The following is a 63,949-nucleotide window of genomic DNA, read 5'->3' as shown; positions in this document are numbered from 1 at the left end:
TTTGAATTTTCAATGAAATGGAGAAGTTGAGTTAACTTTTAGACTAACTTTAGACATTTAGATAATGATTTGGGTTGCTGCATATTGTAATCAACATTACTTAAGCTCATATGAGCTAATTGTAGTTAATAGGAACTAATGTACCCATTAGTTGTGAGTATACTCAAGAGGTTGATATTATGAAGTAGTTAAAGTGTTGAAATGGGAAGTTAAGAGTTTAAAAAAGGTGATATTAATGATTTTAGACTTGATTGGTTGTAGATTAATCATCCTGTGTACTAATTTGCCTTGGGAGTAAGCTTTGAAAGCAATTATTGAGGAGTAAACCTTACACCACTTAAAAGTTTGAAGTAATTAAGGAAAACCTATTTTGTGTAATTATGTGTTAATTGATTTGTATTTCTAAATTATTATGCATTTAAATTGAATGATGGAATTTCATTGTGTTTTTTGTGAGGCAATTTTTGAAAGGAACAAATGAAACTTTGGCAATTGTTAAATTTTGAAAGGAATGATCAAATATTCATGCTTATATGTATTGATATGATAATGTGAAATCCAGGATTGTGCTTTGATCAAAAAATTCTAAAGCGTGTGAACATGATAAAATGAAAAAAGAGTTTGTGACATATGGAATATTGTGATGGCATACCCGTATGATGAAATGATGATATATGGAGGTATGTGTTAATCATTATGATAGAATAATGTGGATTTATATATGATGCTCACATGTTATAAGTTGTTCAATATTGGAAAATGAGCTTGCTATTGGACACACACACACACAGAGGTGAAGAGGAGTAATGATAAAAATCCACGTGGTATTAGCTTCTTATTGTTGAAATCGAAAACTAGCCTAGTTACTAATCATTTAAATCGAGAAGTAGCCATTATCTAGGGGAAGCCATGATCTGAGGGTGAGAGTATTGATCTTTGATCAGGTTGCTCCTCACAATTGGTTAGTTTGGGTAGTCCATTCATACGGATGAAGCCTTATTTGATTTATAACTCATGGTTTCAATTGGAAGATATAAGGTTGGTTTGATCATGTATATCATCCTATGTGCCACGTAGTTGTTAAGTTTGTAATAAGTCATGGTATTTGATTGTGCCGTTATCACATGGTTGTTATTATTATGGTAATGTGCATCATTATATTTGATTAAACTATTGTCACATGATTGTTAGTATTGTGACAATGTGTTTTGTGATATGATTGGTGGAAAATGGGGATATGATGATAATATGTTGACTTATACAAATATAACATGAGTTATATGTGAATCTATGAAATATATGATTATATGCCTCATATATGTTTTGTATCAAAAATATCAATTAATATGCGATCGTATATGGTAAAGGAACTTTGGTTATTGAGTGACTATACTTACCTTTGTTTCTTAACATTTTATAGGCTCTAGCTTAGGCGTTAAAAAGAGAAAAGCTTTGGAGCTTTAAGAATCTTGTTCCTATTGTAAATCCTCTCACTTTATATTATAATGTGTAATTTATGATGATATTGCTAGCTAGAATTGTAATTTTGAAAGTATGCATTTGCTTGCATTATATACTTGTTATTTCAATGTGTCTTTTGGGCCTTGGATATTGTGTGGTGTAAATTGAGGAAAAAAAACTTGACAAGCCAAACACTAATGCAAATAGAATATTATAGATGAATATTATGTGAATGCATGCAAATGATTTTATAGTCATGAAACGTAATGCTAGATTTTCCCCTTTTGTTTTGATATTAATGAGGATTAGGAGTTAAAAATGAGATCTATGTGTTACACTGAATATGATCTAGGTGTTATTGATGGCTTTTGGCATGTATGTTGGGTTTTAGACATTGTGATGTGAAAAATGGAGAAAATGTGTTTAGTTGTCTAATTCTCTTGTATGAAATTATTTGAAAGTAAAGCCCTTGCCATTAACCAAATATTGAATTGAGCTTTTTATAGATACATAGGATGTTGGACAGAGAAATAGAGTATGTTGAAAGTTGGCCCCTTGACAATAGCATTGCTGTCAATTATATGTATCACGCAGTGGCGTGTAGCGCCTGCACAATGACATGTTACACAGAGAGGAGCATGCTACGACATGTGCATGCCATGCCATGGCACCTACCTTTGTTTTCATGCTGTCTTGCTTTCTTAAGTTCCTTTTAATGCCTTTAGTGAAAAATAGTATCTTATGCTTTCGCATTTGTTTTAAACACTTGATTAGATTTATTAATGTCCCTTTAATGGTTTGAAAACTTTGAGATCCCAACTTGTGAAAGAATACAATTTGTTTTCAGAAGTGTTTTGAAAATGGCTAATCATGGTTGGGTAATCTATTTGGGTTAATTTCAATATCACTCAAGAGTTTGTGATTAAGATATGAATTAGTAAAGATAACCCTTATAGGGCCACTATTGCTATAAAGTTTGAATGTTCAGTTGAAGATTTGAAAGGAGAGGAAATAGTAATCCTCCCATGGTTTGATGGAGCATTAATAATGTTCTCACTTGAAACAGTTTGATTTTATGAGAGAAAACAATATGATAAGCACTTTTAGCTTTAAGCTTATCTTTCGAATCATTGAAACAACCCACATGGCTTTGCTCAATATGGATGAACTCATTCACAAGCAAAGCCTCATGCATCAATGAAAAAGAATAATGATTTGGACATTGAACATATTATTGCTGAGGTAAGAATTAAGAAAGCTAAATTGGAGGATGAAAATCGCAAGGTTGAATTTTTAGAGGAATTTTGGTAGAGGAAACTTGAGGAGTTACGTGAACGGCTTTTAATCGCAGAGAAAGGTGCAAACTCGTTCATGAATGGAAATACTAGTGTGGGAACTGGAGGAAAAGCTGAGATGCTATTTGGCTTTTGAGGGAACAATGCGCCAGGGGAGATTTTAACAAGCAAGAAATGAAGGATTCAAACCCGGGGCAATTCTGTCATTTCATTACAACACTTAACTGTATATAGATAGGGCATTGTGCCTGCAGAATCAATTCATGTCGTGTTGAGTCCAGTTGCTATTTTGTTAGTTTTGAGGGCCTTAGGTGTAATTCTTCCAAAAAGAAATGTCCAATCTTCGTGTTGGCCAAATGTTTTTGTGAACGAGTTTGTCGGATTTATAAAATAGAGGCAGAGAAGGAAGGAGGGCAAGATACTCAAAGACGGGCGATACTCGAGAAGTCTTCACGTATACATGTAAAGTGACTTCCAACATTCATCAGAACAAAGGAAAGGAAAGAAAGGGGAAAAAAAAAAAAAAAAGCTAAACGAGCGAATGGGGCATCAGAATCATGAACGCAAAGCGGTCCTTTAGTCCTCTTCATCGTGTCTTCGACACCGAAAATCTCGGGATGCCCGCTTTCTGTTTCTCTCTCTAGGTTTTGCCATCCCTGTGCTTTGCCTACAATTTTCACAGTACACTCTCTCTCTCTCTCTCTTCGCTCACTGACATGTTCTAGTTCCGGAATTTCCAGATTCATCCGAATTCAAGGTATTCATTGTACCCTTTAGTCTTTTCAATCCCCAATTTTAGTTGGTTTGTCTGTGAAAGTGTTAGTTGATCAGTTATAATTTCGATTCAGATTAAGGATTTAATAATTTTATCGTTTTCCTTTACCTTTGGGTTTCCTTTTGGTTGATGATAACATGTGGAAGAACAAAAGAATGTCAAAATTTGGGGGCGGGACACTGTAGTGGCTGAAATGCATTTTGACCATATTTTTCGGTGCCGAGATGCGGGATTTAACATATTCTATGAAGTGGGGTGCGATGGATGAATAATCTCCTTGTGGCGTTGTTTTTATTCCTTCCTTTTTTTTTCTTTATAAATATATTTTGGTTTTGTGGAATCTGTACATTTATGTAAGATTGAATTATGCTTTCAAACTGTTTTAAACTGCATGGCCGGTGATTCACTTGTCTTCACTCATTTTTAGCAGTGGCGCTATGATCACATTATAGTCTTGAAATTCCATTTTTTCCCAAACTATCTTAGACAGTGGCTGGGATTTTCAAAAATTTGTTTTGGATCCCCTCCTTTCACCACTTTACTGTGATTTGTATTTGATTGCGTTTTCTTGGTATTTCTGCTGCATTGACCATTAATGTAAACTGAATTATTTGTGATGAAACGTTCCCTTTCAGTGCTATATTTTCCATTCACCTTCTAAATGAATCATTACCTTCATTTTTGTTTGTTTTCCTTTGTAAATATCTACATGATACGGCCAATTAATGTAATTTGGAATATTTTCATATTCTCTACGTTACACTTCTGATTGATTGGAATCAATATGCAATATATTAATTTTGGTTTACTCTTCTATTGGGGCAGAAGTAAATTAAATGTTCCTTGGGATTTTTCTGGTGAAAGACGGTGCCTCGATTTCCATGATTTCTGGGATGAATTCCTTATTGAGCAAAACTTCTAGACTCTAGTGATTGGTGAAATAAAATACCTGATATAGCGGGCTTGAGAAACCTAAAAAATGGAAGCTACAAGGTGCTGGTTTAATAAGTTCAAGTCAAAGGACAAAATGAAGTCTCCGAAGAACAAGGAATCTACAGCTTCTGTAAAAGAAGGGTCAAGACCCCCAACAAATGAAGAAGCACCATCAAACGTGACCAAACAGAGGGCTGCAGCTGCAAAGCAGTACATAGAAAATCATTACAAGAAGCAGATGAAGAACCTGGAGGAGAGGAAGGAGAGGTATGTTTACTTATTTTCCTATAGTCCTAGTTTCGAGGTCTTGATGATGGCGCAGTCTAATTTTATATTTATATTGATGTTTTAGTACCATGTAATGCTGTTTTAACTATTTATACAGTGGCCTCTCATTATGCATTATGTATGAGAACCGGGTTTTGTTTATTGTTCCTGCTCTTTGTTGCCAAGCAAGTAGTCTGCCTTATGGAAACTCAATTCTGCATTTACTGACTTGAGATCATTTTCTATTTTGTTTCTAATCTGTTGTCTTATGTCTGCTAATAGCTTCTGATAAATAGAAATTGCTTTAAGCCCTCAATATGTCCTAAACACATGACTATCTGCAGACGTAATTTGCTGGAGAAAAAGCTGGCTGATGCTGAAGTCTCTGAAGAAGAGCAGAACAACTTGCTTAAGTATTTGGAGAAAAAGGAGACAGAATATATGCGCCTTCAAAGGCATAAGATGGGAGCTGATGATTTTGAGCCATTGACTATGATAGGGAAGGGTGCGTTTGGAGAGGTATGGTCTGACTTAATGAGCAATTAATTTAGTATTTCTGGCTGTTTTGTGTTTGTCTTTAATTTTTAACTAAGAATCACTGTTCTTGGAGATAATGATAATGTCATATTTCTCTCCATTGACTAAGAAGGCTTGAATTGTACTGTGTGTTGTGTAGATTAGGATCACTATTTCTTGTTTTATTCTCCAACATTCTTACGTTGTTTGTCCCTTATTATTGCCAAGATTGTTTTTGTTATTTATAGGTGGAAGGGAATCTTAATTTTTCTAACTTTTTTTGTAATAATAGCATTTGATATTGGTAATTTAAGCAAGTATTTTCTCCACTTGTTTGTATGATAGAATTTTTTACTTAGTGGGATAAAGTTTTTTGTTGTTGTTGTCATCTTTACGATAGAACTTTTGGAAAGGGTGAAGTAGTTCAAGCAATTTAAATGGGCAAGATTGGTGTATCTCAATTTCTGGTTCCTCTTCAAATTATGCTAGAGGGATTCAAAACTTTCACCTTAAACACAACAAAGTATGGACAACTCTTAATGGATTGAATTGATTGAAGCTTTTATGATTGGCATCGATACTGATTGTTTATTGTGACCTAATGGATAGAAATTTTTGGATGCAATTAGACAAAGTATTAGTGAACACTAAATAATCAATCTCCGTAATAAAGGAGTTTTGGCTTCCATTAAAGGGAGCACGCTTCTTGTGGTCATTGCTTTGAATTAAGTACGTGGATCTGCATGATAGTTTTATTGCAGCATTAAGTGGTAGGAAGGTATTAAGTACTGGGTTTTTTGGTCATTTTGACAAACTGCCAATCTTGAGGGCCTGAGTTAAGCACAATCCTTGCATCAAGTTGTGCTTTAGAACATTACCCAGCTGGAAAAGCATGAGAAGTTTATCTTTGAGGTGGTCTTTCCTTCAGAGAACCAGCAAGCCTCTAGCAGGCTCACCTCAAATGCCAACTGACGTCTAAGATACCAATTCAGTAGCCTAGGGTGGCCTGGGGTTTTCGTTACCATGGTCTTGAAACTGAAGATATGACACAAGAACTCGGAGCTAAGTCTATGTTTTCTTCAAGGTGGGTTGCAATTCTAGTTTGAAGACACTGTTAGGATTGTTGTGTTTCAAAGGCAATTTTTATTCATCCTATTAGGAGCCAAATAGACCCCTTGAAGGCAAAATGTTTTGTGATGCTGTATCAGTGGCTAAAAGTCGGTTGGAACAGTTACATGTTGCAGCTTTATGAGGAGGTCTGCTTAGAGTTCCAGTGTATTGCAGCTTAGTCTTTTTGTCTAGTAATATGTTAAATTTTCTTGCTGCATTAAAAACTCATTCCTTTAGTAGCATCTGTTGCTTTCATATTTTTGTTTGAGTTCACTCATACAGAAATTTAATCTGGTGTTTTGTTGTCATTTTACAACTTCATTTGTGCAGGTTAGAGTCTGCCGAGAGAAGGGAACTGGCCATGTATATGCTATGAAGAAGCTCAAGAAATCTGAGATGCTTCGTAGAGGCCAGGTATAGATATCAAGTTTCACTGACTTCGTTAAATGCTTATTGCCTTTTAACCTTATTATTTACGTTTATCTTCTCTAGGTTGAACATGTAAAAGCTGAAAGGAATCTACTTGCAGAAGTTGACAGCAATTGCATAGTAAAACTTTACTGTTCCTTTCAAGATGAAGAGTATCTATATCTCATTATGGAGTATCTCCCTGGTGGGGATATGATGACTTTGCTGATGCGGAAGGATACACTGACAGAAGATGAGGCTAGATTCTATGTTGGGGAGACTGTCCTAGCGATTGAATCAATTCATAAACACAATTACATTCATAGGTCAATTTAATCTGTTGATAGTTATATCACATGATGGATCTTTTAGCATTCTTATTTTAGAGCGGTTGTGTACCAAATAGTTAATTTCCTGTCTTTGAAATGTTTTACAGAGACATCAAGCCAGACAACTTGTTGCTAGATAGATATGGTCACATGAAGTTATCAGATTTTGGATTATGTAAACCACTAGACTGCAGTAATCTTCAAGAAAAGGATTTTTCCGTTGGAAGCAATTTGAGTGGAGCTCTCAAGAGTGATGGACGTCCTGTGGCACCTAAACGTACTCAACAGGAACAGCTTCTGCATTGGCAGAAAAATAGACGGATGCTTGTAAGTCATCTAGTATTCATGATAATAGGAATAACTGATGTTTTATATTTATACTCCTCAAATTTCAGGTTGACAGTTGTCTCCAACTGGCTAACTTTTGTGTTTACTATGAACAAGCATATTTGCAATTTTTAAGTGTTGAATGGTTGGTAATGAGCTTCATTCTGTATATCTTTTTTGGTATCTCTGGTTTACTTCCTTTTCTGTTGTTACTGTGTTTTCACAATTTTTTTTTTTTTGCTGCAAGATGGTATGGTGATAATATGTAGAATTTTGGGGTTTGAATTGCCTTTTGCAATACTGCAGGCCTATTCTACAGTTGGAACACCTGATTATATTGCCCCTGAAGTTCTTCTGAAGAAAGGATATGGGATGGAGTGTGATTGGTATGATTGAATGTGTTTTATTTCTTAACTTCACCAAATTCCACTGCACTCTCTTCCCCTTGGGTTATTGCCTTTTTGTACTGCAATTGTATGACGAGTTTGTTGATGGTTTAAGGTGGTCTTTGGGTGCTATAATGTATGAAATGCTTGTGGGGTATCCACCCTTTTATTCAGATGAGCCGATGTCAACTTGTAGAAAGGTAACGTCTGAAACTGCTGATAGTGCATCATGCATAGGTGTTTGTTGAAGTTGAGTACATGGATAGGACTTGGAATCGATGGTACTCTGTATCTGATTGTTGTACGTAGAAAAAGCCTCTATTGCTACACTAGAAGCACTCAAAGTGAAAAATACGTGTATTTTAAAATGACTTTGATGTAGATTTCTCCTGCATCCATTAGGATGTCAACATGTCATGTTATACATTTATTTTTGGGAAAACATAACTTTTAGTCCTTATACTTTGCATGCAGTTTGTTATTGGTCCTTATACTTTATTTTCAGTGTTTTAAGTATTTATAGTTTTTTCCGTTTGCACTTTAGGTCCCTACACTTTCAGAGAGGTGTTGATGTGGCATTAATGGTGTTAATTATGCCAATGTGGATAATAACACTATTAATTATATGGTGACATGTTAGTTAGTAGCTGATGTGTATTTTTTTCTGGGAAAAACAGAGGAAGAAAAGCTGATGTGTACTCCCTCTAATCCTTATTATAAAACACTTTCAATCATTTTACGCATTTTAAGAAAATTTATTTTTTTCTTGATATCATAAAAAAATGATATGTACTTTCATTTTTACCATTGGCTTTAAATAATGATACAACTACATTAAGTACCTTCACATTAATCAAGAAAGAGTAAAATTTTAAAAATAGTTTAATGATTACAAAGTTGTCTTATATTTCGGACAAAAAATTTCTTCTAGAATATGTCCTATGCATGGGACGCAAAGGAGTATTTGTTTAATAATCAGGAAGTGAAAAAAATTTGTCCTAACTCCAAACCTAAATAATATATTTTATATACATTAAAAAGCAATAAACCATCATGAACCTAACTTTGCAGCATAGGATCATAGGGAAGGCACCCTAAAGCACAAAATTGTAGCGAACTTAAAAATATACACATGACTTTTTCTCGTAGTTTTAAACTCTACTTTTATATATAAAATAATTATTAAAAAATACATATAAGCTTTTCTTTCTTTCTTTTTTCCTAGAAAAAATTCACACCAGCCACTAACCGGTACATCACCATATAATTAATAGTGTTATTGTTCACATCAGCATAATTAACATTGTTAATGCCATGTCAGCACCTTTTGAAATTATAGGGACCTAAAGTGCAAATGGAGAAAACTACATGTACTTAGAACACTGAAAATAAAGTATAAGGTGCAAAGTGTAGGGACTAAAAGTTATGTTTTTCCTTTATTTTTCTTGGTTGAATGTTCCTTGATAAATAATTGTGGAATTTTTTTTTTTTTTGCTGTTAGTTTTGTTAGTGTTTCATTTTTTTTCTATTTTATAATTCATTTTTTTCACCATTTTATATACTTTTGTCATCTAATCATTGATTAGGATCATTTTCTATTTTTGTTAATCATGCAGATAGTAAATTGGAGAACTCATTTAAAATTTCCAGAGGAAGCTAAGCTATCTGCAGAGGCAAAAGATCTTATTTGTAGACTTCTATGTAATGTGGACCAGCGACTTGGCACTAAAGGGGCTAATGAAATAAAGGTGTTGCGGTGTGTTCTTTTTAGTTTTTTTTTTTTTTTTTTGTTGGGATTTGGTTCGTTGTGTAGTTTCATACTAGTGAAACAACTGGGTCATCTTTTTATTTTCAGGCTCATCCATGGTTCAAGGGTATCGAATGGGACAAACTGTACCAAATGAAAGCTGCATTTATTCCTGAGGTCAATGATGAATTAGATACTCAAAATTTTGAGAAGTTTGAAGAGGTATATATTCACTTTATGACCAAGGATATGGAAGAGTTGCTTGTATGTAAGCAGTGTCAAGCTCTCATGATTTAATGATGCTATGTAGGTTGACAACCAAATTCAGCCTTCCTCAAAGTCAGGCCCATGGCGAAAGGTGGGTTTTTGTGACTAAAACGTGGTTTATATTAGGTCTATGATTCATGGTCCGACAGTGGGGATTATGTATTGAATTAAATCTGTTTTCTTGTGTTCCATTGTATTTCTTTCGTTTTGCTAACCTATCCCTTGTTATAATCTGTTGATCTATCAAGCTATCTATCTTAAGTTTTATCCACATTGGTTTCCCTCTTGGTCATATAACATGGCATATTTATTGAGGCGAGGCTCTTTGAACAGTCCAATCAATATTAGATAGATGAAAAAGTTGTCTTCCAAATAGTTTGTTAATCTGCATGTATTGTACTGTTAACAAAAGCTTGATTGCCTATAGACGATACTGAATTTAACTAAGTCTTATTGGCAGCATCTCCAAATACAATTGTTATTTAATTTGAAAATTATGGTTCATCAGTGTCTGCTGGCAATATTTGTTCTGAAGTGGCGTGCAAGTCTGGGATTTTAACTATGGTTTACCCATTGCTGCAGATGCTGTCATCTAAAGACATTAACTTTGTTGGATACACTTATAAGAACTTTGAAATCGTGAATGATCATCAACTACCTGGAATTGGTACGTACCTCCTCAGTTATGCATGAACTTATTGTCAGTTTTTAAATGTAAACTCCTCAGTTATGCTATCTGTCTATTGCATTTATTGCCTATAAAAGACAACTTTTATAGTTTCTTATGTCAGATTTCTAATATTAACAACCAAATTGGATATTAAGTAATTTAATTTCAGATAACTGTATATATTGCTATTGGATGGACTTTATAGTTTGTATTTGTACTGAGCATTGAGTTTATTATTATTTTTTTCAGTTCTTTTTTAGTGTAATGATTCATTGTTTTATTTGTGCTAATCTTCGCAAGTAATTATGCTGTGTGCTACTTTATCAGCTGAATTGAAGAAGAAGAGCACAAAACCTAAAAGACCGTCTATTAAGACTCTGTTTGGTAAGAATCACCTAACTGCTTTCCTTACACTTTTATTTGAGGGTTTGTCCTTTTTTCTTTGGACAGTGTTGATGGTCCCCTTGAAATTAAATCATTTGAGAGTAGTTTTCTGTTACTATTATTTTGGATTCAGCTGTTCAGAGTAGTTTCTTACTTCATTTTGAATTAAGCAAGATTAAATTTTTATATCATATTGGTTGGAAATGGATATTGATTGGAAAAGGGAGCCAATTTTTTTTTTTTTTTAAATGTATTCCCGGACTCTTTGAAATCTAAAGAAAATTCCTCCCTTTTCCTTTCTCTCTCTCTCTCTCTCTCTCTCTCTCAACATGAGTCAACATCCTTTCTTAATAGAGATGGAAAACCTTCATTTGTAATCTTTCATGAATCACTCTTGAAGAGTAATATGATCTGGTGGGGGAAAATCAATGAGCCAAAATATTGGGTTTAAGTGTGTTTAGAAATTAGAAGCATGTGATTTTCCAAAAGCTTTACTCCTGGGATCTTGAATCAAAGATTTAGAACCATACTGAACTAGAGATATTTGAAATCTATGTTTCTAGTCCCGTTGAACCTCTTTTAGGATTTATGTTTGCCTCGTGGTGGTTGGGATTTGGCTTGTAGCTAGAATGTTCATGCAGAATCTGGTCCATTAAAATCGTCAAGAAATGCAACTATTTTATTCCTATTGATAGGTTTACTGCAAACCAAATAATTTGCTTCTGCCAAATGCCAATCTTCCTTCTGCTTGTCTGTTTGTAGTTTCATGTTTTTTCCATCCAGCAGACGCATGCATTACCTTGCACAACGTAAATCATATTTGGCACATAATGTTGAAACTTGGGTTACTTGACATACTCAAGTGCCTGTTTAACTAGCATACTGTTGAAGTTGCTCTGTTCTACTCTAAATGTTAACTTTATGCTACAGATGATGAGTCAACTATGGATGCCAAGAAACCAGTCCAAGGGAGCTTTTTAAACCTTCTACCTTCTCAACCGGAAGTTCCTGAGAAAAGTGAATCACAATGATCTTAACTAACACTTTGCATGACCTTTATTAGATGACAAGGGAGATACTGCCAGGTGCTGGGTGGTTACTGATTGTTTCATCTTTTTCCTGCATTCTTTTGTTAATTTGGCGTGGATAGTTTTGGGAGTGAAGGCCCCAAAACTAGTCGATTTGGAGAACAAAGGTTTTGGGATGACTGGTTATTTGTCTGTCTGTGCAAAAGGTCTTCATAAGTATATATATATTCTTCAAAGTTTAGTTTATGTTCTCGTTTTTCACCTTTTTATTAAGCTTCGGTATTGGTGATCAATGTCCAAGTTATTTTATTTTCTGTAATTATGTAACTTCTGAGATTTTGTAAGGATGGGCTATTCACACGAGTGCTTGTCTTTGTTTATCATGTAGAAATGGGTCGGCATTCTCGTTGATATCTGTCTCAACCTGCATCAATGAATATTCAAAACCTGCCCTCAAAGTCTCCCACTCCCACTTTCCTCTTTCGTGCATTTAATTCTTGATTAGTGTAAGATTCCTACATTACAGTTGTATGAAAGATGATGCAATGCTTTCAAAGTTATCTTGATTTTCTACGAGGTATAGGTTTTCTGACTCAGGCCTGCATTCCGTCCTTATGACTCGAGTAGCATGAGATGATCTCAATAATTTTTGATATATGTCAAACCCATTCATTCCCCCCCCCCCCCAAAAAAAAAAAAGCATCTCAAACTGTGTTTGTAAATATAAATTTAATTGACTAAATTCATACTCTAGTGTCCCAAAGTATAATTAATTCGAGAAACCGAACTGAGTTTAATCATTCTGGTATACTTGGAACAAAATTATATACTCCATTCATTTTAAATTATAAAATCTTTTTAGATAAAAATTTTACATATTAATAAATTTTATTAAATATGCTTAATAAATTTATCTTTTTAAAATAAAAATATAAACTTTTAAAAATATTAATTATTTAATATATTAAAAAGAGAGTAGGTTAAAATTAATTATAAAAAAAAAGATAATATTGAAATTATTATATTTAATGAAATTTTAATGTATTTAAAGTGTTTTATATTTAAAAAAAATTTATTAAAAATGTTCTATAATTTGAGATGAAAATAATATTATTTAATAATGTAAAATATGAATATTATTAAATCATTAGTTTAACGTGGGACTCTTCCTTTGCAACATAAAACATGTTGGAGTTCAAAAAAAAAAAAAACTAAAACACCAATCCCAATATATACTTATTAGTTACTTCAATTGATTGTGCTTCTAATTATCTTATCAAAATTAATGAGAAGTAATTAAGTTATTATTTTGTTTGAAAATAAGATTAAGTTTTAATTTTACTCATATTTAAATAATTTTTTAGATTTGCATAACATTCTCATACTTAATAAGTTTAAATAATGATAATATTAAAAAATAATTAATAATTTATCAAGCATTTTACATTAAAAATTAAATAATTTTTTTAAAAAGTTTCTATAGCAGAAATTATAGGAAGTATTTTTTTATTCTATTTATAGGGTAAAGTTAATTTATAATTACTTTATTATCGTAAAAAAATGGTAGTTGATATTTGTAAATTTAAAAAATAGAACTTTTAATTTTACCTTTTAATAAAATTAATCTATAAAATAAACTGTTTAATAGAATTAAAAACATATCAACGACTTGATATAATATAGTAATGATGAGATTAAAAATGGGTTAATATATATAATTTGAACTTTACATTATAAGTTTAAGAACAATTTAAATAATAAATTTTTAAAAGCATATTTTAAACTATAAATAATTAAAATAAAAATAATTTACCCTCACAATTAAATTTCAACAATGTTTGATAGTCTTTTAATAATTGAAATTTAATATGTAATTTTTATCAAATTTCACTCCCCTTTTCTCTCGTGTTCTCATTTAATAAAAATCACACATTAAGTCTCGTTTTAACAGATATTTATTTAAATTTAATAGTGAGAGTAAAATTACTTCAATTTTAATTATTTAAAATTTAAAATATATCTTTTAAAAATTTAAAATTTAAATTACCTTTAAATTGTAATTTGTGATTCAAATTATATATTAATTTATTAAAATTAAAAATAATATAAAGAAGGGAGATTGGTTAGGGCAAGGCTTTTGGGAGTAACAAGTTTTCTACTGAGCACGCGCGGCTCACTGGGGAATTGCTTGGGTGCTGTTTGTTGGGGACACTCCGAATCCGAAAGCGTGTTCTCAGCATCATTCATTCCGTCCATCAGGAGTTGTGGCTGTGACAGATTAGGGGATTCTAACGACAGTGAAGCTCCTTCAAACTTCGGTTTTTCTACATTCTAGGTAAAATTTATTTCATTTTTATCGGAATCGTCGAAGCCTGGGCCCTGGGCAATGGGGTTTTGATCTGGGAATCTGTCATGGATTTTGAGCTGACATAAATGCGCTAATGGGTATGGCGTGCTTAGTTTAAATTCCCGGATACGTAAAAGTAGATCTCAAGCACTTCGTATCTGAACTAGTGAATTATGCGAACCACAATAGCTCCTTGGTTATTTGTCTTGTTGCTGATTTGGGAGCTGAAAGCACTTGTTTATATTAGTTGTTGGATAGATGCATGTAATTACATTAAAAAGGCATTTTTGTACGACCCGCCTCAGATGTTAAATTGCTTCCTTCTCACCGTGTTTCCTCGTGAAAAGTGGTTTTCAAAGTTGTGTTGTAAGTTCTTACAACAGGAATTTCACAATGGTTCTAGCTCAGTGGTAGTGTCGTCAGTTTGATTTACTAAAAAAAAAAAGAATCATAATAAGGCTAAATAAATAAGGACTAAAATATAGAAAAGGAAGAACTTAACATCATCCAACATGGATAGACAGAAACGGTGCTTGGCTTTTGTATTAGAAACTGTCTTCTGGTTTTGGTTCAAATGGATTTTTCTGGAGACATCAATAACAGTTTCTTGGTTTGTCACTTTAAAGTTCGCTCTCGCTACTCTTGTCAACTGCTGTTTGTGAGTCCTGAAAAGCAGGCAATATGCAGGTAAAATCCTTCACATGGTTCCTGATTGTTGTCTATATTTTCTTGTTCGATTTTGTTCAAAACCCTAAAATCTCCTTGTGGCCAATAAAATAATCCTCTTGTCCTTTCCTGGAAACTTTATTGGTGAAATTGCACCGACTCTTTTTATGTGTAACCATCACCCCCCCAAAAAAAAAAAATCTTCCTGTAATCATAGTGATCTGCAAAGGAAATTGTTATAGATCTTATTTCCTAATGCCTAATTGATATCAAACATCTGATGCATCTTTTCACTTATCATGCAGGCGAGTGATAGGTTTAACATCAATTCCCAACTTGAGCACCTCCAAGCAAAATATGTTGGAACTGGGCATGCAGATATAAATCGATTGTAATTTTTTTTTTTTTTAGTTTCTTTATTTCTCAGTGTTTTTGTAACATTCAATGTGATTTATTTTAGTTGTTCCCTGTTTTTTGTCTGCATACAGTGAGTGGGCAGTGAATATTCAACGTGATAGCTATGCTTCATATGTTGGCCACTATCCCATACTGGCATACTTTGCTATAGCTGAAAATGAATCAATTGGAAGAGAACGCTACAACTTCATGCAGGTTCTCTATCTTCCTTTCTTTCAAGTGCTTCATAAATTTAAACTTCCCTTCCATGATAACTGCTCAAAGTACACTTGTTTTTGTCTTGCTGCATTTGGCTTGTGAAGGTCACAATTTATAGTTTTAACCTATATGCTGTTACTTTAGGTTTATAGGTTGTTCTCATTTATTTGTTTTCCACGATTCCAAAGATACATCATAATTCCTCAGCAAATGGATTTTCAATCTGAAATTTGAAAATAGTGCAGGATTCCTGCTTTTTACTCATTTTTAAGCTATTCTTGGGGGATAAATTTGTCGAATTACTCTGTATGGCATTGGAGGAACAATCTTTTATCAGTCATACGTTTGTGGCCAATATTAAATGTAGATCTTGGTTATGTAGAATATGGTATCATGTGGATCTTATTTCATTGTGTGGAGGCAACATATTTACTTGGAGTTGTAGAACAATGAGTAATCAAGATGCAACTAGTATTTTTATTCTTTTACTCTTTCTTTTCATTTGAGTTTTAGAGATACAGAGGTGCATGAATTTGAAATGATAAAATGGTGATGTACAAGAGAATGAATGGTACATGATTAGATTCATTCTTTACCTTTTAGATGTTTGTGGTGGCAGAGATAATGATTTGAATGGCCAGATTGTAAGTGTTTTCTATTATGAAATATGAAACATAAACTACTGTTTTCTTGTTTTTTAAGGAGCCATTGTATTCTGGTATTCAAGCCAAAAATTGACCTGGAAACGTATAGGAATATCCAGGATCTTTATGATTTTGCACGAATTTCCGTGTCTACCACAGGTTAATATATATGTCTGTATATATTAATTGAGCTTGTATTTGTGGTATGGCTTTTTGTTTACTTAAATAAAACTATACACTTTTCCATTGTCACAAGGTTGAACTATAATATGTTTTGAAATTTCTATTAATGTCTCAATTTTGAAGTATGGAAGAGGTAGAGGAAGATCGGAGAAAACACTTACAGAGGTTGTTGAACGAGACTTTTTAGTTAATAATATTTTTAAAAGTTTGATTAATGATAGAGCACAATAGTTTCGTGCAATTCATGTAGTTGACTCTATTTAGTGGAATAAGGCTTGTTGGTGTTGTCTCAATTTTGAAGCACTGATGGCAGCTGTAGCATCCTATTCCAGTAAAGTGTGGAATTTTAGAAATAAGTTAACGTGATCCATGAATCATGATTCCATCTCATATTTGTTTTACATATCTAAAAACACATGACCTGATAATCTGGTTGTGATTTTTTGTTCGAATGGACTCTCAATCTCATTCATTACTTATAATGCTTTTTGATGTTTTGTTGCTACCATATAATGTGAGCTGTTAGATTATAGCAGGTTCTCTCCTCGTACCTATACATGATGATTAAGGGGTACTTTGTATCTATATGTATATAATAAATCTATAGAAAGCTGCACTGTTCACAAGCCCTAAGTTGTGCAGGTTGCTAATAGGCCCCTGTGCATTCATCTAGTTACTTTTATTTATTGACAAGCTCTATTGTCTGTACAGAAAATGCTCCTTCCCTGTGGCCTACCTCCTGAAAGAGAAGAAGATTAAGGATTACCATCTGGATCAAGAATGCGACTCCCTTTTGATCATTAGAGGTGGTAGGCTTTAACTGTTTGTTGTACTTAGTCTGTTGTTCAAATAGAGGACAAGTATGGATTATTATGGTTGTATTTGAATGTGATACTCATTAGAGATTGCTGCACCATCCTTTTTATGCTTTTAGTAGGGTCTTTGCTATATATATATATATATAGAGGAAAATTAGGTCATGGGATAAAGCCTTTGCTATTCTAGATGTTCTCTTAAGAGTTGTCGCGGAATTGATCCTTTCTCTCTTAGAGAGACTGTGCAGGCATCTGTGCAATCATGATTTTCCCTTAAATTGCATTTTAACGTGACCGTGTCAAATCATAAAATAATCACGTCTAGAAAGAGCATCAACCACAATGTTTTCTTTGCGCTTTTTATCCTCTGTGTGCTTTAGACCCTAAAATTTACCCACTATTTATGTAATAGTTTATATTTCTTTGGGGAAAACTACCTCAGTTTTGATGGGAAATGGTTTGTCAAGCACATTCTCTCTAAGAGTAGCTGTTATAACTCTTTTATGTAAGCTGGTGGATGCATTTTTGTTGAACTGAGAACTTTAGTTGCATAAAGCAAGAGGATGTTCTCCTCGAGAAAGAACAGCTCTTATAGGCATCTGTCTCAACAGGAAATATAATAGAAAATTCTGATACTGCTAAAACAATTTCAAAAGCCGTGGCTTGCTTCAATTTCTCTACGGCAACAGCAGCTCGTTTACTCCATTCAAATTTCCGATTTTTGTACGGCAACCCTGTTAATGGTTTGCTCTATCTTCCATAATGCAATCATGAATCCCAGAATAGGAACCTTCTAAACGACTTGATAGATTTATGAACTGGTCATAACAACATTGCTTTGGTTTTCTGTGGATCGGCCTACTCCTCTGTACAAAATCACATACCCTAACCAATAATTTTTTTTTTTTTTTGTGATGGAAAGGAGTTCTCCTTGGCTTCTTTTAGCGAGGGACCATATTTGTAAGCATGTAAACTGATAGGGTGCTTCTCCCGAGATTGATTGAGCGATCAAACTCACGGGAAGGCCAAACTTCTTGGTTCATGAAAAACGTCGACGAAGCTTCGTAATAAACTGATAAGTGCTCCAACTCGACATTTTCACTTTCTTTTACTGCTGCAACCTCAATGCCGTCTTCTTATCACGCTGTTCTGAAACTTGCGGTTGATAAAAACTTTTAAGTACTTGTCTACTCTGTATATAATCATCCATTAGTTTGATCTTGCTCTCGCATGTCTTGTGTTGAATGTTGTGCCTTGCATGGTGACTGAATACCGTTAGAAATTGGGAGCAATTGTTTGGGAGTAAGAGGAAAAGAAAGATGGACGAAAGCAGGGGAAGGATATTACATTTTAATTCATTTCAATGTGAGACTTTTTATATCATCTAAAGTTTACTCAAATTTAAACAATCTAACAGTATCCTTTTTAAATGTGAGTCAAGGCTAGCCTAGCTTTTAAACAATCTAACAGTATCCTTTTTAAATGTGAGTCAAGGCTAGCCTAGCTTTTCATGCTTCAAATAGTGTGAGATACACAAGCCTTTGCTACAGTTGAGGCTGGTCCTATTTTAGAACCCAAACATGTGTGCAATAATGAGCTTATAGGTTTCGAGTAAAATTTGGCTCTAATACTTATTAGGAATGGGGAGTGATAGGTTGAAAAAAAGAAGAGGAAACACGCGTAAGAATAGTGAAAGGAGCCCATGTCTTAAATGAAAACATTAAAAGTTAAGTTTATGGTTTATTTTTCTTTATTATATGTTAGTTATTAAGTTCAATTTTATTTAATAATCCTTTCGTTTTTATATATAAGAAACAAAATTATATCTCACAGTTTAAAAAAATCAATTAACTATAATAATGATGTTTAAAAATTAAAAAAATGACTAAAATATCTTCTGATAAATAATATAATCATACATTAATTATTTTTATTAATATAAATTATGAAGGATAATTTAAAAAATATATAATAAATATTTATTAGAATGAGTAATTTTACTTGTAAAAAATGTGGGTCAATAGTGATAGTATTTTAAACAAAAAAAAAAAGGAATGTGAAATTTTTCATGTCATCCAAAGGCTATTCATACCTTAATTTTCAAGATGATCACAGAAAATGCCGCGGCCTTGTAATTTGTAAATGGCTACAACTCAATCAAAAGGTGAATAACACCCATGTGATAGTAGGAGATTTCAGAGATGACACTGAGTCAGCAAAGTCAAGCATTCTGAAACCCCGGAAGAAAATATGGTGCTTTCTCAGATCACATCATTCATGGGATTCTTAAAAAATCGTACACGTAGGAGTGTCTTTCAACTTTCAACACTGGAAGATATCGACATTGTGGGGCCTTAAATTTTTGGAGAAGCAAGCAAAATAATTAAAAAATAGAAAGGAAAGAACAGAGGTAGCAGATGCAGCAATGCATAATGATTAATAAACAGATCACCGATGCTAGACAACTGTCTAACAAACCCCCACTAAAATGTCTAGGTGAATTGATGTACCAACCAATAATCTGTCTCTACGTAAGCTCACGAAAGCTATATTTCATTGATCCGCCCAACCTGCATCACCGGAACAGGGTCATCTTGTCATTTTCTATGCTTATAATACATTATATGATAAAGCTAAACGAAAAAATTACAATTTTTATTGATTATTGACTGTGATGTTTTGGCAAAAGGGTAGTCTGAAGTCTCACAAAATTGAATTTAATGTTTGATTTATCACACATAAAATCATGTAACATATAGGGAGGCAAGAGTGCGGTTAGTTTCTTTCGACACGATAATAATGGAATCAAAGGGGAAGTCAAAGCTGGAATTAATATCTATACAGGCTTCGTATCAGTGTTGTTAATATCTTCATTAAAAGACTGTTGTCACTCTCTTTGATTAAATATACCAATTGGAGCACACACTTATATTACCAAAAATCAATAAAAAGAAACTGCTTGATTAACTTAAGAGGTTAATCGCCATGTCATGAATCAGTATTAGCTAAGCTAAACAAATCGATAGCGAAAGATGCGCGTAGTGCAAGTGAGGCCAGGCAAAATGCCTGAATGTGTACTAAAAGACAATCTAAATATAATCTTATTATTTTATTTACGCAAAACTTACTTAAACTTGCATCACAGTTCCAGCAATAATTCTTCAATGATTTTTTTTTAAATATTTAAAATCGAGGAAACAAATTTTAAGTATAATATGTACACATATAATCATATATTCATATAGATCGACAAGTCACAGAGATATTTTGTTCTCTATGTTGAAAAATAAAGCTACTTGCAGGCAAGATGGCCTAACGATTAATTGTACGTGTCCGTCTGGATCTTTCCCCCAGTACTAATGTTCCTCTTAGATCATGTCAAGAGTGCTTGTACATTGTTTTTTCCCCCTTACCATAAATTGTATTAATACATTGTTTGGACTGCATACTGCATATTATCTCCTCCGGTCTTTTAATCTTATATAAGACACTGTTAATTATTGTTAATTAATTTTCATGCCTGAAGAAAACTGGTCAAAGTTAGCTTTCTTCATTAAATTTGTCTTAAAGTACTTTTTTTTAACACATTTGATACTGTTTTTTTTTTTTGGTCGGTGCACATTTGATGCTGTTAATTATAAGTCTTCTCCTTGTTTCGGAAATATTTTTTTTAATTGTTTTTGTCGGAGATTCATAATCAATGCTAATTTTAAAAATAATAATGCAGCAAATGAACTGGATCAAAGAATCCTTATACTCACTTATTTGAATTTAAATTTATTTATTCAATGAATATCTCACATGATGTGATAATAGTTATTTAAGGTAATCAAAAATTGTTGGAAATTTTGTAAAATAATAGTGTGACAATACAAAATCTCAAATTTTTAGTTATTTAAGTTAATCGAAAATTGTTGGAAATTTTGTAAAATAATAGTGTGACAATACAAGATCTCAAATTTTCAGAAAGACAACAAAGTGTTCTGATGCTAATAATTGTTTCAAATTTTTTAAAAAAATGGGTCTTAATAATTTTAAAATATTAATAAAGTTTAGTATTATATAGTATAATTGAAACACATTAAATAATATAAATCTGTCGTTCTTTTGTTTTGTATTAAACTGGAGGGGTATTCGATATAAACATAAATATAAATATAAATATAATGTAATGTAATGTAATTTTGTTAAAAATTTTGTGTTATGTACCAATATTATGACGATATTATACGGTTGTACAGATTGAATACAATCTCGCAAAGATATCAGACATTTTCAGTAACAATTACTCTACATAAATTATGATCGAAGTAAAGACGAGTGCGTTGTGTTGAGCACAAAAGGTTAACGATTTCGATTAATTTACCTTCGAAGTATTAAAAAAAAAAGAATGATTTAACTTAAAGGTGTTTAGTCTGTGTCCACTTCGATTGATCCGGTTTCATCCTAATTATATTAAAATAGGTTCTGTCCTGGTCAAAAAATACTTGGAATTGAACTTTATGTGATGGGACTGAAAAAGTATGTGAGATAGGATGGGACATAGAATTACTATCTGAACATTCTGTCCCCATCTCATCCCAAATATTACATATATATTATTTTTATTTTATCAATATATATTAAATATATTAATTTTATTAATATAATTTACACTTATATTGATCATATTAATTATAATTTTAATACGTGTAATTTTTTTAAAAATTTATTTATATTAATAATTTTAATGATATAGAATAAATAGAGCAATATTTTTTTATAATATATTAATAATATTAAATATAATTTATTCTTATATATACAAATATTTAATAACTTTTATTTATATCGTATTTCTTTCTTTATTTTTTAAACAGTAATTAACTTAGCATATCTTAATTAAAATAAAAAAAATTAATGATTTGATATTGTGCTTGACTTATCTATCATTGTTGTTTTTATAATCTAAAGATCACTTGCAATTGCTATCATATTATATGTTTATAGTTGTAATTGATATAATTTAATAATTAATTTTAAATTATTATGACTTATGTACTTGTATTATTTTAATTTTAAATTTAATAAATTATATAATTTAAAATTTTAATAAATATTATTATTTATTTTTTTTAATATTATTAAATTTATTGAAATCGCAAGACATCTTAATTTCACTTTAATTTTTTACAAAATTGAATGATTTTTAATACTAGACACAAGACAATTTTAACTAATATAATCAATGACATACGGGGTCCCGACAAAGTTTTCCTCACGGCCGACCCCATATAGGATGATTAATTGATTAAGCTTCCTAGTTTAATCGATATTTCGATTCGATTCGATGGCATGTGTCAGCCTAATGGAAAATTTCAGTTTTTACTTAAACTAATCACGTTTTTTAATGAATCTAAGTTGATTTATCATTATAAATTTTACATTTTATATTAAATTAATATTACAACTGATTAAGTAAACAATAATCATGGAAGATTAAGAGAGTTAAAATAATCGTAACGCAAATAATCATTATAATATCGTCGTCGCTCTTTCTTCTGCAGTCATCCACTGGCCGAAGCTCATTTTCTTTGTTTTTTCTCTCCTCCCTTCTTACGCCTCCTTTCTTTGATTCTTATCTCCTCACTGTCGTTCTAATATTCATTGCAAAATTTCTCCTGAAAAAACTGAGTTGGTGTCATCGACACGGATCCGAAGATCAGGTCTAATCTTGACCCATCTCTAGGCGTGAAGATCTTAGGCACTGGATTCCTTTCTGGCTCTCTTGTCTTGGATTTTTTTTCCCGATATGTGATTTACTCTTTAGCATTTATGATTTCCCATCCGAGATACGCCTAATTTTCTCGCACTCTTCTCAATTTTGTATTTTTTTTTTTTTTGCATTTTCTCTTCTCCCACCCCTGTAAAGAAGAGGAAAGGGGGCTTCTCCGTATGACCTTTCGGTTTTGTAGGTTATCGTTTTTGATCTTGTATTAGATGATCAAAAGTTTCTCTTCTTGTTCCTTTTGAGATATTGGGAATCAAAAGCCTGATTTTTGTGACTCATTACCGCAACGGATCGTTCTGGTGACTTAGGAGCGTGATGGATCTGACACTGAGCTTAAAGTGAAGACAGATCGCCGATGAGATATTCGGGTTAATCGACTTTTTTAACGATTAATGCGTATTGGAGATTTGTTTGGAATTTACTAGATTCCGGGAGATTGAGTTTTGGGTGTATGCTTCTTTGGATTTATGGTCATGGATCACGTTATTGGCGGAAAATACAAGCTCGGGCGGAAGATTGGGAGTGGGTCGTTTGGCGAGCTTTATTTGGGTACGCGTTTTAACAAGTTTTAGTAGCTTTTTTGGAACACTTTTTGCTTACAAATTTGTAAGACTTTATCTCATGTGGCTTTTTGGTCCTTTTTTAGGCGTTAATGTGCAGAATGGAGAGGAAGTAGGTGTCAAGCTGGTGAGTGCAGTCTTGAGGCATCGTCTACATATTTTTGCACTTTTTATGTTTGATCATGCTTTTTTCCATGGTGCTTAGGCGTCTTTGGAAATTGTAGTTGGTGGTATTATTTTCGAGACATAACGTTCTTTTGGTTAACAGTTATGATCTTGCCTTTTGGTTGATAGAACTCTAGTTGAAGAAATATTTGCCAATATTGTTCCCGTTTTTTGTGCAATGTTTTTGGTACCAGTTACTTTTAGAAGAAACGGAGATATTTTGGGCCTGAATAGCTATTAACATAAGCCATGAGCTTATAAACAATTGTTCCGACAGGGTCACAAATTAGGCTTACTCTTAAATCCTCAATGCAACTCCTGGATTTGTGCATTAATAGTTGTTTTGGGTGTTATACTGTTTTGGGGAGCATTAAACTTTGCATGGCTTGTTGATTGTGTGTTCAGACTTCAGACTCCTGAAGCTTTTCTGTAGTTTGTTCCCCACCAGGTTCCAAGTTTTAACTCATGCTGTTGGTTAAAAAAAAAAATATTGAACTTATGCTAATACTGACCCTTTTTTCTTTCTCTTCCTTGTTTTGTCAGGAACCTGCGAAGACCAAGCATCCTCAACTTCATTATGAGTCAAAACTATATATGCTTCTTCAAGGAGGAAGTAAGTTCGTTGCCCCTTACTCTCTGTTCTTTATTCTGCCTTTTCAATGCCTTCTCCTGTGGTTAGTTCTTTTTATTTACTCTTTTTGAAACATTATTAGTAGGTTATGTGCTTCTCTGACTAAAGTGTTCAAATTTAATTGAAGCTGGCATACCCCATTTAAAATGGTTTGGAGTTGAGGGCGATTACAATGTCATGGTTATTGACCTTCTTGGTCCAAGTTTAGAAGACTTGTTTAACTATTGCAATAGAAAATTCTCTCTAAAAACAGTTCTGATGCTAGCAGATCAGCTTGTAAGTTTTTTTTTTTGCTTTCTAGAAAACTGTATTCATTATAGACAGCTGTATTTGTGATATATTCCTCTTCATTCTTGCTTCCCTAGATAAATAGAGTTGAATACATGCATTCCCGAGGTTTTCTTCACCGAGATATAAAGCCTGATAACTTTTTAATGGGTTTAGGCCGCAAAGCAAACCAGGTATTTTGTGGTTCCCAGCATTTTTTTTTTTTGGGAATCCTTTTATCTTCTTGGTTGTTTAGACAAGTTTCATCACTTTTGGTTTTGGTTGTATTGTGATCAATTTTTATTTGTGATTTAAGAATTTGCTGAAAATATTTGGCCTTCCTGTGGATAAAGGAGATCTGAAAATTGAGTTTCTAATGAGTTGCAGTGTTAACTAGGCATAGGGGTGGTTGTAAACTATGAAAAGAATTTTTAATGGTTTTTTCTGGGACTCCCCCCATTTTATCAGAAGGAAACTTTTGGCTTTCCTTATTTTTTCTGTCATTTAAAAAACACATGTATGCTTTATCTTTTATATTAAGATTATCTAATTGATCTTATTTTATTGAATTCCATGTGTTTCTATTCGTTAAGCAATCATTTTCAGAATTAGTTCATGAATTAATTTTATTTTTTCCTGATAGTTTAATCTCTAGTTGTTTATGGATGGGCTCACTCATCAATACAAAGTGTACTATATTAAAGTTTGAACTGATTAGTTGCGATACGCTGAAATCATTCTTTGTTATATGAAATTGATAGTGCACAACAATTTATTCCTTTTCATTTGGGACGAACTTTTCAGGGTTTAGATTTTTCTAAGGATTTTTCATATCCTGTTGTAAAGTTTAGAACCGATACTGTGAATTTGATAGTGTTTGTTGAATGTTGATGGTCTGGAATTTAAGCTCGTGGTCGGCAGTGGAGGAGACTGGAGAGAGAGAAGGGTCTATAATCAGTATCTCATTTCCAAAATTTCTTGTACATACATGTGAAGAATTTTTTTTATTTAGTTGGCAGTGGCACTATTAACCAATAAAGCAATAACTTAAATGTGTCCAAGGTTATTATGTTGCCTGTGTCATAATTTTTTGCTGTGTTCGATACATTACAGGTGTACATAATTGATTATGGCCTTGCAAAAAAGTATCGGGATCTCCAAACACACAAGCACATACCATATAGGTACCATATTTGAGATTGATTTGGTTTGTTTAATTTGGAATAGAGGAGCTGTTGATGTCTCATATCTTCATTGTCTTGAGTCCTTAATTGATTTTTATGCCGGTAGCAGCCTTATAATAATGGGTTCTTTTTTTTTTTTTAAAACCGGTATGAGTTAGTTTTAGATTTATTTTCATGCCTTTTTTTTTTTTTTTTACATGATTGGTCATTTTCATGGATTTTATTTGTACGTGAATGAATTATCATACTATTTTACAGGGAAAACAAGAATCTCACTGGAACTGCTCGGTATGCAAGTGTTAACACTCACCTTGGAGTTGGTGAGCAACTGAGGCTATCTGTTACAGATTCTAATCACTATGCTTTTCAAACTTAACATTTCCTGATTGAAAATGGGTTTTCTTAATAAAAAAATGTTACCTTATTCTGATTATTCTTGTAGAACAAAGCAGAAGAGATGATCTAGAATCACTTGGATATGTGCTCATGTACTTCTTGAGAGGAAGGTTGGTTGAATTAGTCTTGCCTTTGTTATAATCATTCTCCAATTATTTTTGACTCAGATTACCATTTTTTTGCCCCAGTCTCCCATGGCAAGGCTTGAAAGCTGGCACTAAAAAGCAGAAATATGACAAGATCAGTGAAAAGAAGATGCTTACTCCAATAGAGGTCCTATTACTTTTTGTCACTAGCAGCTCCTTTGCTTGATATCAAAATAATTGGTTAACTGTTGCGGTAGAACTCTTCTTGATCTTCTGCTTTAGTCTGTAAACGTGTCCTTAAAAAAAAAAAAAAAAAAAACTCCCCCCCCCCCTAAAAAAAGAAAAGAAAAGAAAGAAACCAAAGAGGGAGGCATCTTGCATATGTTAACTGTAGTATTAAATGTGTCCTTAAAAAAAAAAAAAAGCCTCCCCCCCCCAACAAAAAGAAAAGAAAAGAAAAGAAAGAGACCAAAGAGGGAGGCATCTTGTATATGTTAACTGTAGTATTAAATATGTCCTTAAAAAAAAAAAAACCCTCCCCCCCCAACAAAAAGAAAAGAAAGAAACCAAAGAGGGAGGCATCTTGTATATGTTAACTGTAGTATTGTTGCTCATTTATACTATCTGTTTGCATTTTAGTGCGTAAGTTCATTTTTAATTCAGTCAAGTCTTTCATACGCCCCTTATATCTGTTGCAAAGAATTTATCGTATGAGTTTTGATATAGGTCCTTTGCAAGTCATATCCTTCAGAGTTTACATCTTACTTTCATTACTGCCGATCATTGCGGTTTGATGACAAACCTGATTATGCATACCTAAAGAGACTCTTTCGGGACCTGTTTATTAGAGAAGGTTAACTCATATTTAAGCTTTATTGTTTGTTTGTTGAAAGTTTTCCAATGCTAGGACATGACTTTAAAGATGTTGTAATTGCAGGTTATCAGTTTGATTATGTATTTGATTGGACTATACTAAAATATCCACAAATTGGATCAAGTTCCAGATCACGGGTTAGTATTTTTCAGTAGTCTCTCTCTTCATCTGTGAAGAGTCAAGAAATATAGCTTCACTGCATCTCTCCTAAAAGATTCTTATTAAGTAGAATTTTTGTTCCATTTTCAGCAGCCAAGTGGGAAACAAGTTATGAACCAGGGACCATCTGCAGAGAGGGTAGAAAGGCCTTTAGGTTCGCTCCTACAGCAAGATCTGGAATATATTTTGCTCTAAAGCTATTTCCTGCTTGATGCTACGGATAAATGGTGTCAATGTCTTATTGATCCATGTTTAGTTTCTATTATGCTGATAATCTCTGCTCTATTCTCATCATCTGGTGTAGGACTTGTTTGAAATTTAGTGGTTTTGCATTTGTTTGAATCATACGCTGAAAGTTTCTGTTTCATTTTAGCATTAGTTCATCTTAATATTAAGGAATTGTTTGTATATACAAAAAAAGAAAGGCTTTAAGCAGCTTACTCTTATCTTTATTCTTCTAATATAGTTGCACAAGAGACTCGGGAACGACTCCCAGGCTCTGTTGAAGCATTTGCTAGAAGAAGTGGCTCTGGTCTGCTTAGTGATCATTCCAGGCACAGGTCTTCAGACGGTGTGCCCTCATCCAAAATAGTGGTTAGTGCACTCCCTTCTATTTTTGGTCCTATTTGTACACGGGCATGTTTAGTGTGGGTCCTTCAAACATTTTTTCTTTAGATAGCAGATTGACTGCTTAATTTTCGCTTGCTTTATTTTCTAGCACCCTGATTCTGAGAGGGCTCGAAGCTCTTCTCGCACTGGTAGTGCCTCAAAAAGGCCTGTCGTGTCAAGCAGTAGGCCAAGCTCCTCTGGTGAGCCTAGTGAAAGCCGTGCTAGCAGATTAGTGTCGAGCAGTGGCCGTCTATCGACCACTCAAAGGATTCAGCCTGGTTTTGAGTCCAAATCATCATCATTTACCCGTGCTACAGCATCAAGAGGTGGCCGTGATGATGCAATAAGGAGCTTTGAGCTTTTGTCAATTGGCACAGGGAAAAGGAAGTGAAGATTGTCAGAAGACAACGTACTGTGTCCAATATTTTCTCATGAGATGTCTACACCTGATTACTCTGTAAATTTCCATCTCAAGCAGGGTTCATCAAGGCCTAAAAGCTCCATGAAGTTTTTCGTTAAAGCTTGGACGGGCACCTCTCACACTGTCTCCTTCCATGATTATTGCCTCATGGATTCATCTGTGAAGAGACATACTGTCTCCCTTGGGAAATTATTAATATACGAGACTCAGCTATTTGTACTAAATACATTCCCTAGTTTTCTTTTTTGTCCTGTCAAGAAAAGGAAAAAGAAATTGCAAAGCCTAATTAACATGCTTTGCAAGGTTTGTTTCACCCTTTCTCTGCACTACTGAAACCAGACTTTTTTGTTTCAGTGTACAATGAGGGAATGGAACTGCTTTTTCAGTCAATGTATTTGCAAGAATTCTTCCACCCTAAATTCTTCCACCCTTATTGGTATCTCAAGTTGTAGCTTCTTCCTCTCCCGAAATTGTTGTGTATGAAGGAAGATATTCAAATTTAGGTTCTCTCTAACGGAAAGGATTTGAGCAAAGCAAGGAAAAGGTGGGGGCTACTACCAATTCTATATTATCTCTTGCCCCTCTTCAGTGTATTATTTTCTTGGAGAATTGCATTGAGGGCCTCTGGAAGGAACCAAATTGCAGAAAGGGCTGAATACATTTTGAATCTTCTCTTAAGGTCCAAAGGATTGAACTGCTATTAATTGCCTCTTATTTGACAAATTGAAATTAGCGAGACCATCTATCACAAAGAACACGGCGTTCATTCCTCTCAACTTCAACCTCGTCAATATCGTTGGAGCTCGTTTTCTACCAAACTGAAGTCACTTTCTCCAATATTGAGAGCTAAAGGTTGTTGTCTTGTGGGTTAACCAGAGAAAAGTGAAGTACATTGATGTTATATTTCTTACCAATCAACATTTAACTGAAAATACAAAGATAAATGCACGTAAACTTTCTTAAAATCCTTTTCTTTTCTCACTTTACAAGTTCTAAATCATATAAAAATAAAATAACATATATATTTCACAAATTTTTCTTGTAAACAATTAAACAAGAAGATAAATAGAATGAATTATCTAGTTACCTTAACTGTAACATCTCAATTTTTAATTTGAGTTACTAATGAATTAATCAAGGTTAACTTGGTGAAATTGATGTAGAGAATGGTTCAAGAGGATTTAATAACCTTTTTGGGCTTAAGAATAACCTTAGAATGTGGGTCCAAAATCGAATGAAAGCCAAAAAGGGAGAAAAAATGAAAGTGTGTGGTTTTATATCATACGCCGTGGTGTGAGCATGGTCCACCACAGCGCAATGGATTGAAGCAAAGAGGCAAAACCTCTGTGTGCCACACGTCATGGCATAAGTAGCATGCGTCGCATTGCATGGTACAATTTTTGTCAAAATAAGTTGCAAATCGAACCTGAAAAACATAGGAGAAGAAAATAAAAATGAAAAGAGCTCTACTAGAGCTTCATTTTCAAGGGGATTGTAGGTGTTTTAGAGCTGCTCAACCCTAAGGATAAGCCTTCTAACTTATTCTTCTTTGTTCCCAACCCATTTTCTTAGAGATTTGAGCTAAGGTTTGAAGGATAGAGTTAATTTTTGGTCTATATAGGTTACAAGTCTTAACCCATTGACTCAAATAAAGTTGATAAGAGTTGTTTTGAATGTTTAAACCTAAAAATCATGGATTTGTACATTAATGGTAGTTGAGAATCATTAATGTCCAAAAATGAGCATTGAATCCAAAATTATGAAGGTTGTTGAGCCATTAATGACAATATGAGAGTTTAATGAAGCTATTGAGAAAAAAGGAGAGTTAGTAAATCAAATAGGTAGGCCTAAATGTTAGAAGTAAAGGCATTAGATATTTGAAAATGAAAATATGAGAGTTGAAAATGTGTTTTCAATATTGTTAATTGAGTTGAATATGATTAATTGTAGATTAATCGTAGATTAATCGTTCAGGCACCATTTTGGGCTTAGAAAGCAAGCTTGGAAGTGAGACATTGAGGGATAAACCTTTAACCTCTCAAAGGTTTAAGGTAACCGACGGAACCTTACTTTATGTAGTTATTTGTTAATTAATTTTTTAATGTGAAAATGGGTTTACTTGCATGTATGATTGAATTTATAAATGTTAAAGCATCCTATAAACCATATGTTAATATATTAATCTTAATCCTACATAAATGTGAAGTTAAATTCGAGATGAATTTTTGAACCATGAATGTGCATTGAAATTAGAAATATATGATGTGTGATGTGATGATGATGTAGCTGTATTAGTATGTGATTATAACATGTGAGACTAAATGAAAAATTAAATTGGGTACAAAATTGAAAATAGAAGTGGATAATGTTGTGAAAATAACATTGGTGTTTACTTGGGTAGCATAATATCGTAAGCTCAATGTGTTCATATTGAATTGATGAAATTGTGAAATGAGTGGGCATTGTACATTGCAATATCAGTTGGAGAGAGTTTGCTTAGGGAGAGGGGTGGATAAAATCCATATGGTATTTACGGTTACCTTCTGGCACATAAAGGCATAGCCTTGTCCCAATATTTATCAAAGGACTATCTTATAGTTCGTTGAGAGATTAGAATCTAGTTATCTCCACATGTTATATTAAAGATATTAGCTTAGGATATATGACATCCTAAAAATTCAAAAGTGGAGAAAGTTGTAGTTCAAGAGTGAATACTGTGATCTTTGACCAAATTACACCTCATAATTGGTGAGCTTGAGTAGTCTAGTTACACGAATAGAACCATGATTGATATTATAGCCTACGGTTTCAATTGGAAGAAATAAGGAGGGTATGATGATAATTTGATCATGCATAAGTGTTTGTTTGATATGTAGTCACATGGTTATTAAGTTTATGGCAAGTTATGGTAGTGAGTATACTATTGTCACATTGTTATTTATGTTGTGGTGATGTGCATGGAATTAATGAATTAAGTAATTGTCACATGTCTGTATGTCTTATGGCAATGTACTCTGTGATTTGAGATGAAAAGTATGAAAATTAGTTAATTTTTGAAATGACAATTTTTGTGGCATGTAAAGGTATATTTTGGTTAATCAACTCCATTTATGTGTGTTTATTTAATTGATATACAACTGCACAGGGTAGGTATACTTTGATTATTGAGTGGCTATTAGGGGTGTTCACGGGACGGGACGGGACCGGGACACCCCCGTCCCGTGTCCCGTCCCGTGTCCCGTCCCGAGAAAAAGATCGGGACTGAATTTTGGTCCCATGTCCCGTCCCGTCCCGAAAGTCGTCCCGTCCCGTTAAGAGTCGGGACGGGACCGGGACAAGATCGGGACGTCCCGCCGTCCCGATAAATGGAATAATATCGAAAAAAGATCTGGATAATAACATTCATTAAAATTTTAAATCATATAATTTATTAAGTTTAAAATCAAAACAACACAAGTACATAAATAACAATAATTTAAAATCAATTATTGAATCATATTAATCATAACTACACATTATAATAATAAACACAAATGATCTTTATATTATAAGATTAGTAACAATAGACAAGTCAAATATAACATCAAATCATTGTTCTTCTACTTTAGTGAAAATGTACTAAGCTAATTACTCTTCTAAAAATAAGCAAAAAATACGTTGTAAATAAAAGTTATTAAATAGATATATATAAGAATAAATTATATTAATATAATTAATATATTATAAAGAAAGATATCGCCATGTTTACTCCATGCCATTAAAATTATCAATATAAAAAAACTTTAATTTTAAATAAGAATTGTAAGTATTAAAATTATAATTGATATAAGTATAAATTATATTAATATAATTAATATATTTAAAATAAAAAATAATATATACAATATTCGGGACGGGACGGGACGTCCCGATGGTAATCCCGTGTCCCGTCCCGTCCCGAACCTCTTTCCTGTCCCGTCCCGTAAAGTCCCGTCCCGATTATTTTCGGGCCGGGACAAGACCCGTCCCGATATGATCGGGACGATACCGGGCCAATCGGGACGGGTCCGGACTGAACACCCCTAGTGGCTATACCCACCCCTTTCTTTTAATATTTTACAGGCTCTAACTTTAGGTAGAAAAGGGAAAGACTTAGAGGCTTAGGAATTCGTGAAATTCTTACTGTACTGCATTGGATATTACCAATTAGGTTATATTTTATATACATTTGTGCTTATTAATGTTTATGATCTTTAAAATGTTTTTTGAGTCTTGGAATGCTGTGTATAAGAGTTGTAAATATTATTAAGGCCAAAATACTAGTGCAAGTGTAGAAAATGTTAATTCAATCATAACTTTGATTATTTGTGGTTAAATACAATGCAAATATCTCCATCTTTTGTTTTGTTTTTAAAGGGGTTGAGGAGTGAAAGCTTAATTTTATGGTATATATGTGCATATAGTGTGTTATACAGGTAGTCTTAAGTTCTACAAGTGTGTTTTGAGTGTTAGGAATATCTTTTAGCATATGTGTAGGGTTTTGTCAGCTTTTTTATTGTGAAAAGTTGTAAAAATATATTTGATTGTTTAACTTGCTTGTGTGACTTAATTTGAAAGTAAAACTCATGTCATTAACTAGTTTATGAAAAGAGACTTCCATAGACACCTAGATCACCTCATTCAGATATCGGACGGAGAAATAGAGCATATTGAAAGTTGCCTTGAATTACTAGCAAATGACAACATAATTGCTATTAACAACGAGCAACACGCCACGGCGCATAACATATAGTAGAACAGCTATATCACATGTGCACAAGTCATGACGCACTACCCTCTTTTTCAAGACTTGATGTTTTTCAATAGATGTTGAATTTTTTCACTCCTCTGAGATATCTCATGCTTTCAAAACATTATTTTACTTTGATTAAAAATTTAATAAATGATTTTAATTTATTTTAAACTATGAAAACTTGAGATCTTATTTCTATAAAACTCATTTTGGTAATCCTTATTAGGGTTAGACCTTTAATTACTTTGAATTTGATACTTAATCATGATTAGGTAAGGGAGATATTTCATCAATCCTCTAGATACACAAGGCTTGCCTATGGTACTTATCGTTCTTTGCATTGTCAATTGTTCAAAATGCTAGTAAGCCACGTCAATCTATAATATTAAGTACTATATGTCAATTTTAAATTAAACACAAGTATTTATTAACATAATTAAACTAGCCTAAGGTTTTAATCTCTTTCATTAGGCAATTTTAAGTCCTATCCACCTTCCACAAACTTCCTATAATTTCTACAAACCCAATTAATATCAATAGAGGGTTTTTCACAATTCAAACATTTCTACTTAAGGTTAGAATTAAACCAAAACTTCAAAAGTCCTTCACTAACCATCAAACTAGTTACAAATTCTCAATTTCACTTCCAATAACCCTATAAAGGTCATTAGACTAGAAAGGAACCCTCCATAAACTCAGAACTTTTTTTCTCCATATCTTAAATTAAGAGAAAATATGGTAGAACAAGAGAGGAATGGGATATAAAGCTCACCCGACAGACATTAGGTTGGAACTAACTTTCAGGTAAATTTGGGTAGGGTAAGCCTATTTAGGCTTGGCCGGAATAAGCTCAAATTCGAATAGGCCTAACTCTCTGAAAAGCCCTAAATAGCCAAGCCCAGCTGGAATTTCTTTGGGCTTCGGGTGACCCGAATACTCAAATTTTATTTTTAAAATTATTTTTAATTAATTTTTTTACTCTAAAATTAATTATTTCATTTTATAAAAATATAAAATATATTTTTTCGATGCTTAAATAATATATAGAACTCAAATATATGGTATTTTAATATAAAATGACCTAAAACTTAAATAATTAATTAATATTTATTATATTTTATACAATTTTTAAAAATAATTTTTCATTTGGGAATTCGAGAGCCTGAACAGGCCTAAACATGAAAAAGCATGTTTTTTCATAAGCCTAGCCTAAATTTTTTCGAGCGGGTTCAGGTTAGTCAATCGAGTTTGGCTTGAATTATCAACTCTACTTTCAAGTGCTTGTAAATTTTTGCCCTAATAGAGCTTCCCTTTCTCCCTTCTCTATCATGGCTTTTCCCCTTTTTCCTTTGATCCACATTCTTAAAAGTTAAATTTCCATACCATGCACCATAACGCGTGGTACAGTAAGCTAAACCTCAATTTAGCTTATCTACTCGGCCTTAAATAGCTCTATTTTCTTCCAATCTTGATCATACAATTGTCCAATAATCAAACATGTCAATTTACAACCTGAAAACAAGATTAACTTAATTAATCCACAAATTTACTAACTTGCTCCTTATTTAATAATTAGATTCTATATTAGAATTTAGGATGTTACACCATTGGCCTGCAAGATTTTTTGATCATTTAAAACATCCCTAATTAATGAATTTAGGGCTTTTTTTTATCCTCTTAACTCTAGATTTTGTCATTGATCCTTTAGTATCCTGTAATGAATCAGAGATATTAAATGTTAGATTTCAACTTGTTCTGTAACATCCTAATTTTAGATAAAAAAAATTTATGGAATTTAAGTTAATAATAGAAATTTATATTATTTGAGATTATTCAGAAATAATAATATGGTTAGAAATTTAATTATGAATTAAAAACTTAGGTTTAAAATTATATAAGAAATATTTTGTTAAGATATAATTTTAAGATTTAAAATAAAAAAAATTATGTGTGTGTGTGAGTTAAAAAAAAAGAAAAAAAAGAAAGTAAAAAAAAGGGGGCACTATAGAAGTCCCACATCGATTAGATGTGGGAAGGTGAGGTGCCTCCTCACATATAAAAGGAGGAGGCACAGGCGAGGAGACACAGAAGGAAGCAAAAAGAAATTTTTTTGTAATTTGTAAAAATTGCAACTAATGGCCCAAGGTGCAATTTGTGAAAATTGTAAGTAATGGCCCAAAGGTTTGAATAATTAAATTCAGACCTATAGTTTTTTTTAATATAATTGTGAGACCTAAAATCTCATTTTTATATTATTTTTCTCTCTTCCTCTCACGTTGCTTGGCGTCTTCTCGCAAGGGGAGATTATTTTCTTTTTTTTTAGATATGCTCCAATTTTTCTGTTTAGATTAGCATTTAAAAATTTATTTAAGTACAAAATTAATTTTATAGTTATTTTCTAAATAATATTAGATTTCTAGTGATATGATTATTTTGTAGGATAGAGTAAATATTCTGATTATGATTTTTCTATAGGATAGTTAATCTAATGATATGATGGATTAAAAATATAAGTTAAAGCTCTTAGGGATATAATAAATATTATGAAATATTTTCTTGAGGTTGAAACTCATGTTTAAGAATTTTTGAGTTAAAATCTAGATCTATATTGCTGAATTTATGTTGAATCTGAGATGTATGGATGAACCTCTAATTATTAAATAGTTATTTAAGTATGAATAGGTATTTTTGAGGTTATAGAAAGGTGATTTGAGGCCTCAGGATAATTTTAAAATTTTTAGTGTATTTTTGAACGAATTTTTAGAATATAGATGGATGAAATTATGATACTAGAAGTGATTTGAGGCTTAAAAATAGTTTATTAGGGTACGAGAATTTTAGAAAAGAATTTGGAAAGTTAAATGAGGCATAAATCTTAAATTAGTGTCAATATGGATTTTAGATCTAAAACTTTCTAACTCTTTAAATTAGAGTTATTTATTAATTTCAATGTAAAATTAATATATAGTATTGTGAAATAATTATGTAGATTATATTGACAAAGATAGTGATGAAAAAAGAGTTGTGAAGGGGAACTTGTTATTTAAGACATAAGGTAATCATTATTAATGTGTTGTGATGGGTATGTTTGTGAATGATTATGCGTTGTTTTATTGTTTGGAAAAATTATGAATTATTAAAAATAAATACTGTATATACTTGTTTGAAATTATTTTCAAATGGGTTAAAAATTTATTTTTGTTTATCATGATGAGATATTATTATTCGGATATATTTCTGTTTGGATATTTGAATGATGCATGAGTTGTCAGGGTATTTTAATGTATGGTGTTAATAAAAATTTTTGTTCGGTTAATTATTACCACGTGGTAAGCCCTCATTGGACCCAATGAGTGGCGTGTCGCTTGGTCCAACTCACCTTTGGCTGAGTGATTTGACGTCCGAGCATGGCGAAAGGAGAATATAAGGTTCAGTCATGCAAATATTGTTCGGTTAAATGTTTTGTATGTCCACTTAGCAATCGCATGATTAGTTACAACCGCATGCATCATTACATATTAATTTTTAGTTACTGGGACTTTTAAGTCTCATTCCCTGTGGTTAATATTTTTACAGGAGCGAGTCCGGCCGAGAAAGCACCAGAGGTGTAACTATGGTGTATAAGACACCATCTTTTACGTTGCCTCTTATTTTGGATTATACAATATATCTTGTGCCAACTTAGAACATATCTTCTTTGTGAAGCATGTAAACTCTAATCCTTTTTATTAAAAGTATTTATATGACCAAGAGGATTATGTCTGTCCCTCTTGATTTATGATCTGATTTGTAAACTCTTAATTGCCTTTTTGGATATTTTAAGACTTGTGTTATGTCTTGGATGTATCATGGTAAGAAAATTTTCTATCATGATAATGGTTTTAATAATTTGCGAAAAATTGATTTGTATTTTTGAGGGTGTTACAGTTCCTTGATTCCCATCATTTCCTCCCTCTTAAAGAGGATTTATCCTTAAGTAACATGTATCAAATGAAAAAATGTTAGCAAAATTATGGCCTAATCTGCCTCCTCTAAGTGTATGCTTATGTATTAGAACTATAATGTGTTGATTTAGGCTCCTACTATGTATTATAGAATCTTAAATATAAATCTCTTTACTTGAACTTTTCTCTACTTGGATAATTTGGTTTGGAATAACTCAATGACATGGCATGCCACCTAAGGCTTTGTTGTCACATATACTATCATCTATTACTTGATCGCCATGTAAGATGCCATCTTGGATGTTACCTAAAATGATATCTTGGATGCCAATTAAGTTGCCACGCAGGATCACATCATTAACATAATCCTATCTTCTTCATAATACAAAAGGATATACAAAAAGACCCTAGAAAAAAAATAATGAAAGCATCCCATCTTTCTTTTTTCCCTTTTGGACTTAGCAGTTGAAATATGAACAAGGGAACTTTCAACTTTGACATGCTTTGGAGTTCCACCAATCAACACAATTTTTTTCTTCCTATGTCAACCTGCAACTAATACATTAATACGTTAAAATTTACTTACACAATTCCAATTTTCAAAATTTATAATTGAACATTCAATTTGAATATAACAACATCATTATTTTTACAACACATCATCCAATTCTTCTCAGGGGAGAACTTTCACTTCCAACATATTCAAAACTAAAATTTACATTAACAAGTTCCTCATTTTGTGTCAACTAATAGTTATATTAATCCATTCAAATTTTTATTTTACACAACCCTCATTTTTTTGTAAATAATATGTAAAGACTTCATCAATTTACAGTTAAACATCCTATATCAACAAGACAATGTTCATATTTTTACAAGACATAATTCAATTTTTTCTAGGTAGTTTTCACTTTCAATATATTCCATACCAAAATTTTATCAATTTATGAATTTACAATTACAATTCAGGTTTTTAAAACACTACATTCTAATTTTCACTTCACGAACTCCATTTCAACTAATGGGAAAAAATTTTGATCCCAAGAGTTCAACATCTACCTTTTGTAAAATACAGACTTCAGATTCACTCGCTAAGCTCCTTCTTCAAATACCATCAAAAAATGTACACTGACACAACATAACTACACACATAAATGAAAACAAAACAATAATACAAGATAAACTTCCACTAAATCACTATGATGGAATTCTTTCAAAATTTTCCAATCACACAAATAATGAGCTCTTTGAAATTTGCTACAGTCATCTGCAAGAATGGTTCCAACAACGCTCATATGAGTGATATGATATCAATCTCCTTTGCTTTTTCCTAATTAACTCACAAGACGGCAACCTTTGACTCTCAATATTAGAGAAAGTGGCTTCGATCTGACATTGATGAGATTATGAGGTTAAGAGGAATGAACTCTAGGTTCTTTATGATAGAGGATCTCAATGGTTTCAATTTGTCAAATAAGAGGCAATTCCATCATTTGATGTGAGAAATTAATATCAATTTAGTCCTTTCGGCTTTCAGGGAAGATTCAGGATGTATTGGACCATTTATGCAAATTTTTTTCTTTTCAAGGATCTTGAATGCGATTCTCCATATTCTCTTTCCATGTGATCTAAATTAAGATGTTATTAATTAGCATGATACTTTTTGTGACATGCTTTCCATTTTTATACACCAATTCTATTTTCATATTCTCTTGTATTGTAATGATGATTTAAATGTAGATTGTCTGAGAAAAAAAACATTTCAAAAAAAAAAAAGAATTATAATTAGCTACCTTCTCTTCTTATTTTATGGAAAAGGTATTTATTTTAATTTTATTTATAAAATAATTCAATAATTATTATGTCTACCTTTATTCTTTATTCTTATTACGTATTAGAAAGATTATTAAATATTAAATTATTTTAAGTTTAAAATATATATATTTCATGAGGGTAAAATAAAAAAATTATTGAATTTTTAGTCATAAATTTAAAGGTTTTTTTTAAGTTTCAATCAAAATGTTAAAAGTAAATTATAAAATGTTAAAGTAAATTATAAATAGAATAGGAAGAAATTATGATCCAAATGAATGTAATTAGAAAATATGTCTAGCAAAGATACTATTTATATCGCATAATTTTACATTTTAAATAAATATAGTCTGTTGTTTATTTTCTCCAGCGCGATAAAAATTTAAAATTTTAAAAATTTCCCTAGTTCGGAGTCCATCCGCAATCGTTTACTCTTGCCGAGTCTCACTCACATGAATGAGACTCTCTAATTTCAGTTGCTACAGTGCGTGCCCATTTACTGCTACTTTCTCATGCTTTAGCTGTCTATCTCTCGCTTTCTTTTCCCAACTTCACCGCGGCTGCGTCACTCGATTTCTTCTCCTTTCCGCGTTAATCCTCAAAAAACCAAAAAGAGGGTTTATCTCATTTGCATCACTTTTCTCCCTTCAAGTCGTATCTAAAACCTCATATTTTATCGATTTCATTTTTATTTTCTGCTTTCTCCTTGAAAATGTCTGTTCTCTGATTCTTCCCAAATCATAATCTCTGTCCTCCTCTCTATTTTTTTTTTTTGTTTCGAATTCTTAATTTCTGGCTCTAAGCTGAATTATCTTGTGGAAGCTGTGGAGTGAAGGAAATTGAAGACTCTTATCGGTTCTCATCTCATTATACATGTTTTCTACAGTTTTCCCCCCCGCTTTTAGTTGCTAAATTGTAACTGGGTTTTATTAGCCGAAGAAAAAGCGTTGAAGGAGAAGAAGACTGCTGGTTGAAAAGTGGGGTTTAGGGTTTCTGTTGTTATTTTCTGTGGTGATAATTTTGGGTAGTGTATGAGAGACAGAATTGATCTACGATGAACATAGAGGAAACTGAGGATGCGTTGTTGTTGGACCCAGACATGTTGCAGCTTCCAGAGGTGTCACCTTTTGCACTGAAGGCTAGTCCTTGTATTGCTGAGGAGCTATTCTCACAATGGCTTTCGCTGCCAGATACTAGTCGCCTGGTACATAGTTGATCTGACTGAACTAAATTTTTTATGTATAAATTTGATTTCCGCGTGTTTACACTCTTGTAGGAGATGATACAATGAGGATCCTTGTAGAATGCTATCATATTGGTTGCTTGTTAAATTGTTATCTTCTTAAGAATATGTGAGTTTCATTTCGGAAAATCAAAGTCTTTGTGGTCAGAGCTGTCCAAAATCTGACAAATGTAACATAAGACACCGTTCAATGTAAAGTAACTAAAACGATATACTCTTCCGCATAACGATCAATTATGATCCCCGATCTGTATTATTTCGTTTCTACTTGACCGCAATAGTTCAAGTTAGCCTGGCCTAATTAAAACATTAACTTTTTGGCTGTGCTCTTATCTGGAAAATCAAAACAGTTTTGTTGGAGCTTTCCTCTCTTTCCATGTGAAGTAGCTTCCATGCACATTAAAACAGCCTCAAATGCATTGCCTGCCACTTACCAACTCGTCTCCTGTACAGAAATAGTCCATTCCATCTCTGTCAGCTGGATTTCTACTCTCCCCTGAAAATACCATACTTGTAATAGTTTCTTCCTGTGTTTGAAAGAAACAACCATTAAATAGAAGGTTCCTGATCCTATTTTTGAATGTATGAAACAGACAACTCATGGTGCCTCAAGTGGCCTTTCTTTTTCTAGTAGTTTTTTTGTTAATATTCAAGCTGAGGTGTCATCACAAGCTCGATAACTTTAGTCCCCTTTGTTTCATGAGTCATGTCGTCCTGTATGTCTCATAATGCTGAGATTCCAACTAAAAGTAGGACATGTGAGTTGACCTTGTTATTGATGTAAGACTAAACGTTTAGAGCAGCTATCTTGAATCTAGTAGAAGTCTGATCCTGCAAGGGCCCTGATTTAATAAGTACTGAGTTATTTGAACTACCCTGGTTTGCTAATTTAATGTACTAGTCACATATTGATGACCCTTTTTTCCATATTTGCTAGTTGATGCCTTGATGTATTTCTAGGTTGCCAATTATCCGGCAATTGAAAAGGTGCATTCTCTATTTCTAACTTTGACCATAATAGAAAATCTTACTGTTTTCTAAGTTTAGATGATTTCCTTCACCTTCAGGATAACTTTTTAACCACATTATGATAGGAATTTCCCTAAAACGTCATTTCTATATATGCCACGTTAGATGCATCTATGCTGAACATATTTTATATTCCCATAGAAGAGATAAATATCTCATTTTGTGTGTTCACGTCAATTATCATTGATTAAAAAGTTCTATTTGGGGAATGGCAGGTGTTATTATACTTGTTATGGTATCATGCTTAATCATAGAAGATTTATAACAGCAAGCTTCTAACTATAGTTTGGATTCCAAAGATGGTTATTTTTTATCATAAATGATTTATGCACTAGCACTAGCAGTTATTATGGGCATTTCATTCTTGAGCTGTTACCTGGAGTGCTGCTTGGGCTTCTACATGTCTCTCTAATAGTTTGCATCTGCATATTTAACTTGTGAAGCAGAAAACATTCAATTTAGTCCTAAGACGTGCTCTACAGTCGCTGTATTTTATTTGACCTGGAAATATTCAAGTGCAGAAAGATATACACGTTTTAGTTAAATTACTATATTTTTTAGAGCGATATGTGGTTGCAGATATAAGAAATTTAAATTAGTTCAATCCAGATTCAAAGACTGGGGACTTTTGGTGATATGTGGGGAAAATTATATGAATGTTCAATCCTCAATCTATTATGCTATCTTTATAGTTCCTGGTATTTCCTTAGTCTTCTTGCATGTGAAGACTAATAAGATATGAATACCTTTTGCGCGTGACTGGACTACTGAGTTCTTGTTTATATGATCTTATAGAGGAATATATTTATGACCATGCACTAAATAATGATTAAGAAAATAGGTAGCTAGGCGACATGTTTATGCTTTATTGAAACGTTTTTCCATGATTGGCGAATTGAGAAGCCTGTGTGTGTGTGTGTGTGATAAGTTATGGATTTGTAACTGATGACAGAAAAATGAAAAGCCTTTTTCATAAACATTGAGTTGATAATGAGAGAAAGAGAGTAATGATCAAGGGGATTTTCATTGAAGTGAATCTTCAATCACTTAGGTTTCAAGACTAGGCCAGGGTGCCAACTGGTTGGTGAGGCTGAGATCCATGTAAATTGGTTAACCAAAAAGTTGTAATTGCTTGTTTACTACTTGTGAGAAGAGACATGGAATTTTATTTTATAATTATAGCTTTCTCTTGGAATTAATGCTTAACATAATATTAACAGGAGTGATGATAAAAGTTCCCTAACTTCCGAAAATGTGATATTTTTGAGATCCTTGGTGTTGCCTGTATATGATCATATGGTGAAGATTTACTGAGCAAAAAACTGAGTAAACTATACAGTGGGTGGTCGCATACATATATACATACTCAGCTGATATATGGCTGAGATATATGGCCGAGAAATGAGGGATAGAGAGAATAAAATAAAAAGCTTCCTAATATATCTGATCCTATAATAACTATCAGATATTTACATTAAATATATTATATTTCCACACTCCCCCTCAAGTTGGACCATAGATGTTAATCATGTCCAACTTGCTGATGAAATAATCAAACTTATCTCTACTCAAGCCTTTGGTGAGAATATCAGCTGTTTGCTCCCTTGTTGGTATGTGTCTCATTTGGATGATGCCAGTATCAATCTTCTCTCTGATAAAGTGTCTATCTATCTCAACATGCTTGGTCCTATCATGTTGGATTGGATTGTGTGAGATGCTGATTGCTGCCATACTGTCTGAATACAGAGTGATAGGTAGGTTAACATCCTTTTTTAGTTCCTCAATCACCCTTTTAATCCATATACCTTCACAAATTCCCAAAGCAATAGCTAGAAATTCTGCTTTTGCACTACTACGGGCTACTACACTTTGCTTCTTGCTTCTCCAAGTAACCAAGTTTCCCCAAACAAAGGTGCAGTATTCAGATGTAGATTTTCTATCCTCTTGATCACCTGCCCAATCTGCATCCGTGTAGAGTTCCACATCACGCTTCTCAGATTTCTTAAACCATAAACCCTTTCCAAGAGTACCTTTCAAATACTTGAGAATCTTGTAGACCTCATTCAAGTGTTTTTGCTTGGGGTCATGTGAATGTTGACTCACCATGCTAACTGCAAAGGCGATGTCTGGCTTAGTATGTGACAAATAGATTAATTTTCCCACCATACGCTGATACTTGCCCATATCAACAGACTTGCCAAGATTCTCTTCATTGCTTATCTTGTCAACTCGGATAGGTGTATCACTAGGTCTGCACCCAAGCATGCCAGTCTTGTTTAAGAGATCTAGCACATATTTTCTTTGAGAAATAGATATTCCCTTCGTGGATCTTGCTACCTCCATGCCCAGAAAATACTTCATTTTTCCAAGATCTTTTATTTGAAACTCTTGAGCCAATGCCCTTTTAAGATCTTCAATCTCCTCAGCATCATCGCCTGTAAGAACCATATCATTCACATAAACCAACAAAACAGTAGTTTTAGTGCCTCGGTGTTTGTAGAACATCGTGTGATCACTTTGACCTTGTTTGAACCTTGCCATTTTTAGTACCCGTGTGAGTTTCTCAAACCACGCTCTCGGAGACTGCTTTAGTCCATATAAGGACTTCTTCAATTTGCACACTTGATTCGGTTTATTTCCTGGGAACCCTGGTGGCAACTTCATATATACTTCCTCTTTCAACTCACCATTTAGGAAGGTGTTTTTTACATCTAATTGATGTAATGGCCAATCAAGGTTGGCTGCTAGTGATAGAATTATTCTAACAGTATTGAGTTTGGCTACCGGTGTGAATGTCTCCGTGTAGTCTATACCATACACTTGGGAGAACCCTTGAGCGACAAGTCTCCCTTTGTGTTTGTTTAGAGTCCCATCAGCATTGTATTTAGGTGTGAAGACCCACTTACATCCAACTGCTTTCTTTCCTGGAGGTAATTCTACTACATCCCAAGTATTGTTGTCTGTCAATGCCTCCATTTCCTCCATTACAGCTTGTCTCCATTCAGGTACGGCCATAGCCTCTTCAATGTTCTTTGGTACTGTAACACTGTCCAAATGGGCGGTAAATCCAAAAAATTTAGCAGACAATGCTTGATTAAGACACAAACCTCTCGATAGGATGCCTAGTACAGGCTCTCGGCTTCTTCCTCATAGCTATCGGTAGGTCAATATCATCCTTACCACCTGATTCTTCCAGACTTCCTCCATTATCTTCTTTTGGACCTACATTTGGTTCTGACTCTTGGTCAGTGCTTGAGATATGGGTCTGTTTACCTGTCTTGTTTTTTCGTGTATAGGTCTGTGCAAATGTAGTGTCTCCCCCTGTTGTGGACATCTCCTTTGGACTAGGATTTGGCATATCATTTCTAGTATTGGTGTTCTCAATTCCTAGGTCCAAATCAAGATCAGTGAGTTCAAGAGACAAATGATGAGGTACAGCTATAAGGTTGGGTGTTTTAGGTATTTCACTCATGTTTTCACCCATGCCAATCTGCAATTCATTCCAATTCTCCCCTTGGATTGGAGATCGGGAGTAGAAGGATTCTGTTTTGTGAAAGGTGGCATTACAGGTGGTAAAGATACGTTTAATGATGGGATCAAAGTACTTGTACCCCTTTTAAGTGGCAGAGTAACCAAGAAAAACACATCGGACAGCTTTGGGGTCAAGTTTGTTTGTGTGATGAAGATGAACATAGGAAGTACATCCAAATACTCGTAAGGGTAAAGTATTTTCAGGTAGGGTAGATTGTAAGTTTGGTGTAGAACTTCAATGGGAGTTTTATATGACAAGGTGCGATTGGGAAGGCGGTTAATAAGGAAGGTTGCAGTTAGGACAGCATTATCCTAGTGATATTTAGGAACATGGCTGCTAAAGAGAAGTGCACGAGCTGTTTCAAGAATGTGCCTATTTTTCCTTTCAGCAATACCATTCTGCTGAGGACTGTAAGGACAGGTACTTTTGTGAACAATTCCTTTGGAAAGTAAAAAGGTGGAGAGATGTTTGTTGAAGTATTCTGTGCCATTATCAGTGTGAAGTGTTTGAATAGACGTGTGAAACTGATTTTTTACCATATGATAGAAATCAATGAACACCTGAGAAACATCAGATTTGTCTTTTAGAAGGAACACCCAAGTAACGTGAGAATGGTCATCAATAAAGGTAATGAACCACTTTGAGTGAGTCCTATTAGGGACCCGAGAGGGCCCCCATAGATCACTGTGAATGATTGTAAAAGGCTTTGATGCAATGTATGGCTGATTAGGAAAGGAAATATGATGGTGTTTTGCTTTTTCACAAGAGTCACAATAGAGCTGAGAATAATCACTTTTATTGCAAATTAAAGGAAATAATTTTGACATATAATTGAAATTAGGATGACCAAGACGTTTGTGCCACAATTCCAACTCACTAGTCTTAGGGAGACACTTTATTTCATGACCTAACATTACTGACTTTATTTCCATCCAGGTAGTAAAGACCATCAAATTCCTTAGCACTGCCAATCGTCATCCCCGTCAGTAGATCCTGGAAAAGACAATAAGTAGCAAAGAAATCAACATGACATTTTTCATTCTTTGCCAATTTACTTATTGAGAGTAAGTTACATTTTAAATTAGGCACATGCAGAACATGATGTAAGGTTAAAGTAGATGAGAGTTGTATACTCCCTATACCAGAGATAACCGACTCTGATGCATCAGCAATCTTGACTGTAAAGTTCTTTTGGCAAGGTACATAGGTTGTAAATAATTTAATATTATCAGTCATATGATCTGACGCGCTTGAGTTTACTATCCAGCAATCTCCAATGCATACTCTTTTAATAGTAGCCAAGGCTTTAGAAAAATTACCTCTTTGTACCACATTAGCAATAGGTTGCTTATTAGTTTGTAGGGCTGACAGCATTTCAATGATCTTACTTAGTTGATCATTTGAGGGCTGTGAGTTATCATTTCCCATGGAGCTTTCAGCAACATATCCACAACTTTTTCCCTTTCTTGGCTTCCAGTCGGGTGGCTTACCATGGAGGTCCCAGTATTTATCCTTTGTGTGGCCCACTTTCTTACAGTGTTCACACGTGGGATGTCCTTTAGTGCTTCTAGGATCATTAGACTTGGCAGCAAGGGCAGATGATTCAAAAGTACTGGTTTGAGAAATGGGTTCGTCTTTCAACATTACCTTCCTTCGGGAGTACTCCCTCCGGATCATTGCAAAGGCTTCACGGACAGATGGCAAAGGTTCCACACTCAGAATTCTGCCACGAATATCATCCAAGTCTGAATTAAGTCCGACTAGCAACTCATACAGTCGTTCTTTCTCCAGCCGTTTTCTGAACCGAGCAGCACCCTCAGAACTGGTCCATTCTTCAGCAGTAATCAGATCAAGTTCCTGCCATAGAGCAGTTTTTTCAAGGTAATATTCACTTGGGTCATGATTACCTTGCTTTATGAGCCATAGCTTGGATTTAATCTCAAACACTTGAGAAGCATTCTCCCCATCTGAGCATGCCTCCTTCACAGCGTCCCATATCTCCCGAGCTGTTGGGAGAAATAAAAAACTCTTCTTCACAGCCGGTGCCATTGAATTAACCAGCCATGAGCATACCATTGAGTTTTTGGTCTTCTAGAGCCTGAGAGCCTTGACATTCGTTGCCTCTGGACACTGGGTTTCACCGAAAACGTACTCCCATTTGCCACGACCTTCTACCGCGAGCTGCACCGTTTGGGCCCATTCTCGGTAGTTGACACCGGTGAGTTTTTCTGAGATGAGAGAGACGAGTGAGCTTTCTTGGCCAGTCACGAGGTGTGCGACTTGACGCGAGCTCGCAACGGACGAACTCTCCAAGCCAGACGACTCTGTATTTCGGTGAGTCTCAGGCTGAGAGCTCGAGTCCATGTTCGTCTCTGATGATTTAGTTGCTCGTTCTTCTTTGTGCTCTGATACCATGAAGATTTACTGAGCAAAAAACTGAGTAAACTATACAGTGGGTGGTTGCATACATATATACATACTCAGCTGATATATGGTCGAGATATATGGTCGAGAAATGAGGGATAGAGAGAATAAAATGAAAAGCTTCCTAATATATCTGATCTTATAATAACTATCAGATATTTACATTAAATATAGTATATTTCCACATATGGATACAGACTTTTCTTGCACATGAAATCAGCAATATACTTATGAACTTTATTGTGAAATGACAATTTTCATGCACAACTATATAAGTATAAAATGAAGATGCGTATGTGTGGTTTCTTTCTTTCTTTCTTTTCCTGCGATGCTTGAAAGAGAACTCTGAGATAGTTTTGGTTGAAGAGCATGAAAAGGTTCAGTGGGTTTTAGGTATTTTGAAAGAAAAAAAATGAAAAGTTTAATGAAATTGTTCATGATTTTTTTAAGATTTGAAATATGATTATTATCATGGTCAATTTTTTAATTCAAATATGTCGTTTATGCTTTGAAAATTTATATGTTACAGTGATGAAAGGTAGGCCATATTACTACTCTTGACATAATGATTTGTATTTTAATTACTAAAATATCATTGTGCTGGAACTGAAATTTTTAAGCGTTAAGGAAAATCTATAAGATTAATTATTTATTTTTGAACTTATTATTTGGTTGTGCTGGAATCATTTTGACTCTCCTCCTTGGCCTTTGCATGGGTGAATTTAAGCTATATTGTTTCTTTGCAGATTTAATGTTCTTTGGGAATTTGTTGGATTATGCGGTGTTAAAGTTAATATTTTTAATCTAGTTTCAAATATTCCTTAACATCCTTCTCTCTTTTGTCCTTTTTCTTAATCATTTTGTTCTTCTGAACTCTGTTGTATATTTTCTTTCACACAAAGGTATGTGTAGCTGTAACTTATTTATTGATATGTTGTGTACACAGGTTAAGTCTATGCTTGCCGATGCAAAAGCAGGTATTCCTTTGAGCGCAGTTGGGAACACAAGTACAAATGTTGTGGGAAGTAACTCATTGCCTTCCATGTTTCCTGCTGGGAGTACACCTCCACTTTCACCTCGCAGTTCATCTGGCTCCCCACGTACCATGAAACAGAGAGCTAGTCCTTCTTCATTAGGTTCTCCACTAAAAGTAGTCAGTGATCCTGTACGAGAAGTTATCCCGCCGGTATTTACTACTCTCTTCTAAACTTTGATAAGTTAATTGCTTGTAATTCATTAACTGTGCTCTGAATATTCTTGCAGTTCTATTTTAAAAATGGGCGTCCACCTCCAAATGAGGTGACAGAGCATTTCCTGTTTCAAATTGATCATCATTTTTATGGTCATGTGGACGGTCTGCAATTGCATGGTGAGAATGAGAACATGATATTCTATGAGTTGATCAGTTTTTGCAAATCTGTTAGACTTTTAGTTCTCTAGAGAAGTTTTAATCTTTAATTTTTCCTGTTAATTTGGCTTCTATTATTGCAGAATTTAAGTCTGTCACCAAAGAAATCTGCAAACTACCCTCATTTTGCTCCACTGCTCTGTTCAAAAAAATTGATGTCAATTTTACAGGAACGATAACAAGGTATTAATTTCCACTTCATCTGTCTGGATCACTGCATTAGATGAACTTTCTGAATTTTTAATTTTAATATTTCCCTAGAGTTTGTAGTTGTGGATGTAACAAAGCTGATGGTTGAATGATATGGGAAATAGAGCTGCAAGAAGACGTTGGCAATTAGAGTGAGCTTCTGCCAAGTGTTCACTTTTTGGGTTAATGCTTCTGGGTGGTGATTCCCATTTCCCTCCTTTCCTCCCATAGGGGAAATAGATAGTAACTGTTGAGAAAAGTGGAAGTACAGAAGTATGGTAGATTAGGAATATACTAAACAAAATATATTATTTAGATTTATTTTTGATGTGCGCATAAAATTATGACCACGCTGACACATTTTTACCCTTTACTTTGGTTGTCCTAAACCTGACTCTTCTTAACCTACAATAATTATTTGAGTCCTTAATAATCCAAAATCCTTAATATTTGGGTTCTCTACTAGTAACTATTAAACTATATGGCTTTCATAAATCTCTAATATCTGTAACATTATCTTCAGATCAAGTGTTCACCAATCTAATTCATGTAATTTTTTTATATTGTTTGGATGTTTTATAAACCCATTGAAAAAGCTATCCTCATTGATGTTTTGGCTATTTGGTAGGAGGTGATTTTAAATTGTCTTGAGAAGGCTTATTTTAGATTGTTTAGCCTAAAGTTTGAATTTAATGTTAGAAGCACTTTACACTTTAACTGTGGCAATCTCCTGTAATTGTTCTTTTCACCAAAGTCTTACCTTGGGTCATTTGTGAACTCTATATAGAATTGAAAGGTTTAATTTCAGCAAAAAAATATTACTTATTGGAGATCTCATTTTCTGACAAGCTGTATGATTGCACCATTTGGCCATAGGATTACTTCCTGTTGAGCTGATCCTTTCACTTTATGAAATATTGTAGGGATCAATTTATTGAGTATTGGATTCAGGGTAATATGTTAACTATGGATTTGGCCACGCAAATATATACCATACTGAAGCATCCAGATAGAACATACCTTTTGCAGGTTTGCATTGTATTAAAAAATGTCATGCAACTCCTAATGTTATTGCTATGCGTTATCTTAATATTATTTACCAAGTACATGCTTGAATGTATGGGATTTGCCCTTATGCCTTCCATTTTGGATGTAGGATGATTTTAAACCTGTCTTAAGGGAACTTTTAGCAACTCATCCAGGGTTGGAATTTTTGCAAAGCACACCTGAATTTCAGGAAAGATATGGTATTGCCATTTAATTGAGCAACAACGTTGGTTTTAGTGTCTTCTATTTTCTCTATATCTGTTGTCCAATGATATTTTAATCACATGTTATCACATAATGTTTTTGAAAAGAACTGGAAGGTCTTCTACATGTTTGCTGTTTTGGGCCAATTTCTGTTGAAGGTCTCTGACTATAGAGTCTATAAAACTATCCAACGGAGATATAACCTCCTTAATCTCTTGGTTTGGAATTTTTTGTTTTTGGGGTGTGGGCTGACTCTTTTTGTGGGCACGTCAGTGTGTGGATAATGTGAAAGACAGCTAAATCTACTAACAAAGTGATTTAAAAATTGCTTTAATATAACTTTTGCAATTTAGTCTTTGAAAGAAACTGGTGTGTCCTTAGAACAAGGCTATGAAGCATGGGGAATGATATACATACACCATCAGTACTGTTTTCTTTACCACTGATATTATCATTCTTCTCCTTCAACTTGCTGTGAGTTTCACTCCATTGATTCTCTGTTTTTGTGTTCCTTAATTTTATATCTCAAAATCCATGTCTCTGCTTTTCTTGCAAGGCTACAATGTTTTCAGCAGTGCCTTCTTTCTAGACCTCTTAACTTTCTCGATGTGTTAGGGGCTATGGTTTTTTGGGACAATGCCAGTCTTCCATAGTGACGTGATGAGAGTGCTATTTGGCAGTGCTAATAATTTCTTAGCATGTTGCAGGTCAACTTATTAATTAAATCATGCAATATCCTTAGTTATGGCTTAACATTAGTACTCAGTAATAATGACTACAGTAAATCCAATCATATGAAGTTAATTATTTTTATTTTTTGAAGGTCTTGCTTTAGCATTTAAAATTTTATTTTTGGACAATTAGGTGAATACTGAATTTGTTAAATTACTTTGTTATTAGATTATGCATTATAAATGTTTATTATAATACTTGTTTTATTGATTGAGATACTATACGTTATGGGTATTTGTATTTATTATTAATTTTGAATTTGTTGATTTAAAGTATTTTCTGTTCCAATTTATAAACCGTCACATACTGCAACCATACCCCTACCTTGCAACTTAGGCTCGTACTTTGTGGAAAACTGCATGTTTTTGGGCAGGAAGTTAAACTTAACACACTGAGGTAAAAGGAAACAATTAAAAGGAAATCTAGAGAAGTTGAATACATGCAGTTGTACCTTAAACACGCAGGTTTTGCTTAAGGCCTGCTAGAAGACTCTTAAGGATTGAAAATGAAACTTTTAACTACTGACAACGCTCTAGTGTTTGCATACTCTTAATGAGAGAATTTTGAGAAAAGCTACATACATTGCCTTTCTGTACAGCATAATTTCACATCCTAATCCATAGGAGGCTTTTAGAATTTTGGGTTGCTGACATGAGAAATCGACTCAGCAAAATTGCCCAAATGGGGACTGGGTTGTTTGACAAAAGGGAGTCTGTATAGCATTCAGACGACTTTCTTTAGATTTACTAAATTGAAATTGAAATTATAGTTTGGATATGCTTCCAGTTGCAATTTCCTCTTGCTGTGTATTTTACTCTATTTATGTTTTTAAAAAGATTTTTTAAAAAAGGGAAAGGAATTAGAATCTAGAATTAATGTTGTATGAATGTATAAATTTGTCTGGGTTTGTCCTTTCCTGTTTTTTTTTCTCTTTCCCTCCTTTTTTTCTGCCAAGCTGTATAGAACATATGAATTCTGTAAAGTTAGATGTCTGTAATCTTTTAGATGACTCTATCATTGTGTAAAAATATATAAATACATAAAGTATTGTAAAAGATGGTTGATTGGGATATGGTAACATTCTAACGAGTTTCTGTACTTGATTATATATATATATATATGTATGTATGTATGTGCGCTAAAACAAAAGCTACTCATTCTGAAGACAGAACTTCTGTTATTAAAGCCGGTGCGGACATATAATGTTTCAAATTAAAAAATCTATACTAAATAAGGGGGCAACATTTTGATGTAGCTCAATAACAAATAAGAAAAGGATGTGACTTGTGTTATTTTCTTACTTGACCTGTAACATCTATATTTAATTGTTTTATAACTGGTTTTCACTTGCTACAAATGATTGCACATATAAATGATCCCCGTTCAGTGCTAGTTTGTGTTGAAATAAATTATGCTTACATCTTATGTAACACCTCCTCAAGTCTAAATTTGATTTCTAGTGCCGAAATATGCTAATTTCTTGGGTTATTTCTCACTGCTTCGTGTTTTGAGATTGAACAGCGGAGACAGTCATATATAGAATTTTCTACTACATGAATCGATCAGGAAATGGCAGGCTCACCCTCCGGGAGTTAAAACGCGGGAACCTAATTGCTGCCATGCAGCATGCAGATGAGGAAGAGGACATAAACAAAATTCTGAGGTAAAGCCATTGGCTAACAATTTGTGAAAATAAACGGAATTTTATATTCTGGAAATTTTCTTCTATGGATTTCAAGCTTTGACTCCTGTGAAATCATCGCCTTGATCCTTGTTGAGAAAATAATAGAGGTCTTAGTTCCGTATTTTTTCTGTACTTGTATGGCGGAGACAATTTTTTCCTTACGTTCTTGTTAGCTGCTGTGCTTTACTTAAGTTAAATCATGAAGGGTCTAGCCCAAATATGTTCAAGGGGTCGTTTGGTTCGGTTGATTGAACTTCTCAGGAAGTTAACTTTCTGGGAAGTATACTTCTTGGAGGCTACATAAATGACTGTTTCATTATTTAAGTTCCCAAGATGTCTAATTATTTTTAAGTAAATATAATATATTTTTTTAATGATAAAGACAATAATATCCTTTTAATTGGATTTGATTTTATAATGTTAAAGGGTAAGTTTGTAAATATACAATAAATATTGGCGAAGTAGAACTTACCTGGGTTTTACTCAGTAAGTTACTCCCCTAGTTGTGACGGAAGTGTGAGGCTTATCTTCCTGGGAAGGCAAGGCTATTAGTGAACCAAGTAGGGATAATTTCATTACTTGGGAAGTTTGACTTCCTCTCTGTACTTACCTCCAAGGCTACAACCAAGCAACCACTGAGTCCCATGGTTGATTATTTTTCCATTTTTGTAACTCTTCTGAATTGTAATTTGCTTTCTTTCTTTCTTTCCTTTTCTTTTTCTTTTTTCCAAGTTTATTTGATTCTCTTACTGAATTTCAGGTACTTCTCATATGAGCATTTTTATGTCATTTACTGCAAATTTTGGGAGCTCGACACAGACCATGACTTTTTTATTGATAGAGAGAACCTTATTAGATATGGAAACCATGCTCTTACCTACAGGATTGTTGATAGAATTTTTTCCCAGGTTTGTTGGATCACGGCTGATATTTGAAGTTGAGATTTACCAGGCCCAAAGAAGTTTCTTGATCATAGTTCTTCCTTTTCTTTCCTTTTCCTGTTTTTTTTTTTGGTCTTGTCTCTTAGGTTCCAAGGAAATTTACCAGTAAACTTGAAGGGAAGATGAGTTATGAAGATTTTGTTTACTTCATACTTGCTGAGGAGGACAAGTCATCTGAACCTAGTTTAGAGTACTGGTATACTTCACCTTCTCAGATTCTGGGGACCCTTGTATATACTATGTTATGAAATTTTGCTGCCATGTTCCCACTTGGGTGATTAAAAAGACAAATCATATTCTTCTGACATATTTTAAAGAGGATTTAATGTGGAATGGAAGGTAAAAGAAAGGTGTAAATTGGAAATACTTCTTCTTCTTGTTTTTTTTTTTTACCGGTTTACTCGGTCAATACTAAATAAAGAGAGCAAGAAGGAAGTTTTCCATCTCCACTTTTTGTCTCTAAAGTTATGAAAAGATCTTTCTTTAATTATTGTATGGTCAGGAGTTTTAAAATTGAAAATAAAATAATTTGACGTTTTTATAAGGATTGTACTCTGGCCTATTAAAAAAAAAATTGAAGTGCGTCACTCACTATGATAGCAGTTTCCAGTAGAATTTAGTACTAGCCGGTCTTCCCTAATCTATTCTAGAATACTTGGATTTTTCAATACGCCTGTCAACATGTTGAAGAAAAAGGCTTCTTGGCTTCTGCTAGAGAATAGTTATTATTTAACCATGTGTATTGCAGTAATTGCTTGTTAATAGGTTTATTTATGAAGTTAACGTATAACTTCAATTGGAAAGAAAGGTTTGTCTTGGTCATGCTGTACATCATGTTAGTTTCTTTCCCCTTTTGTGTGTCCAGAATGTTCACGCACAAGAGTCAACACATGCATTTATGTATATAATATTCCAAAAATTGAGGTTGACTTTTCGTATGGACAAATTTATAGAACATTATATGTTCTCGCACCTTTTGCGTTGCAAAGGATGTGACAATGTGGCATTCGTATGGTGTACCTCCTTAGATAAATTTTATTACCTTTTTTGTGATAGGTACTAAGTAATCTAAAGAAGAGGAATTAGGTGAAAATTCCCTTGAAGGAAATAATGCGAGAATCTGAAAAAAAAAAAAAAAAAACAATATCTTCCATAGAACAGGGGAGAATCTCCAATACAAAGATAATCAAATGCATAAAACACCTACAGCATCCTCACTATTGCTATTCATTAGCACATAACTGAATCCTGAACTGCTGCATAACTGCGCCTAACGCATGACTGAATGTGATAACAACAGAACATTATATAAACTACTGCATAATTACTCCTATCTACAGAATAAGGACTTGAACTAGGAACACAAGATTACCTATGTACCATCTTTTTTACTACTGTTTCATCCACTTACCCACTACTCTCCGCTGTCATTGCTCTCTTCTTCTTTCTACTGTAAGTGATATAGGTACTTGGGTCCCTATTAATTTGCCAGATGAGTTTGTCTATTGGACAAGTTCTGTTGTTGGGATGTGGGGAGAGTTAGGATTTGAGATATTGGGTACATGAAACATAGACCTACCAACCAGAACATAAATAATGAGATTCTCAGCACCAGAACTTTAATACTTGTTGATCTAGTGGAGCTTGCTTACACAAAATGTCTTGATTTGCATATGGACTGAAGTCTCTATGTTTTGAATCGAGTTCATGAGGCTATATTCCCTTCACCAAATTTTTCGTCATTTCCCCTTCCATAAGAATTGCAGCCTCTTCGAATAGAAATTAACTTCTACTTCTGTCATAATAGGTTCAAATGCATTGATTTGGATGGGAATGGAATACTTACCTCAAATGAATTGCTGTTCTTTTATGAGGAGCAGTTGCATCGAATGGAATGCATGGCCCAAGAATCAGTGCTTTTTGAAGACATATTATGTCAGATAGTTGATATGATAGGACCAGAGGTTTTTATTTTTCTTATTCATACATCTTTGGTTTTTTTCCCTAGTTGTCACTGTTTTCATCCTTCTGCCGCATAGCTAGCGCTGACCAAAGTATTTATGCAGAATGAGGGATATATCACATTAAAAGATGTGAAATCCAGCAAACTTTCTGGAAATGTTTTCAATATTCTTTTCAACCTCAACAAGTTCATTGCTTTTGAAACCCGTGATCCATTCCTCATACGCCAGGTAAAAGCAGGCTGTTAGATCCCAGTCCATTCTCCATTCAAGGCTTTCTTTTGGCACAGTTAGCTTTTCAATTCTGACTTTAAGGTGGGTATTTTGTAAGGAACGCGAGGATCCAACTTTGACAGAGTGGGATCGTTTTGCACATCGAGAGTACATTAGGCTTTCTATGGAAGAGGATGGTGAGGATGCTTCAAATGCCAGTGGAGATGTCTGGGATGAATCACTTGAGGCTCCATTCTGATTTTTCTGGGTAAGTTGAGTATATTCAATTCGTTAATAGCTCATGCAACTAGATGCTGATGTATATTAGTGCCATTTGTTTTGGCATCAATGTTAGGTGATTTATATGATTAGTTGAGCTAAGATCTAGATTCTTGTACAGTTGTACCATAGGCACTCAACTGGGTTGGTATCTCAATAGTAGATATTGGAGCAGTGGTGCCAACTCACTTAAATACTTGATTTCTTCTTTGGTCAAATCCCTCCACTGGAAGCCTTTTCCAAAGTCATTGACTATGAGTTCTCATACTGATTATTGAGCAGTCAACCAATAATTAGATATTGACGTAGGAGAACCAATCTATTTAAATATTTTTCCAATATTACTTGATGTGGGCTAAGCATTTCATACTAACAATACTAGTAACATTCTTAGTTTAGGGAGACTTTTTTCTCCAATGTCAGCAAGTGTTATTCTCTTGTATCAAACTCTCTACCCTTTTCTGGAAAAATCTCTTCATCCTTAATATATTGAAGCAAAGACGTATCAGGCCAAAAGATTAAAAAAGCATAGACATACTTTTCATGATCAAATTTTAGATCAGAAGTCGTCTTACTTTGCATCAGAATGTCTCTTATGTCTAGACAAAAATTGTTATGCTATTTCTTGAGTTCGGTTTTATTTCATCTGATATAACTGCAGACGCATCAATGGCTATGAATGCTTCAAGAGTCTGTAGCATAAACTGTAATACATTTGGGAGGCCCGCTGCAGACTGACCAAACTCCTATAATTGTGCTCTATAGAGGGGTCCGTATGACTTTTTTAAGTAGAAAGAAAAAGCGGCACGTTAGTTATAGTACCTCAGGAAGAAGACAGGCATGCTTCTACTTGGATTTATTTTTGTCTATATACATTTTTCTTAGACTAATCCAAATTAAATTAATTTTCTGTAAAAAAAAAATTATAGCTGGAGTTTTTCCTCTGTTGTCATGGTTGTCATTGTATCCCCCCCCCCCCCAAAAACAAATTTCATTGCATTTGTTGTATTTTAACACTCGGTATGTTCCCTTTTCCCTTTATTAAGTGCATAGTGAAGAGAGAACATGAAGTTTATTTTCCGTGTATCAAGGGGTATTTCTTCATAATATTTTTTTATTTATTATTTTTATCAATCTACTTTTACATTTTATTTAGTGATATAGTTTCCTTTGGCTTCTTTGATTTACAGATAAACGATCAATGTGGTAATATCAATCTTGGACTTGCACTTGTAGCAAGATAGCTGATGAAAACAAATATGGTAGCCATTTTTTTAGGGCGAGCAGTTCTATCTGTGTTATGTAGTTATTAATGCACATCGTTATTATTGCTTCCCCCCCCCCCCTTCCTAGATAGCAGATGCAATGAATTAATTACAAAATAGTTTAATTTTATTAGATAATTTTTCATGTCACTTTAATGTTGAGAGAATTAACCTAGTTGAAAAGACAGGATATTATTTTTCACTATCAATTAAGTTTGATTCCTCGGATTTTTCAGATGAAAGCATCTCTTACATTTTTTTTTCAATTTTTTTCTTTTTTATATTCAATTTTTACATGTAAATTTTTTGGGCAACGCATGGAATAGATGATAATTTAAAATTTTATATATTTAATATATGTTGAAATTGTTGAGAAAAAAAAATGAAGGAATAGAAGAATTTGTATTGAATCCAATAAAAACGTGTGAAGAAATAATAGGAAGTACACAGATTCTTAAAAAGATCACACTACTTATAATTTATAAACAAGAGAATTTTCTACCATTTTTTAATTTTAAGTGATGGGAAACTCTGTTGGCTTGCCTATCAATAAAAATTTTCCATCTGGAATCTAAACATAAAACAGATATTTACAAAATTGTAATTAAAAATGATAAAAAAATACAAAATGTTTAGCATTTATCTTTCCCCACTTTAATGCGAACCTTTTTAGACGTGACGTTAGCCACGTCTTGGCCATTCTGGCCACGCAATGTTCTGCCATGAACTCCCGAGTTTTAAAAATTTAGCTCTTGAAAAGTTGGTGTTCAATTAAGATTATGTGATTTTCTCTTTGGGTTTGACTTTTCCGGGGGGTGAGTGGTGCGTAAATTTCTTTTGTCGAATGGGGGATAACCCAAAAAAAAAAAAAATTAAGGCAATGGCATAATGTTGTGTATTACACTATTTTTTATTTATAATTTTCATGTCTTTATTATTAGTCTTCAAAAACTGTTAGATTTTTTTAGTTCAGTTCAAATTACATGTAATTATTAACTTAATATTAATTTAAAACTCATTAACTTAGGAAAATCCATATTCTTGTCCCTGCTTTCATCAATGCTAGTTTACAATGTTAACACTAGTAGTATATTCGTCGTTTATGTTGTTTTCATTTTACCCTGCTTAATATGATTTGGTTAATAAATGAATTTTACAGTGTTAACTATAAAAATAATAAAAAATTGTTATATAATAAATAATATACTAAAAATACATTTATCTTTTTTATCAAAAAATATGTTTATCTTAATTTTTTAAAAACAAGCATTTTAAATATGTAAGATATTTTTTTGTGTGTGCTCTCTCTCAATCTTTGTTATAGAACACTTTCAATCATTTCATTTATCTTAAAAAAAGTTAATTTTTTTAGATATCATAAAAAATGATATGTATTTTGATATAACTATATTAAATACATTCATATTAATTAAGAAGGATAAAATTAAAAAGAAAAGTTCAATTATTAAAAAATATTCTATATTTTAAGTTAAAAATTACTTTTAAAAATAGAAATGGAGGAATAATTTTTTCTTTTTTCTTTTTTTTTTTATTTTCATTAACGCTACTCCGGTCTCCCGTATATGCCCAATCCACCCTATGCTAATTCAGCTTACAAAGCAGCGTTCAGCAGCAGCGCCAGATCCTCCTATAGTGGCATCAGATCGCAGAGCTGTACGCGGGTACGTGACTCTTCATTTCCTCGTCTTCCGTTGTTTCTTTTGCCTCTCGTCAAAACTGAGTCGCAGTGTTCAAATTTGTGCCCTAAACGGCTAAACCATAATCAATTTGAGATTTGGGCTTGAAAGTTGAAAGAGAGGGTTTGAGGTGTCCGCGCGTGTGGTTGATTCTCGTATAGAGTGCGATCGAACTTTGCATTCGCAGAGTAGAAGTAGAGATAGAGGAGAGAGGAGGCGATAGAGAGTGAGGATGGCTAGAAACGGGTCTCGGTTTTCGTTTTGTTAATGGGATTTAATAAATTCTTTGATTGATATGATTATGGTTTCCGATTCCTCCAATTTTATTTCATTGCTTGTTGTCGTTCTCAGTTGGCGTTCTGCGGTTCTCACCTCCGCTACCCTGTTCGCATTTGTCCGTCCTCGCCTGTGCTTCTCGCCTTCCGTCGTAGTGTTCGGTATTTCGTAATGCGTTTTCTTAATAATTTTCAGTCTGTCATTTTGTAATGTTGACTTGAGGGTTCGGAGTTTTCACTTTGAAAAGGCTAACCTGAATGGTGGTTATTGATTGATGATTTTTAACTGTTTTCGACGTTTTTTTAATTTTTTTCCCCTTGAAAAAAGACATATTTTGAATGTAGATGGTGGTTACTGTTTGATGATCTAGATGCGTCCATTTATTCGGTTAGACAGCATTGTCTAATTACGTATTGTATTTTCAGGAATTTGAATTTGATTGTACAATTCGGTCTGATTACTGATTCATTGTTCATATAGTAATGTTTTTGAATCATATGATTAAATTAATGGTTGGGAATTGGGCCTGTATCCTCTAGCTGATTTGAGTATAATGCTCTTGGTAAATAGGAATTATAACCTGGTTTCTGTCGGTTCCCTAACATTAACCCTTAATGTTTTGTTGTAAATAGAAATTTCTGTGAGGAAACCATGAAAAGCATTCTTTCTCTCCAGAGGACATCCCTAGTCCGATATCATAGTGAGAAGTGGGGTCATGGTTTCAGATTATTTAGCACCCAGGGTGCTTCTACTACTGGCACTCCTCAGGCTGCACCACCACCACCACCACCTCCACCTCCAGAGAAAACCCATTTTGGTGGCCTTAAAGACGAGGACAGGATTTTTACTAACTTATATGGGTTACATGATCCTTTTCTCAAAGGTGCCATGAAACGGGGTGATTGGTATCGAACTAAAGATCTGGTACTTAAGGGGACTGATTGGATTGTAAATGAAATAAAGAAGTCTGGTCTTCGTGGACGTGGTGGTGCTGGTTTCCCTTCTGGCCTCAAGTGGTCATTCATGCCAAAAGCATCTGATGGGCGTCCTTCGTATCTTGTTGTCAATGCTGATGAAAGTGAACCTGGGACTTGCAAAGACAGAGAAATTATGCGACATGACCCGCATAAATTGTTAGAAGGATGCTTAATTGCTGGAGTGGGAATGCGGGCTAGTGCTGCTTACATTTATATAAGGGGTGAATATGTAAATGAGCGGAAAAACTTGGAAAAGGCTAGGAAAGAGGCTTATACAGCTGGTTTATTGGGTAAAAATGCCTGTGGCTCAGGCTATGATTTTGATGTGCATATCCACTATGGTGCTGGTGCTTACATTTGTGGTGAGGAAACAGCACTTTTGGAAAGTCTTGAAGGGAAACAAGGTAAGCCAAGATTAAAGCCACCTTTCCCCGCCAATGCAGGGTTGTATGGTTGTCCTACCACTGTTACAAATGTGGAGACAGTGGCTGTTTCTCCTACTATTTTAAGGCGTGGGCCAGAATGGTTTGCCAGCTTTGGCAGGAAGAACAATTCTGGGACAAAATTATTTTGTGTCTCTGGGCATGTTAACAAGCCTTGCACTGTTGAGGAGGAAATGAGTATTCCCCTGAAAGAGTTGATAGAGAGGCACTGTGGAGGTGTTAGAGGAGGATGGGATAATTTGCTTGCAATAATTCCAGGAGGATCATCTGTTCCTCTAATTCCCAAGCATATATGTGATGATGTTTTGATGGATTATGACGCACTCAAAGCTGTCCAGTCAGGGTTGGGGACTGCAGCCGTGATTGTGATGGATAAGTCAACTGATGTTGTGGATGCTATTGCTAGGCTTTCTTACTTCTACAAGCATGAAAGCTGTGGGCAGTGCACACCATGTAGAGAGGGTACAGGATGGCTCTGGATGATCATGGAAAGATTGAAAGTTGGGAATGCAAAGCTGGAAGAAATTGATATGCTTCAGGAGGTGACAAAGCAAATCGAAGGGCACACAATCTGTGCCTTGGGCGATGCTGCTGCATGGCCAGTGCAGGGTCTTATCAGGCATTTTAGGCCGGAGCTTGAAAGAAGGATTAAAGAGCGTGCAGAGAGGGAGTTGTTGGAGGCTGCTGCTTAGACTTTGTATTGAAGGTTGTTTCTTGTATCTCTCTTTCTAGTTAGTTAACAAAAGTTGTACTTTCTTCTTCCTAATTTTATTGTGATTGAATCTGGAAGCAATGTAAAAGTGAAGGGGGGGAATTCATGATTGTATAAATAATTTATTTGTTTTCAGAAAATAATTAAATTTCTACTGTGTTATCTGGCACAAATTGTTGATGGATACTTTTGACTTCTAATGCTCAAATCTAAAAGTCTAAACAGAATTTAGTTTGTAATGTACTCTTTATGAATCCCAGAAGAGGGAGATTTGCATGGTAACTTGAGTTTTTGAGCTGGCAAGAACTTACCTAGATAATCATCCACCCAATTGTTGAGATACACTAGCTTGCTATTGCAGTTTCATCGTAGAAATTTAATGTGTGCCAGTATTGTTGATATCCATGGAGATCTGTCCCTATTTAGATAAAGCAAAGATTTGGTACAAGGGGGTAGATGGTTGTTCTTAGAAACTGTATCTTGGTATTTTGCTCATATAATACCCGTTATCCTGTCTGATGGAATTCAAATCAATTCAACCTCATTGTAGCTCTCTGCTTTGCGTTTCCTTTATTTAATGGCTTGATTTCTACAAGTTGGTTTTGTAACTACTATATATATACATTTATATATATATATATATATATTTTTTTTTGAATACAAGTTTACAGCTACTTTTGATATGCCTATCTTATTCTTCTTCAATTTGTTTCAACTGGTTTTTGTTGAGTACTTTGTTTTACTTAGTTATTGCTTGTATAACATCTCCCGGGTTATCATATGGAATACATTGCTTAATTGTGGTTGTGATTTGTGATCAAGTAGAAATGTGAACTCAACGTCTAGAAGCAATTGGGTAACGCACAAGACATCAAGACTACTTTATGATTTCATTGAATGTGCTACAGTATCTTGTAGATTTATGGGTAAAGCTGGTTGCTACTATTTTTGTGTGTCCACTTGAACTAATAATTGAACATCAGTTGTAAATCTTATTTTCTTTTATAATGTGTGTGTAGGGCTAAGCATACTGGTGGATAGCAAGAAATATAATAAAGTCTGCCCCTGATTTTGGAAGGATTGATGGCCCGGGTTTCTGTGGCTTTAACGTATTTTTCATTTTAATTTAAAAAATTTAGCACTCAATGACTGGAACCGGATATATCTTCTGGTTCTGGGCTTCGATGTAATGGTTCTGGGCTTCGATATAATGGGTTTCCTGAACATGGCCTTCAACACATTTTCGTGTATGATAATAATATATATTGTTAACTGTACTAAACAACCGATGATTATGTGTTGTCTGTTGTTTATCAGTCAGTCATGATGATGATGATGAGTTGTAATGTGAACTACATTGCCGGGGCAGAACGATGGTAAGGTTGGTCTGTCATTTTGTAATAGCCAAACTATCTTCTGTCACGGTCTGTTCGTCCAATCATCTGGTAGGATTTCCTTACAATCATAGATGCGTCCTTTAATTGGGAAAAATTACTGCATATGGGTTTGATTTGTGTTAAATTTACTTGTTATTGCTCCTCTCACCTACAATTTTGTGTTTTAATCAAAAAATGATTCTTTAAAAAAAAATGTGTTATCTTTTGGTCTCAAAGATCAATGACTAATTAAGTGAAAACCTGTTAGATCAGAACTTTAAGATCCTGAATTGTAGAGTCAAGTTCTTCAATCAATGTTACCTGATATAGAGTCCACCATGCACTCTTGCGGTTTTAAAGCTGCCTGAAAAAACATTGTGTTATTATGTTTTAACAAATTGAAAAACTGATTGCATATGGGCTAGAAGTCTAGAATTCTATTTAAGGTTTGACTTCGGATTGCTCCTCTCTAGAAGCGCACCTAAGATGATTGAACAGTAAAGAGAACCAATCAATTCAATGAAAGAGAGAGTAATCAAAGGAACATAATGTCAGACATAATTTGTATTTTTGGGATTGATTTTTAAATATTTTATTACAGGATTAACAGTCCGCATTAGTAGGATCTTAAGGAGAAAATTAGTTTAGTTGAAACAGTTTATATCATTTTAATTAAAATTAAGTGAGATTCCTTCAAAGTTCAAACATCCCAGAGATATAGTACCAGGGGGGGATTAGGTGAGATAAATAAAAGACGGAATAAAACAAAAATGAAAATGATAGGATTATGACCTTTCAACCTCTTGATCTTATCCACTTGGACTTTGGAAAACGCATGAAAGAAAGGATGCCATTTATGTAAAAGTTTTGACGAGGTTGTTATTTTTACACCCAATTTTCTTTTTCAAATACAAGTTCATATTCTGAGATAGATTGCTTGGAAAAACAACTCAAGAGTGCTAGATTACAAATACAGTCGTTTGCGCATTAGTTGAAATAAAGTGACAGAAAGTGATGAAAATGAAAAAATAAGTTTCTGATAAGATTGAACGGCTTAACAAAAAAATACACACTCACGAAAATTAGATTATTGACATACTGCACAAAGTAATTTTAACTAATAATAGCTTCCTTGATATAACTTTTTTCATCGACAAAGTTCAAACTCTTGATCTTACTTGAAGAAAATCAAAATCATTTTTTATTCGATACAACCACAGTTAGTAGGCCTAAGGTGTAAATTGTTATAAAACTTCCACTTCCTTAACCAGCTAAAACAATTGGAGGTGTCTTCCAAGGCTGATATATATGAATGGTCTGTCTAATGTTGATCTTCAACTTGAGGTCTCTTTAAGAAAAATGTTCCCCGTTGAATTAAAAAATAAATTGGAAAAAAATCAAGATATGATGATTAGTTAGACAATCTTCAAAGGACCGAATTTTCAAAAAATTTTATGCATCTTATTTAGAAGATTTGATTAAAACTGTCAAACAT

The 63,949-nt window shown here is 33.7% G+C and overlaps 5 protein-coding genes across 15 annotated transcripts; all 5 read left to right on the top strand.

Moving 5' to 3' along the window:
- The first annotated feature begins 3,069 nt into the window (after positions 1-3,069).
- LOC129307870 (uncharacterized) lies at positions 3,070-12,474 on the top strand. Of its 3 annotated transcripts, XR_008592498.1 has the most exons (15): positions 3,070-3,513; positions 4,357-4,731; positions 5,076-5,250; positions 6,688-6,771; positions 6,850-7,091; positions 7,202-7,421; positions 7,728-7,807; positions 7,923-8,007; positions 9,424-9,555; positions 9,663-9,776; positions 9,865-9,912; positions 10,404-10,488; positions 10,819-10,875; positions 11,806-11,960; positions 12,292-12,474. XR_008592498.1 is itself a non-coding variant. In XM_054948808.1 (14 exons), exons 2-14 carry the CDS (start codon positions 4,511-4,513, stop codon positions 11,904-11,906), a joined length of 1,644 nt encoding a protein of 547 aa, XP_054804783.1. In that variant the 5' UTR covers positions 3,072-3,513; positions 4,360-4,510; the 3' UTR covers positions 11,907-12,474. The 3 variants fall into 3 exon arrangements, 2 of the variants coding, with proteins under 2 accessions (XP_054804783.1, XP_054804781.1); XM_054948808.1 differs by having other exon boundaries at positions 3,072-3,513; positions 4,360-4,731; positions 11,806-12,474; XM_054948806.1 differs by having other exon boundaries at positions 3,072-3,513; positions 11,806-12,474.
- Positions 12,475-14,038: 1,564 nt separating this feature from the next.
- Positions 14,039-17,291, top strand: LOC129307871 (uncharacterized protein At4g14342). Of its 2 annotated transcripts, XM_054948809.1 has the most exons (5): positions 14,039-14,238; positions 14,877-14,937; positions 15,222-15,307; positions 15,405-15,528; positions 17,070-17,291. In XM_054948809.1, the coding sequence occupies exons 2-5, from the start codon at positions 14,932-14,934 to the stop codon at positions 17,115-17,117; spliced, it is 264 nt and encodes an 87-aa protein (XP_054804784.1). In that variant the 5' UTR covers positions 14,039-14,238; positions 14,877-14,931; the 3' UTR covers positions 17,118-17,291. The 2 variants fall into 2 exon arrangements, with proteins under 2 accessions (XP_054804784.1, XP_054804785.1); XM_054948810.1 differs by lacking the exons at positions 14,039-14,238; positions 14,877-14,937 and having other exon boundaries at positions 15,216-15,307.
- Positions 17,292-22,716: 5,425 nt separating this feature from the next.
- LOC129308502 (casein kinase 1-like protein 10) lies at positions 22,717-28,765 on the top strand. 4 transcript variants are annotated; one of them, XM_054949629.1, is made up of 15 exons: positions 22,718-23,492; positions 23,590-23,630; positions 24,074-24,116; positions 24,212-24,281; positions 24,427-24,575; positions 24,665-24,760; positions 25,680-25,750; positions 26,009-26,070; positions 26,193-26,256; positions 26,335-26,419; positions 26,959-27,085; positions 27,170-27,243; positions 27,356-27,419; positions 27,732-27,859; positions 27,984-28,765. In XM_054949629.1, the coding sequence occupies exons 4-15, from the start codon at positions 24,263-24,265 to the stop codon at positions 28,263-28,265; spliced, it is 1,221 nt and encodes a 406-aa protein (XP_054805604.1). In that variant the 5' UTR covers positions 22,718-23,492; positions 23,590-23,630; positions 24,074-24,116; positions 24,212-24,262; the 3' UTR covers positions 28,266-28,765. The 4 variants fall into 4 exon arrangements, with proteins under 4 accessions (XP_054805602.1, XP_054805604.1, XP_054805603.1 ...); XM_054949626.1 differs by lacking the exon at positions 24,074-24,116 and having other exon boundaries at positions 22,730-22,878; positions 23,252-23,492; XM_054949627.1 differs by lacking the exon at positions 24,074-24,116 and having other exon boundaries at positions 22,717-23,492; positions 27,359-27,419.
- A 10,517-nt stretch (positions 28,766-39,282) lies between these two features.
- LOC129308478 (serine/threonine protein phosphatase 2A regulatory subunit B''beta-like) lies at positions 39,283-57,206 on the top strand. Of its 3 annotated transcripts, none has more exons than XR_008592623.1 (14): positions 39,283-40,026; positions 47,997-48,236; positions 48,314-48,419; positions 48,542-48,641; positions 49,571-49,676; positions 49,804-49,894; positions 52,152-52,293; positions 53,075-53,222; positions 53,342-53,451; positions 55,063-55,219; positions 55,322-55,447; positions 55,548-55,697; positions 56,370-56,801; positions 56,899-57,206. XR_008592623.1 is itself a non-coding variant. In XM_054949598.1 (13 exons), the coding sequence occupies exons 1-12, from the start codon at positions 39,877-39,879 to the stop codon at positions 55,686-55,688; spliced, it is 1,617 nt and encodes a 538-aa protein (XP_054805573.1). In that variant the 5' UTR covers positions 39,283-39,876; the 3' UTR covers positions 55,689-55,697; positions 56,899-57,206. The 3 variants fall into 3 exon arrangements, 1 of the variants encoding a protein (XP_054805573.1); XR_008592624.1 differs by lacking the exon at positions 39,283-40,026 and adding an exon at positions 46,817-46,960; XM_054949598.1 differs by lacking the exon at positions 56,370-56,801.
- Positions 57,207-58,546: 1,340 nt separating this feature from the next.
- On the top strand, positions 58,547-62,540 carry LOC129309434 (NADH dehydrogenase [ubiquinone] flavoprotein 1, mitochondrial). 3 transcript variants are annotated; one of them, XM_054951011.1, is made up of 4 exons: positions 58,565-58,655; positions 59,022-59,114; positions 59,579-61,072; positions 62,098-62,540. In XM_054951011.1, the coding sequence occupies exons 1-3, from the start codon at positions 58,573-58,575 to the stop codon at positions 61,056-61,058; spliced, it is 1,656 nt and encodes a 551-aa protein (XP_054806986.1). In that variant the 5' UTR covers positions 58,565-58,572; the 3' UTR covers positions 61,059-61,072; positions 62,098-62,540. The 3 variants fall into 3 exon arrangements, with proteins under 3 accessions (XP_054806987.1, XP_054806986.1, XP_054806988.1); XM_054951013.1 differs by having other exon boundaries at positions 58,607-58,655; positions 59,022-59,107; XM_054951012.1 differs by lacking the exon at positions 59,022-59,114 and having other exon boundaries at positions 58,547-58,655.
- The last annotated feature ends 1,409 nt before the right edge of the window (positions 62,541-63,949 follow it).

The sequence above is a fragment of the Prosopis cineraria genome, unplaced genomic scaffold (assembly GCF_029017545.1).
Source record: "Prosopis cineraria cultivar Desert tree isolate PC_DT_omini unplaced genomic scaffold, ASM2901754v1 PC4, whole genome shotgun sequence".
In the NCBI taxonomy this organism is placed as follows: Eukaryota; Viridiplantae; Streptophyta; class Magnoliopsida; order Fabales; family Fabaceae; genus Prosopis; species Prosopis cineraria.
The sequence above is the reverse complement of the archived record's forward strand: the minus strand, read 5'-3'. Positions and strand labels throughout refer to the sequence as shown.

What these genes read in the sequence shown, in the direction of transcription:
- LOC129307870 (XM_054948808.1), top strand. Translation starts at nt 4,511, where the DNA reads ATGGAAGCTACAAGGTGCTGGTTTAATAAGTTCAAGTCAAAGGACAAA. An exon ending in GGAAGGGTGCGTTTGGAGAG is followed by an intron (nt 5,251 to 6,687) that starts GTATGGTCTGAC and finishes TCATTTGTGCAG; the next exon opens with GTTAGAGTCTGCCGAGAGAA. An exon ending in TATGGGATGGAGTGTGATTG is followed by an intron (nt 7,808 to 7,922) that starts GTATGATTGAAT and finishes TGATGGTTTAAG; the next exon opens with GTGGTCTTTGGGTGCTATAA.
- LOC129307871 (XM_054948809.1), top strand. An exon ending in CATGCAGATATAAATCGATT is followed by an intron (nt 15,308 to 15,404) that starts GTAATTTTTTTT and finishes GTCTGCATACAG; the next exon opens with TGAGTGGGCAGTGAATATTC. An exon ending in AACGCTACAACTTCATGCAG is followed by an intron (nt 15,529 to 17,069) that starts GTTCTCTATCTT and finishes TTGTCTGTACAG; the next exon opens with AAAATGCTCCTTCCCTGTGG.
- LOC129308502 (XM_054949626.1), top strand. Translation starts at nt 23,411, where the DNA reads ATGGTCATGGATCACGTTATTGGCGGAAAATACAAGCTCGGGCGGAAG. An exon ending in AGGAAGTAGGTGTCAAGCTG is followed by an intron (nt 23,631 to 24,211) that starts GTGAGTGCAGTC and finishes TTGTTTTGTCAG; the next exon opens with GAACCTGCGAAGACCAAGCA. An exon ending in GATCAAGTTCCAGATCACGG is followed by an intron (nt 27,244 to 27,355) that starts GTTAGTATTTTT and finishes TTCCATTTTCAG; the next exon opens with CAGCCAAGTGGGAAACAAGT.
- LOC129308478 (XM_054949598.1), top strand. Translation starts at nt 39,877, where the DNA reads ATGAACATAGAGGAAACTGAGGATGCGTTGTTGTTGGACCCAGACATG. An exon ending in TTTACAGGAACGATAACAAG is followed by an intron (nt 48,642 to 49,570) that starts GTATTAATTTCC and finishes GAAATATTGTAG; the next exon opens with GGATCAATTTATTGAGTATT. An exon ending in ATAGAACATACCTTTTGCAG is followed by an intron (nt 49,677 to 49,803) that starts GTTTGCATTGTA and finishes TTTTGGATGTAG; the next exon opens with GATGATTTTAAACCTGTCTT.
- LOC129309434 (XM_054951011.1), top strand. Translation starts at nt 58,573, where the DNA reads ATGCTAATTCAGCTTACAAAGCAGCGTTCAGCAGCAGCGCCAGATCCT. An exon ending in GATCGCAGAGCTGTACGCGG is followed by an intron (nt 58,656 to 59,021) that starts GTACGTGACTCT and finishes TGTCGTTCTCAG; the next exon opens with TTGGCGTTCTGCGGTTCTCA. An exon ending in GTCGTAGTGTTCGGTATTTC is followed by an intron (nt 59,115 to 59,578) that starts GTAATGCGTTTT and finishes TGTTGTAAATAG; the next exon opens with AAATTTCTGTGAGGAAACCA.